Consider the following 68,568-nt stretch of genomic DNA (forward strand, 5'->3'; position numbering starts at 1 on the left):
CTGTATGAAGCCTTTGTTGAGAGATCAAGAGTTGGCAATACCAATGTTCCTTTCTTACGTATTCTTGAACAAAAAACCTCTAATGACCATATTCATCTCTACAATATATAGCATCTTCAATACATACCAGTCAACACTTCGTATTTGGAGCTCTGTCAGTTAACACTAAGAAGTCAATTGGGCGATGTTCTAGCAATAAAACAAGGTTTGGCTTTAATTAAATTTTATTTTCGACCCATTCAGTGAAATAGCTAATAGAACTCAGTTTGTATGACCCTATATTGATTGCTATGTTGCTGCTCTTGGACCATGGCAGTTGGGTCATGGAATGGACTATTACAGGATCGTTTGTTAATGTCCGTTTACGGTCTCGGCAATTGGTTTGCTAAGCTGTTTCGCTCCGCACTACTCCTGGCTAAAAAAATATATTGCACCGGTTGCCGAAGATTTTGCATCCACTACACTACATGATTGGGGCTCTGGGAAGGATTTTCAAGAAAGTGTTTCGCAAAATCTCAGGTCCAGCGCGCGATCGCTTGGCGATCGATTGAAACAACGCGGAAAAGATTTAAAAAAGGTGCGAAAGACCTCATCACTCATCAGTCTCAACTCATCCCGGAAGCGTAAAGCATCCCTCTTGTCAAAGAAGAAAAAGAAAGTAAAAAGATTGAAACAGGATTTCTTTACCTAGAAAATGGCATATCTACCACATAAGGAATCTCACCCTTCAGTCACCTCGTCTATAAATCTATTTATTGCGGAAAATGTAGATGACAGTGTAAAACACGTATACTATGAACAATTTTATCCGCAACAACAGCTCTCTGAAAATGAACATTTTCAAATTTATTCCAATGAAAATTATTTCATAGATTTAACTTCAACATTTATAAATTTGAGTATCAGTGTTATAAAATCCAACAATGAAAAACCAAGTGCAGCCTAGGGGTTATCCTATGAAAATTGCGTACTACACAATTTATTTAGACAAATAAGTGTCTAAATAAATGGAACAATGGTGATCACCAGCAACAATCTTTCAAATTATGCTAGTTATATACCATTCATGTTGATGACTCCAATTTCTTACAAGCTGTTGAGGGGGTATGCTCAGGGTTATGAATATAAAACAGATACTGAAACTACCAATATTCTTAGAGATGCGACAGCTAAAGATTTGTATTTAGTTGGGAAACTAAATTTTGAGATATTTAATATTACTTAATTGCTGCCTCCCAATATAAAGATTGATATAAAGCTACAATTCGCACCGTCCAATTTGTTTTAACGAAAAGTACTGGGCACTGCGACCGATGTAACAGTCTCTCTCACGTCAGGAATACTTCATGTACGAAAACAGCAAGTTATGAGTTCTGTTGCTCTGGCAATAGAAAAATTAAGAACCTCTGGAAATAATATCAAACTACTTCTGCCTCATACAGTCAAGAAACAACGCCATATTGCTACGGATACGCGTACCTATACTGATTCTTCATTTATCAATGGTAAAATTAGTTCAAAATTGGCATTGGCTTTTGTAAGAAGTGCTAGTGCTGTTGGATCATCGACATATTCTCCGAATAAATTTGAAATGTTTGTACTTTCCTCGCTTGTTTGTAAAGTATTCCTTGTTATGTAAAGTATGAATTGCTCTCTACAATTTGTCCTTTGATAAATCCTACAGGACCCTATATGAATTGACAACGCGATTCCTAAATCGAGATTCTCGATTATTTGAAAATGGTATAACAGAAGAAATGTTTGTGAAAAGTCATGGTATCATTGTATTGGATTCTTCCGGCACTCAAGATATGAGTATTGTCTGGACGGGTAATGTGTGTTTAGAGTGTACCTTTGCCGAGCCATTGGGGGAAAGTATTGCATTAATGTCACTAAATCTGTTTGAAACCTATTGGGAAATTACCCCCAATGGCAGTGTTCTATTAAACTTGGTGCCATGAACACGAATCAAATAACCAGTGTATTCAATATGGACCCCTCTATATCCAAATACAAATGCTATTGCATACCTTCAGATTTTCTGGAGCATATTCAACATGTTGACAATACCCTTATTATTGTTAATAACAGTATATCAACTGTAAAGACGGGGCACTGGTTATGGATTTTTCAAGCAAGAAGAAATATAGAATTTTTTGATCGTCTAGGCCTACCATATATATTCTACGCACCTCTACTTTAAAAATTTTCTTGAACAGAGCGGAAAATTTATTATTCAAAATCGGAAGCGGGTACAACATCTATCAACGAAAATATATTGTTTTCATGCCCTATTATATTTTATTTTCCAGTGTCGCGGACATACTTACATAGGATTTCTCAAGATTTATGGTGAGAATTCTCGTTTGAACGACTTTCTAGTTGAAAATACTCTTTCCTATCTGTATAATATAAATTTCGCTGCCCTAAAAGTGAAAAGCCTTAAAAATGATTGTAAATTTGTTTATTAATAAAATTTGTGTATATACAAGACACAGTGTCCTTTTATTAGATTTCTTCTTCTATTTATAGGTAATCATCTGAAACGGTAAGTGGCAGCAGCTCATCAGGATTCAACTTGTACTTATCTTGACACAAAAAGTCAGGGTCACATTTTCTTCAATATACTGTAACTTCATTTTTATTAAATCTCTTTGTAAAGTCAATGATGCTACTCTGATTCATATTATAAAATTCATGAGTTTCAATTTACTTATTTGAAGCAATATCACCTACAAAATTCTCTTATTAATAATTACTTTCTGTAACATTCAAATGAAAGTTTGTAGGTATATAATCAAAGTAGCCGGTATCTTTACAGCGATCTCGTAAAAACCAGACTCTTTTATTATTCCAATAATTGAAGCATGGACAAGGTTCTTCTTCCAAAGACAATTTAAAGCCACGACGATACCAGTCTCTTGAAAATAAACTGAACTCAAGTTTAGGGTTTTTTGCAGTCATGCCAGGGTTAGTATTTTCCCATTGATGATATTTGTCATAGTGACAATTGGAGCAAAAGAATCCTCTATTACGAGAGTCACAAATCTCTTCAAGACAGGAATTACAGTCTTGAAATCGCACTGCATATCCCTTATGTAATTTGCATGGACTGCATAATTTAAACTTTTCATCATAGTAATCATCAAAGATACAATTCTCACATGATGAACAGCTGCCCAAATTATACAAGCATAATGGGTATGTGTAAAACAATTTTTGATGTTGACTGTCTCACTTTCAAAAAGAAACTGACTCACGATCAATAAAAATGTCATAGGACGACACAAACATGTTTAGACACGATTTCGTACCAAATGGCCGTCTAAGTACTGGATAAAAGCAAACCACAATATCATTTTGTTTTGTCTCAATTAATATATCTATAAATTGAGTAAAAGCAGCCGGAACACGACGACGAAGCTTCATACAATAGTCCAAATATGGAGAATCGGTTCTCATTATATCGTTAAGTATTTCTAAAGAAAACAATTTCCGTTGAAGAGATAATTCCAGAAAGTCATCATCTAAAATTAATCTTGTTTCCAATTTTACTAGATTATGTAAGATTTACTGGCTCTGAAATCTATCCTTTTTATCACATGCACTACAAGAAACAAGCATGCTGTTTTCTATAACCTATTTCCTGTAACATGATCTACTAGCGATATTTATTTATAGGGTCATGTCTGAGTGTAGACTGTTTTTACCTTATCTACAAGAAACAGTTTTTCTTTACGATATAATGTGTCTAAAGTTATAACATATCTTGCATGCATTCTGTCCCATTCTAGGGTTTTTTGGCAGCCCCATGTAATTTTCAATGCTACTTTAGGCACTCTAGGTCCCATTTCATCAATACTTTCAATATTCAATAATTTATCAGCTTCCATTTCGATGTTGACTGTCTCACTTCCAAAAAGAAACTGAATCATGATCAGTAAAATGGCTTCTAGGCCATCGCGAGCATGTTTAGACATGATTTGTTACAAAATGGCCGTCTAGACAACTATGTGGGGTAGTAGAAAAACAGAAATAATAGAACAACTGGGAAGTAAACCACCTAGAAAATAAGCCTGTCGTGATGTCACGGGGCTCCGGTAGAAATCTTGACTAGAAACAGGTGTGTCGTGAAGTCAGAGGGCATGTCACAGAAATCCTATGGGAAAAGGGGGGAGGGGAATGTCATAGAAATCTGGGGAGGGTATGTCATAGAAGTTCCTGTGGAGATACTACTCACGTACAATTTCATTTGCTGTCCACTTCCTATAGAAAAGATTGTCTTAAAGGCTTGGGGGACTCTTTCTATTGGAAATTGATAGTTCTAATCCACTTTATAGGGACCAAATGTGACTGAAAGGCTATTGGTTCTTTTTATATACCCTATTTTCCCTAGGCACTAGCGACCCACATGAAATCTGGTAACATTTTTGATAGTTTTTTTTTAATAATAATAATTAAAAGTAAAAAAAAATCAGTCTCTAGAGACGGCTTTACCCATACAACTCAAGGTACAAGGGCTCAAAACTACGCAAAAGGCCAGTTTTTCAGGGCTACATTGTAGTAGAAGCTTGCTCCACCTAGTTAAAACCAAAGTTTTATATAGAATTTAAATCTATACAATTGGAAGCGAAATTAAGATATTCAGACTTCATAAACCCTCCCTATAAAACCCACTTTTCAACCGAAAGGCAGATATGTTGCAGCAATTTTTAAAGTTGAAATTATGTAGGGATTCTCACTCTCAGTAAAAAATCAGAAAAATCCATAATTCAACTAGCTTGGTGCAATGAAAGCTGACTCCTGACTCATCACAAAACGAGCTAAGTCCTGAATTAGCAAAATATAAGCTAAGTTTCGATTTAGAACAAGTAGTAACTGAGTCCTGAATTGATGCAAAAACGGTCAAAGTTTTGATTCCTATGCGAAATCGAAGTCTTCATAAGGCAGTGAAGAAACTATTTAAATTCTAAAGCTACGAAAAAACAAGCTTAGTGCCAGCTGTGGACTGAATCAGTGCAAAAATGAGCTCTTTCTCAACTTAGTGCAAAAACGAGCTAAATGGTTATGTTTTAAGAAAAGATACAAAATCCTAACTCGTGTGAAACAAATGAAGTCCTAAACAGATGCAAGAATGAGCTAAATCCAAGCTGTGGATTAACGAGGGGCAAAATACGTCAAGTCTTGACTTGATGCATAAGCAAAGTGAGGCTTGACTCTGTGTAAAAACGACCCACTAAGTTAAGTCCTGAGCTGAAATTGTACTTAATGCAAGTACGAGCTAACTCAAGACTCGGAGTAAAAATGAGCCAAGTCTTGAACTAGCACAAAGACTAGTCAAGTCCTTATTCGACACAAAGACCAGCTCGATCCTGACAGACAAGCAGTGTCTAGGCTATCAAATTTTGGTCTTTAGATTAAAAAATGAACTAAGTCCTGAAAAGGTGAAAAAACGAGTTATGTCATTGCGATTTGTTGCTAAAACAAGCTAAGTTTATATTCGGGACAAAAAACTAAGGTCTTAGTCCCTGTAAGAACTAGTTAAGTACTTTTTCCGCTCAAAACGAGCTAGGTCAACGATTGGTCCTAAACATGCAAGTCCTAACTCGGTGTAAAACAACAAAATTCTAATCTGAAGAATGTCAGTGAAGCGGGGTAAAATGAGGTAAGTCCCAAGAATAAGCTTACTGGTCTTGGAGGCTGTATCTCATTTTTAGGCCAAATCAGGACTTAGTCCTTTTGTGCACCAATCCAGAATTTAGATAGGCCTTAGATTGAATTGAGCCAAGTGAAGACTCACGTCATTTGTCCATGACATAGAATTTTGCCTGTTTCTTCCGTAAATCAGACCCAAGCTTATTTTTACATTAAATCCGGGTTTATCATTTTTGAATAGTATTAAGACTTATATATTTTTTTTCTTGCACTCTGTTCCCAGCTTATCCTGTGCTAGTGCTTACACTGGGTCAGGAGTTAGCTCTTTTTCCTGCCACGTTACCAAAACTCAGCAGCTTGGACGTCACTGATTTTCCGCTTAGCTTGTTTTGTCTTTAGCAATGCTTGGCTTTTTTTGCATTTAGGTAGTCAGTAGCTTGGAGCTGTCTGCTTTTGTTCTGAGATTAAGGATCCTTGCATGATCCCAGTTTAAACAAGTTGTAACATATCTATCATTCTGCTAAAATGATGACGGTGGAGGGTTGAGGAGGAGTCTCGGGATCAATCTGTACCACTATTGATACAGTGTTCCACACGCAAATTCTTTTTATGGTTTTGGTTCTAACAAGGTTTGACTTGGCCACCTTTTCTACTAGAGTGCTAAAGTATATAACGGGCCAGTTACACTATTCTGGACCCTTGCAATTGTGAATGTGTCAACTATGCCCCCCCCCCCAGAGGCTATTTTTCGGTCAGGTTCATTAGTCAAAGTGGATATTTCAAACTTTTGATCCGATGCCAAATGGAGGGAGGTCAACAGGGGCCAAGAGAAAAAAGAGCATGGAAGGAAGAAAGGCCACCCTTCAGTCACTTTTAGCCCTTAAATAGGGCACGAGAACTTTATATTTCCGACTAAGTTGCCTACTAAGTTCTTGCCTACTAAGTCTCATGTAGAAAGATGTCAAAAACCAAGCGGTCAAAACACCGCTCTTTACTGAAGTCAATATTATTGCGTTGACCCCGATATTTTAGTCAACGCTTCTGCATGACTCTTACTCTGACAGCTATTTAAACAAAACAAAACAAAAAATCAAAATATGCTTAATCGAACATTTTAAGCATTAAAGAGTGCGATAAGAAATGTTTTTCCACATTAATAGAGCAAATTTAGGTTTTTAGTAAATTACTGCTGTTCAGAGAATAGTGCACGTAGTTATGTAACACATATGATAATCACCTGTATCGCTATTGCTGATAGTCCTATAATAATCTGCATGGCCGAAAATTGCCTCATAGAAGTACAATATTTCTTCAACCGCCGTCTATGTCTCCTTCTCTGCCTTGTCAAAGTATTAGTTCGTCTTCCAGAAGCTCGTGTGTTATTATTTGTTTCTGAAGAACGTTGAGCCTCCCGCCGCCTTGTTCGACTCCTTCGAGGACTAGTTAATCCCGTAACATTTAGAGTGGATAATTCTGTTCTTCCATTTTCTTGCGTCTGACTGTTACCTCTTTGCTGAGACTCCATCCCAACAGAATATCACAAATACCTTTCTCAAGTCTATCACAAACAATACACTTTCTCTTGTAATGATGTCTACTTTTTATCTTTGCACAATAGCGTATTAAAAAGAATGATATGAAAAATCTGAACTGATAAGAATGTGTTTGGATATTGTTTTCTTATCAACTGCTTTACCTCTAATAAAAGTAAATCAATATTGCCAAACACCATACAAGGAAATCTAGAAAATTTAAAGATTTATAATCAAATAATTCGCGGTAACAAACTGAAGGTAAGGAGCGACGCGGCTCAATAGTAACCAAAACTCTAAAAATCTAAATTTTGATACGAACATCAAAAGGATCCGCTTATTATGCTGATTATATATATATATATATATATATATATATATATATATATATATATATATATATATATATATAATTTTCTTCAGGTTCAGTGTCACGCATCAAAAGCTACGAGCCTGAGAAAATTTACCTGATTTTCGAAAAAAAGTGAAAATATCACAATCAGATTCAGCGATTCAGATTCAGAGAGCCCTATTGCAAAAGTTTCAAGCTCCTATATAAGAAAAAAGTGAAATTTTGTATTTTTTCCCAGAAGAAAGATCACGAATGCGTCTTTTCTTTTCTTTTTCTTTCTTTTTTTCCAGAAATGAACATATCGAAATAATATTCTTAGAAGATTGGGAGGGGGATCAGTCGAACGAAAATTAAAAATTCTAGTGTCCTTTTTAAGTGACCAAAATGACAGGGGAAACTAGCCCTCCTCCCACGCCCCCTTTTTCCCAAAAATTATCCGGTCAAAATTTTGAGATACTCGTTTTGTTCAACATACTTGAAAGATCTAATTACGAAGTCTTTAGGGGTAAATTCACCCTCCCCCTCCCACAGTCCATGGGAAGAGGCCTGTAATTTATGAAATTTGCCCATTGTTAACGTATTGTATTTGCTATTAGGAAGTATAAAGACATTTTTCTGCGGGGGGGAGGAGACTTTCTACATTTCTACGGAAGGGGGCATTTTCGGAGTGATCAAGAAAACGATTAGAAACTAAAGTATTTTTCAAATTAAGCATGTTAAGGAGATTTTTGTAGGCTGAATCTTCCGCACGAAACTTTACAGGGGGGTTTTCAGAGAGGATAGAACTATCTGGAGGAAATCTTACGGGGGGAGGGAGTGCATTTTACCTTACCTGGGAAGAAAGTTTTACGGAAACTAAATTTCCATGAATTAGAGTATTATTTGAAAAACGATCAGAAATTAAATAAAGAAAAAACTTTTTTTTAGCTGAAGTAAGGAGCAACATCAAAACTCAAAAGGAACAGAAATTACTCCACATATAAAGGGCTGCCCTCCTCCTCCTCAATACCTTGCCCTTTACACTAAAATTTGACTGTTTATCCTAATTTTTTAAGTACGGCTCTTGAAACAAAAGGGCCGTTGAATTAGAATAGTAACCTTTTTTAAAAGGGCTAAAAGCTTTAGCGTAAAGAGCAAGGTCTTTAGGAAGGGGGAACCGCTTCATATACGGAATAATTTCTGTTCGTTTTGAATTTTAGTTTTGCTCTTTACTTTCAGTTTTTTTTATTATTTAGTAGCATAAAATGACTATGATCAATGAACTATGATATAACTTTTTCTTTGTCACGTCGTTAGTAAGCATGGGCACTGTTTCTGTTTTCTTTTTCTGTTCTGTTTTTAAAGTACCTGTTTCTGTTCTGTTTTCTTACAAAAAAACAGAAACAGATGACCTGATTTTATTTACCTGTTCTGTTCTGTTTCTGTTTTTATAATAACTATTTCGTCCTGTTTCTGTTTTTTTTCCAACTGTTTTTCTTCTGTTTTGATTTTACTTTATTGATTCAAGTATGAGATATTAAGAAATTTCGAACTTATAATACAGTGTTTAAATCGTAATTTGAAATTTTGGAGAAGCCTGGTTACGCCTCATACGGTTTTTGGAATTGGAGCGTTAACAAAAAGTGGAAGTAAGTAAAATGATGGCACTCAGTGTGTCTAACATATTAAATGTGCTGCTAGATAGTTTAAGCTAGGTAAAAGTAGGTCTTGGGAGTCAGATGACATTAGGTAGGCGTGTAAATGGAAGAACGGTAAAGGATCAGTTTTGTTCCACTAAAGCAATTGATTTGATAGTGTATATTATTCAGTCAATTGAGCAGCAAAGCTGCATAAATACTGTCTAGGTGAAACAGGATTCAAACAAATCACTAATTGGTAGGGCCTCTGTATCCTACATTACATTGAAAATAATCTGCACCTTTAACCAGGAAAACTTTAATTCAACAGTTCTTATGGAATTTATGCTGCTAGACAACAGTGACTTGGTATGATTACCATACTAGCCGATACATAATAAATACCGATTATTAATTCCAAATTTTCTTAAATGTTTAGTCATGAGATGAATATAAATGTATTGAAGTCTTGTCCAACAGAAATGTATGTTTTTGCTGGCACGTTTTACTGCATCAACATAAAAACATCTACTTTTTCAAGATGCCAAATGTACTTTTTCTACCATCTCTAAAATCAAAGGAAACCCTTTCAGGGAAACGCCTAGAGTTGAAACAGTGGCCTAACTAGCTGATTCTGGCCTAGCAGGCCAAAGTCTTATAAAACGCTGATACACTTTTCTAATTACGTAGAATAGCACATCTTCCGGTGAACATGGTAATTTTTTCCATACAGCACAATCATAGGCAGCGCGCTAGCGCTGCCTAAATGAAGAACGATGTGGGTACAATGTGTTGTTTTTGGGGGGTTTTTTTCCTCCACCCGTGCACGTCGTACCGAAAGATTCGTCGTAGAAACTTCGAACAGGGTTCATTCGATTGGACATTAGAGTAACGAGTTCCCTATTTAATAGTCGAAAGTGATTGAAGGGTTACTCGCCCCCCCCTCCACGCCCATCGGTCCCCCAAAAACATCCAATCAAAATTTTGAGATAGCCATTTTGTTCATCGTAGTTGATTTCCAGATAAGAAATATCTTTTTGAGGAGGACGCTCCCCCGCAACCCTCAGGGCAAGGGTTTTAAGTTATGCCCTGAGGGCATATAAGATCAATGTTGACAATGTACAGTTTATTTTTTTTTTTTTTTTAAAGCAGAGCACTTCATACAGAAGGGGTCGTCGTAAAGACTTAAAACGGGGCTCATTCGATTAGAAATTGAGAGTTCTAGTGCCCTTAATAGTCAAAAGTGATTGGAGGGCAACTAGCCCCCCCCCCTACGCCCCTCCTTCCCCCAAACACCTCCAATCAAAATTTTGAAATAGTCATGTTATTCAGCGTAGTTGATTTCAGAATAGAAAATGTGTTTTTGAGGAGGACACTCCCCCACAACCCTCAGGGCAAGGGTTTTAAGTTATGCCCTGGGGGCATGTAAGGTTTTTATAGAAGGCGTTGTCGTAGAAACTTCAAAAATGGCTCATTCGATTGGAAATTCAAAGGGCTTGTGCCCTTTTTAATAGTCTAAATGGATTGGAGGGCAACTAGCCCCCCCCCCCCGCCCATCCTTCCCCCATCATTGTCCGAATTCGGCCCTTTGTGGGCTTGTGATAGTGATTTTTTAAAAATAAATATCTTATCTAAAATATCTCAAACATATCCACTAAAAATTGTGATATGACCATTTTGTGCTGCGCAGTTTATTTCTAGATAGAAAATATGTTTTTGAGGTGGATAGTCCCCCACAACCCCCAGGGCAAGGGTTTGAAATTATGCCCTGGGGGCATATAAGGTTTTTATAGAAGGCGGTGTCGTAGAAACTTCAAAACAGGCTCATTCGATTGGAAATTCAAAGGGCTAGTGCCCTTTTTAAAGTGGAAAGAGATTAGAGGGCAACTAGCCCCCCCCACGCCCATCATTCCCGCAAACACATCCAATCAAAATTTTGAGATAGCCATTTTGTTCAGCGTAGTTGATTTCCAGATGGAAAATATGTTTTTGAGGAGGACACTCCCCCACAGCCCTCAGGGCAAAGGTTTTAAGTTATGCCCTGGGGGCATTTAAGGTTTTTATAGAAGGGGCTGTAGAAATTACAAAACAGGCTCAATCGATTGGGAATTCAAAGATATAGTGCATTTTTTATTAGTTGAAAGTGATCGGAGGGCAACTAGCCCCCCACGCCCATTATTCCCCCAAACACATCCAATCAGAATTTTTAGATAGCCATTTTGTTCAGAGTAGGGGAGTTGATTCCCGGACAGAAAATATGTTTTTGATGTGGATACTCCCCAAAACTCCCCAGGGCAGAGATTTTAATTTATGCCCTGGGGGCATATAAGGATTTATAAGAAGGCGTTGTCGTAGAAACTTCAATACAGGTTCTTTCGATTGGAAATTCAAAGGGTTAGTTCCTTTCTTAAAAGTAGAAAGTGATTGGAGGGGAACTAGCCCCTCCGCCACGCCCATCATTCCCCCAAACACATCAAATCAAAATTTCGATATAGCCATTTTGTTCAGCGTAGTTGATTTCCAGATAGAAAATATGTTTTTTAGAAGAACACTCCCCAACAACCCTCAGGGCAAGGGTTTTAAGTTATTTCCTGGGGTATATAAGGTTTTCATAGAAGGCGTTGTCATAGAAACTTCAAAAGGGGCTCCTTAGGGCAACTAGCCCCCCCCCCCACGTCCATCATTCATCCAAACACTGACAATCAAAATTTTGAGATAGCCATTTTGTTTAGCGTAGGCTAGTTTATTTCCATATAGAAAATATGTTTTTGAGAAGGACACTCCCCCACAACTCTCAGGGCAAGGGTTTTAAGTTATGCCCTGGGCGCATATAAGGTTTTTATAGAAGGCGTTGTCGTAGAAACTTCAAAAAAGGCTAATTAGATTGGAAATTCAAAGGCTAGTGCCCTTTTTAATAGTCGAAAGTGATTAGTAATATTTTTTGTTGTTGTTGTTGTTTAGACCAGGGCACTTCGTATCGAAGGAGTTGTCGTGGGAACTTCGAAAGGGGCTCATTCGATTAAAAATAGAAAGGATTGGTGCCGTTTTTAATATTCGAAAGTGATTGGAGGGCGACTAATCCCCCTTCCACTCCCACCCTCCCATTGGCCCATTATTTTTAAAAACTAAATGTTGCCTTAAGATTAAATCAAAAATCACTGTAATAATGCTAATTCCCAATAAGGCCTCTCAGCAGTATCCCAAGAACGACTGAGGGTATTATGTTCAAACTTTCGACTCTACATCTGCTCTTAAAATTTAACCAAGTCAAAATAGTGTAAGTGTATCCAAGCTATCAAAGAAAGTAAACAGATTTTTTTGCGAATTTTTTGCGAATCAAGTTGTCCAGATTTTTAAAATGGTGTATGCTGTTAAAATTTGCTGAAAATTTTTCTCCAGGATACAAATAGCAGGCCAAACTATAAATTCTTAAAAAACGGAAGATTTAAAGTGTTATTTTCTTTTTCCCTGAAAAGATTATGTCAATATAAAACGTACAGAAATTAATTATAACAAATTTTTCCACAAAATAAGTTTTTCAAAGAAAAGTAAAGAACTCCATTAAACAAAAAATTAGCAAAAATAAAATCAAATGATCTACCAAGCTCGATACTACCACAAATCAACATCGATAAATCAATGAAACCCAAAACGAACAGAAATTACAATAAATAACCGAGTCAAACTCAAAACAAGCAGAAATTAACATAAGTTGAGCGCAAAACCCCTATGCCTCCCCAATGCCAGAAAAAAATTTGCACGTTACTAACAAAATTCAAATGAATATTTATCGTCAGTTTAATGTGCACTTACTGATATCTAGCAATCAAAACGTTAATATTATTTGATTTTTTAAAGTTTTAAAGTCAAAAACATATATATTTTTTTCTATAAAGTGCATATTATGTTCTGGCCATAGGAAGACATAGGAATCTTGTGTCCAACTTAGATTAATTTCTGCTCGTTTTGAGTTTGACTCAGTGATTTATTGTAATTTTTGTTAGTTTTGGGTTTCATTTATTTATCGATGCTTATTTGTGGTAGTTTCGAGCTTGGTAGATTATTTGATTTTATTTTTTCTCATTTTTTGTTTAATGGTGTTATTTACTTTTATTTGAAAAACTTATTTTGTGGAAAAAGTTTTTTTAATTAATAAATAAAAAAAAAATGCCACTAAGCAGTATATTATTTCTTGTATCTGTCACTTAAATACCTATTATAGACGAGTAAATTCCCGTAAAAATTGATATGATATAATATTAATTACTAACACTAAAAGCCCTACTGAGCCATGGTTAATTCTCAATACAATTCAAAAATAATAATAAATGGAGATAAACTCGCAATCCTGCATATTATTACACTGTACAGCAAATTGTTTATGTTTTTTGGAAACCGTAGTTGGGAGCTGTAGATTTAATTTTGTTTCTCGATAGGTTTTCTTGGCTCATTGTGCAAATAAAACCACTCAAGGAGAAATTGGCCCCTTTCCCCTTAATTACACCATTGAGGTGAAAGAAGTCAGATATTTGACGGGAGGTGCAATTTTCAAAATGTGTTGGCTACTAGAAGGTGCTTCTAATTTTGTGAAAAATCCTAAAATCAACTTTTGCTTTAAGGCAAGCATGATTTCATTTCAAAATGACGACTCGGATATTTCAAGACATCTCTCTGGGTACCCTACGGAAAAAAGGAAGCAAAGAAAATATTTGCAGCAACTTTTGAAGGATATTTACAAAGGCTTAGGGAGACTCTGCCATAACATTCATATCCTATCTTAAAAGGAAGCATACAATTGATATGCTCAAAGATAAAGTATACGCGTCTGGTGCAGAAACTAACAAACCTAAACCAACAAAAAAAATACATCAAGTCAGGCTGCTTCCCTAGAGAGAGCTCCAGATAGTAAAGCAAGTGACACATAGGGCAATGGATTAGTGAAATCTGGAATAAGAGATAGGATGGATTTTTATTTCCAATAGATAAAAACAAGTTGGTATGCGAATGCTCTGCTGCAAAACCCTGCTTAAGGACAAATTGCCACTTTCTACGTTTGATAAGCCAGATATAAAACAGCATATTTAAAAAAAAAGACAACAGGGGGCCTGAAAGCACCATTTGGGGGAACCCTCCATCGTCACATAAGTTTTCCCGCCAGAAAAAAAAGAAGTTCAGAAGGCTGCTTTAAGATCTGCCACTCAGACTAGCTTGATTTTTCATTGCTGGTCTGCAAAAGGATCTGGCTTTCTAGGTGTCACTGCCTATTACCCCAGGGAGATGAAAAATAAGCAGAGGTTGCACCACTATCTTTCACATTTCAAGAGGCATAAGCATTCTCATACAACTACTAACATCTTTTCAGCAATCCAAGTTGCAATCAGGAAGTTTTCAATGACAGATAAAATGTTCCGTGTTGTGACTGATTCTGGGAACAATATCACCAAAGCTTGTAGGATATGAGCACTTTCCTGAACTTCATGTTTTTACCATTGTCTTCATTCATCTGTTGCACGCATTCTTGGATTTTTGGCCAATCGAAGCTTAGCCAATGAAATCCCTGTAGAAGATTGCTTTGAATCGTTTGATGAAGTCGAAGATGTCGAACTGTTGAAAATGATTCAGACGGTCTTTCGGTTCATTGATCTGAAAAATCCGGGAATGAAGATACGCTTGCTGAAGAAAGCGAGTAAACTGGTGCAGTGTCTAAAGAAGAGGGCGGTGAAACAAATGGAGGAAAAGAGTGGGTAGCTGGGAGTCTGTCAAAAGATGAGGTTGCAACACAGGCTATCCGATCCGAAGACACGTTCACTTGATCAAACTTTGATAGTCGTGGTTGTCACTACCCCATTTCCTTTGGGAATGGACATGAAAACGTGTCTAAATAATCAAAAGCATGCCCACTCGTATTCTTAAAACAAAAGTTCGATGTAGTAAAACTTTCTATAATGAAGCAAGTGTATGGGTTGGAGGAAGAGTTTTCTGCTGCAAAGCGAAAGAAATTTTCTAAATAAGTTATCAAAAACTGCAAAAGTTTATATTGCATCCCTTTGAAAACCTATTAAGAGAAGAGAATGCTTAAAGAAAGCATTGTGTAGCAAAGGGTCTAAGTTTCTATGAAATTCAGAATTTGAGAAATTTTATTTTACATATTTACCTAAGAATGAATTCGGTGGAGGGCCTAAAACTTTATTTTCTAGCGCAAAGCGCCATAAAAATATACAAAGTACCCTTAAACCATGAACTTTCCTTTTGATTTGTCTCTCACACAAATTGGCTAGGAAATAATTAATCTTAAAAAGATGTTTTAAGCTGCGAGGCAACGAAAATTTTTGACTTGGTGGTAAGAAGTGTCATTTTCGCGTGCATTTTTCTTCTTTCATACATTGTTTCCGATGGCTTCCAAACATCAGGATGGGGAAAGGGTTAGCATGGTCTGGAGGGGGAGACTGTCCCCCGCCAAAGCAACTATGGGGCCTGCTTAAACAAGAATGACTTTGAGCTGACGGCGCAATTTGAGGACGAAAATTATTTTATTTTCAAAATGTATCAAATAATTAGTATGCATTTCCGGGAAATTCGAGGAGATTCTGTATAAACATAAAAGCGCATTTTTGGAAAAAAGGAACAGGAAAATGGAATAAAATAACCATAAAAAAGGAAGACGATGTTGTGTACATAGACAGTTTTTCGCCCCTTTATTGAAAAACTATTCTTTTTGGCAAAAAATGCTGCAATAATACTGATAATAAACCCAAACTTATCGTTTACAAATTTTCTCCTTTAAGCTTTAGGTGTTCGAAAAAGAGCTGTTTAAACAGCAGTTTTTTGAGCGAAAACAGCTGTTTTCTGTTTTTACCAAAAAACAGAACAGAAACAGGTCTTCTGTTTTTTTGTTGACCTGTTCTGTTTCAGTTCTGTTTCATTCAAGCCCTGTTTATTTTTTTTCTGTTTCTTCAGAAAATCAGAACATTGCCCATGCTTAGTCGTTAGTGGACTTCAAACAGTTCGTGATAAAGAACAGAAAGTAGGGAACGACTTGGCTGTATAGTAACCGAAGCTCTATGAAAGAGAATTTTAAAAACAATAGATACATCAAAAGAATAGGATTTTATACTACTGCTACTACTGACAACTCACCAGAGCACCTGGCCACCTGAGGCTAACACAACCACGCACGCTCCTCCTCAATCCCAATCTATTCAAAGCCTCTCCCTTTTTACACCCTCCCAGGAAGCTCCCATTTGGTTTAAATCTTCCTTTATGACGTCCTCCTACACCAGACGAGGACGACCTGCTTTCTCTTTAGCCCTAGACAGTTGGCCGAAAAGAACAATCTTCGGCAATCTGTCATCCTTCATCCGCACAACGTGCTCAAGCCATTTCAGCCTTTCTTTCATTATAGACCTAGAAAGCTAGATTGAACCACATTTTTCATACATTCTACTGTTTGGAATACGGTCAGTCAGCCGAGTACACAGAACAATCTGTAGGCCATTTCTCTGGAAAACATCTAGCAAGTGTTCATCCGCTTTTCGAAGCGCCCATACTTCAGAGCCATATTTAACCACTGTCTTCACTGTAGCTTCTAATATTCAAATCGAGGGTTGCAGATTTATCTTCCTATTCTTCCAAAAATTTTTTAGCTGTGAAAAAAACACCCTATTCTGCTTTTAATGCCAATTCTATAGATACAAAATTCATTAAGTCTAATGTTGCCAGTAAAATTACGAGCCTTAGCAGTTTTGCCTGATTTTCCAAAATGGAAGAAACACCTCCAAAAAGTCCAGTGATCTTAAATAAAATCACACCACCAGATTCAACATATCAGAGAACACTACTGAAGAATTTTCAAGTTCCCATATAAAAAAAAATGTGGAATTTTGTATTTTTTTTTTTTTTTTGCCGGAAGAAAGATCACGAATGCGGTTTTCCCCAGGGTTGATCTTATCGAAATAATACCCCAAAAAGATCGGGAGGGGGTCCATCTAACGGAATTTAAAAGTTTTAGAGTCCTTTTTAAGTGACCAAAAATATTAGAGGGCTGCTACCCCGCTCCTCCCACACCCCTTTTCCCCTAAGCTTTCCGATCAAAATTTTGAGATAGTGGTTTTGTTCAACATACTTGAAAGATCCAATAGCTATGTCCTTAGGAGTAACATGACCCCCCCCCCCCCTCCTAGTCCGAGGGGAGAGGCCTGTAAGTTACGAAGTTAGCCCATTGTTTAAACATATTATTTATTTACAGACATTAGTCGGGGGAGGGGCAAATTTTGCACTTGGAATGGGTTTTTATAGAGACAACTTTCTGTGGGGAGGGGAATTTCCAGGAGAAATTTTACACTGGGGGGAATTTGACAGGATTTCTACACGAAATTCTTTTTATTTGTCTTGCTTTCTCTTTGTGAAACTCAATTTTGTATGTGAAGATGTTCTGGGGGAAATTATCCAGTGACTATTTTCGGTGTATTTGGATTTCCGGGAAAAAATTTCCACGGAGGGGGGATTTCTGGATTAAGATAAATCCAAGACTTTTTTAAATTAAGTATGTTAAGGCGAAATTTTTAGGTTGAATCGTCCACAAGGAATTTTACGGAAGGGAGGGAATTTCAGCAAGGTTGGAACTGTAAGGACGAAATCTCACGGGGAGGGGGTGCATTTTACGCGAGAGGAAATTCTCACAGATATTAAATTTCCGTGAGGGAGAAGGGAAACTCTTTAATGAAGGGTGAGCCAGACTTACCAGCATTATTTGAAAAACGATCAAAAATTTATAAAAAAAGTTTTTTAGCTCAAAGTAAGGAGACTCTTCCTCAATACCTTGCTCTTTATGCTAAAGTTTGACTGTTTGTCCCAATTTTTTAAGAACAGCTCCTGAAAGACAAGGGCTGTTAAATTAAAATATGAACCTTATTTAAAAGTGCTAAGGCTTTAGCATAAAGAGCAAGGCACTGAAGAAGAAGCAACCCCTACATATACGGAATAATTTCTGTTTGTTTGGAATTTTAATGTTGCACCTTACTTTTAGTTAAATTATTTTCTTTAATTTAACAGTATAAAATGACTATGATTAATAAACAATGATATGATCTTCTCTTTGTAACGTCGTTAGTGAACATCTAACAGTTCGTGACACAGAACAGAGATTGAGGAATGACTTGGCTCTATAGTAACCGAAACTCTAAAAAGGAGTATCTTAATAAAAAAAAATACATACAAAAAATTGAATTTTTATGCTGATGCTAAATATGAAAAATTCATCAAGTTTTATGTTGTCGATAAAACTATGACTTCTTCAATTTAAGTTAGCTAAGGAGAATTTTTTAGGCTGAATCGTCCGCAAGGAATTTTACGGTGGGGGGGGGGATTTTCAGCAAGGATAGAACTGTAAGGGGGAATCTCAACGAGGGTGCATTTTATATGGGAAGGAATTCTTATAGACATTAAATTTCCATGATGGGGGGGGGGGGGTTCTATCATTGAGGGTGTGCCAGACATACCGGCCTTTTTTGAAAAATGATCAGAAATTAAATTTGTAAACAAACATGTTTTTTAACTGAAAGTAAGGAGCAACATTAAATCTCAAAACAAACAAAAATTATTCAGTATTTGAAAGTGTAGCCCCCTCCTCAATACCTTGCTTTATGCTAAAATTTGACTGTTTGTCCCTATTATTAAAGAACGACTCCTGAAACACAAGGGCCGTTAAATTAGAATAAGAACCTTATTTAAAAGTGCTAAAATCTTTAGCATAAAGAGAAAGGCATTGAGGAGGAAGCAACCCCTTCATATAAAGAATAATTTCTGTGTATTTTGAGTTGTAATGTTGCACCTTACTTTTAGTTAATATTTGTTTTTGTTTAATACCATAAAATGACTATAATGAATAAACTATGATACGAACTTCTCTTTGGAACGTCATTAGTGAACATTTAACAGTTCGTGATACTGAACAGATATTAAAGAACGACTGGCTATATAGTAACCAAAATTCTAAAAAGGAACATTCAAAAAAAAAATGAATACATCAACAGAATCGGATTTTTATGCTGATTCTAAATATATAAAATTCATTAAGTTTTATGTTGCCAATAAAACTACGAGCCTCAGCAACTTTCGCTGATTTCTAAAAAGGAGGAAGTACCCCAGGAACGTCCAGCGATCTTAATGAAAATTACACCATCACATTCAGCATATTAGAGAACCCTACTATAGAGGTCTCAAGCTTCGATCTATGAAAATGTGGATTTTTTTTCGGAAGAAAGACCAAGGATGCGTGTTTATTTGTTGTTGTTTTTTTCGAAGGATAATAAGATTGAACAAATGGTCCTCGGAGATTGAAAGAGCGTTCGTTCAAGCAGAAATCAAAAGTTCTAGAGTCCTTTTTGAGCGATTAGATAAAACAAAACTAGATTTTTCAACTGAAAATAATGAGCAACATAGACTTATGACAAACAGAAATTATTACATATATGAGGCTGCTTCTTCTCAATACCTCGAAATTACGCTTAATACTTTTAAAAAAAACCTTCTTTTTGTTCAAATTAAGTGACCCTTTGTGTTACAGGACTCGTTCTTAAAGAAATGGGACAGAAAGTTTAACTTTAGCATGACGAGCGAGGTATTGAGCAGAGGAAATTATACGTAATAATTTAGGTTTGTTTTAAGTCTTAACGTTGCTCCTTACTTTCATCTGGAAAACTTGTTTTTTCATTTAATTTCTGGTATTTTTTTTAAATAATACCGGATCCCCATCCACGGAAAGATCATCTAGACAATTCAATCCCGGTGAAAATTCAACCCCGACAATTGCCATTAATTGAGTCAGCAAAGAACAAGTAATACAAATAAAAAAAAATGGTGTAAGAATTCTGACAAATTCCCCCAGTGTAAAATTTCTCCTGAAAAGTTCACGGCCCGGAAATTTCCCTTCCCATGGAAAATTCTCCCCATGAAAAATCCTCCCAGCAGAAAATTCACTCTTCCCCAAACCCTAAAAAGCTGAATTGTGAGAAAATATTTTACTGCAAAATTTGCAATTATAGTGGCTTTTACAAGTATAAACTCTCACACATGTGAATAAATTGGAGCTGAAAGCAAATAGTTTATTAGATATCTTTCATTTGTATGGTTTTTCCCCAGTATGTATCATAATAATATGGTTGTATAAATCAAGACCCTGAGAAAATATTTTGCTGTACACTGTAAATATATTGTTTCTTCCAAGTTTGAAGTCTAATATTTCTGGATGAATAAAAGCTGAAAGCAAACAGAGTATTACACATCTTGCCAATGTATTGTTATTCTACTCATTTCAAAAATGACCAACAGAGGGGTCTTTATTGCACATGCGAGCAGCTTTGTAAGGTTTTCTAGGCATCTGAGTCATTTATAAAAATATAAGTGGTGTAAGGTCAAAATTTCAGTAAAAACTGAAGTTAATTTTGGTTTTCTTTGAGCTTTCGTTAGAGTGGGCCTAATGCACTGGCGAATTTCCCAATTTTGAGGTATATAGAAATAATTAACGTAGAGACGGGGTTTGTACGCATGTTTTCTTGTTCTTGCAAAGATGAGCAATCATTAACAACTAAAACTGGATTTGAATTAAAAGATCAATAATTGCGGTATCTAGATGACGCTCTTGGCTAGGTATCACTAAATTTCATAACAAAAGCAGGGGTCTCCGCAAGTTTGTTTCTAGTTTTACCTTTTTTTACTATTTAAATAAAATCTGAAACCAAACAGTGTGTTACATATCTTGCAAATATATTGTTATTCTACTCATTTTGAAAATGACCAATAGAGGGGTCCTTATTGCATATGCTAGCAGCTTCGTAAGGTTTTCTATGCATCTGATTCATTTGTAAGAATATAAGTGCTGTAAGGTCTAATGTACTGGTGAATTTCCCAATTTTGAGGTATTTTAGAACAACTAAAGAAGAGACGGGGCATGTGCGCATGTTTTCTTGTTCTTGCAAATATGAGCTATCATTAACAACTAAAACTGGATTTGAATTAAAAGACTAATAATTGCGGTATCTAGATGGCGCTCTTGGCTAGCTATCACCAAATTTCAAAACAAAAGCAGGGGTCTCCGCAAGTTTGTTTCTAGTTTTACCTTTCTTTACGATCTAAATAAAATCAGACACGAGGAAGAGATGAAAAAAAAGCTCAAAAGAAAATAAGAACGAATAAGAGCTGACTAGATTGTAGGAGAGTGTGGAGACCTTTCTCGTTAGTTTTTTAATATCACCTTTAAGCACTGTTTTCCAAATAACAGACGGGAAAGAAAAATAAAAGTAGGCTCAAAAGGAAATATTAGATAAATAAGAGCTGATGGGACTGTAGTGAGGGTGTGCACAGATCTTTCTAAATTTTTTTACTATTCCTAATTTTCATTACTATTTAAACAAAATGAGACTCAAAATAAATAGAGAATTAGCCTTGTAAGAAAATACGACAGAAATAAAAGGTGATTAAATTATTTCAGGGGTGTGCACAGATCCATCGCGTTTGTTGCTAGTATTAGATTTCATTAATGTTTAAATAAAATTGGACTGGAAAGAAAGATAAAAATAACCCCGCAAAAGGGTTGCCACCGTCAGTAGGATTTCCCTAGATCTAGTAAAATAAAAAAAAATCTAGTAAATTATGAGGATCTAGTAAATTTTCCAAAATCTAGTAAAAAGTCATGAATTCTAGCAAAAAAAACTTTGGTTTTTTTTCATTAATTCAGGGGGAAAAAAATTGGGGTTCGTTCATTACAAAATCTGATTTCGACTATGTCAGATATTATGGCTACTATTGCTCTCATTTTTGCGATTTCGCGTCAACCCTAGCGCTTAAAAATAGCTACTTGTCTCTAGGCTTCTTCTTGATACTCGCTTTGAAAGGCAAACTATTTAAAATCTGGACTGGTATGCCGGCTTAATTTGTTTTCAGAAAATGTTTTCAAACTCTCGTAACAGCTGCTACGTTTGTTAGTTAGCTTTGTCCCTTTTTAAAGACGCTGCTGGAAACAAACTTTTTCCATACTTGCCCGAGTTCTTTCTGACTCTCTGCAGCTTGCCCCATTCAAGTGCTGGAGCAGAGAGACAGTTCTTGATTTTGTCGGTCATCAAAACTAAAAACCGGAATAGGCTAAATGTCTCGAGTGTTTCGTCTCTGATGAAAACGAAGCAACTTGTTCTCAGGTCGTCAAGTGGAGTACATGACTGCGTGATCCCCAGCGATTTGACTCGGGCTATCAAGACATGGAAAAAAGTAGATCCCTTCCGTCAGAATTCGACACTAGTGGATACTTTAAATTCGGTTGAGGCCGAGGACGATTAAAGCCTTTTAAGTGTGACTTTTTTTAATTGTGACTACATATTTTTCTTCTTACCTTTCAATTTGTATGATTTGCCTGACATGAAGACTATTGACTCAGTGTTATCTTTTTTAAACTAATTATTGTATGTTATATAAGTTTTCTTTTTCTTGGCAGCCCTAGTCCAATTTGAGGTGCACTTTTTAATTTACATAATTTTACGACTAAACCGATAGTCGATTACATTATTTCCGTTTTGAAGTGAGATATATCGTATTGGTTTTTGATTCCCTTGAATACGAACGAGAGAGAATCCAGAAAAAATCAGTAAAAAAAATCCTAAATTAATTCCTTTAAAATTTGCCAGAATTCTTTGTAAGCAACTTATCCATTATTTAATGACCAGCCCAATTAGTGTTTTAAAAGTGGCAAATTTCCTCTAAAAAATGCAAAATTGAAGGGTTTAGATTTCAAATCTTAACACAGAAACTGGGGGACAAATTTCAAAAGCGTCACTTTCAAACACACCTCAGATTCTAAGCACTCCATCGTCTGAATTGCTTCATGAATATGAGCTGTAGCTGTTTTTCTCCGTTGATTGCTTTTTAATTTTTCAATATATCTGAATTTTATGACCTGAAGACCCTTGATGAATTTAAAGCCGGGCTTCATCAGCAGTATTTCCAGAATCCAAGATTCCAGACTATTGTTTGACGTCTTGGATACACCGCATCTGAAATATGACGCCTATCCAGTAGTACATCCAAATAATCCAAAAAAAGAAGGATTTTTGAACTTGTAGGTATCCGAAATTTTCAGTCATACTATGGAAACGAAAGAAAAAAAGAAAAAAAACAAGAAAAAAGGAAAAAAGATTGTGTAAGTCCTATTAATTACCCTCCTATAGTAAAAACCGGTGCTTGATCGTGCGCGTGCGGCGGTAGCCGGACGCGCAAAATTTTTGTTGAGCATTTTAGTAAAAACAGGTGCGATTTAGTAAATTTTTCCTCTCAGATTTAGTAAATTCTTCCAGGGCAGGGTGGCAACCCTGCCCGCAAAACAAGTATAGAATAAATAGCACCTGATTAGAGTTTAGCAGGGGTGTACGCAGAGCTATTGTGTTTGTTGCTGGTTTTACCTTTTACTATTATTCAAATAAAATCTGGTCTGGAAGAAAGAGAAAATAAGCTCGAAAGGGAATTAAAGCAAATCAAAGTTAATTAGGCTGTAGCTGGAATGTTTGCAGATCTTTCACGTTTCTTGCTAATTTTACTTTTAATTGTTATCTAAATAAGTTCAGACTCGAAACAAAAGTAAAATTTTTCTTGAAAGAAAATGTGAATAAAAAAGAGCTGATTAAAATGTAGCAGGTTTGTTTGTAGATCTTTCACGGTTGTTGCTGGTTTTACCTTGTATTACTTTTTAAACGAAATCACGCTTAAAAGAAAAATAAAGATAGGCTCGAAAGAAAATAAGAAAAATAGACTCACATAAAACGAAAAGATTGGGATTTGAGGGTTTTAGGGTGGGGGGGGGGGGGTGTACCATACAATTTCATCTTAAAATGTCAAAGAATTTTGAAACACAAGTACTTTTGCTCCATAGCTCAAAACCACATTTTTTATGAGTTTTCCTGGTACTGATTTAAAGACAGAAGAAATACAAAGCAAAATTCATGCTAGTACACAAAAGATGTATAGATTAAGATCTCACCACCAAATATCAAAGAACATTAAACAATATTTTTTGTTCTATAGCCTAAAGGCACAGTATCCAAGGTCTTGCTCAGGGTCAGGGGGCAAGCTATTAATAATTCAAAAGACAAAAGAAATGTAAAAACAATCCATGCTAGTACATAAAAGATGGTGAATTGGGATCATCATTTTCACGGTTTTAAATGTCAACCCTGGAGCTTCGCAAGGAGAAATCCTTAGATTGCTCCGACTGCAATTTAAGGTAAGGTAATAGACATGTTTTACATGAACACCAGTTTGGGAGTAACGCCCCCTGGGGAACAAGAAGACATTAAACATTGTACACAAATAGGGAATGGAATATATTAAAATAAATCTCCTGTTGTCCTTGCAAATCTAACCCCCTTCCCCGCCCCTCTCCATCCGAAAAATTTTCTGACGACACTTATGATGCTCCAGCCAACTTTTGCACCTTTGTACCGGTATGTCAGTGAATGTTATCTCTTATCCTATTTAGAAAAAAGATTCTCGCAATGGAACTGGCACTATTACCCCACGCACCAATATTAAAGCCATGGACAAATATATTCTCGAAAATCAAGAGGGATTAGAGACGAATTTCTAAGATGAATATACTGTATTCCTAACTTGAGATTTAACTAGACTCCAAGTGTTAAAATAATCATCCTGGACAACAACTTATATTCAAAGAATTTTAATGAAACAGTACTGTAAACATGATACTAATCAAATGTAATGAAACTGTCAAACAAAGTTTACTTTTTCTCATCTAAGCAGTAACATTAAGACTTTTTAGCCTTGTCGCGTAGGCACTTGAGTAGTAAAAAACCTTTGGTATCTTTCATTCACTCTTGAGTCGATTTGGGCCTTGTTGCAATCATAATTATACCAGTGATCGCATACTAAGTGCTCTTGATTAAAAATTGTGCCAACTCCACAAAGATGTGTATATCGACGTCCGTCAAACAAACACTGATGATAAACCTGAAAGTTCAATTGGGGTAATTGAAATCTTTTGAAAACAACTATCTATTTATAAATTGGACTTTTTTGTTTTAAAATCTGATGGCTAATCTACAACCGCTATTTTCGTATTTTGGATGCACATATTGTTCTTTTTCTCCTTTGTTTACATCGCTATTGCACCAAGTATATGTTCTAGTTCAACAGGGACTCGTACAGCCAAACATTTTAAACAGATTAGAGATTAGATGTTTTTAATTTTTCCTATTTGCCCACCTCCCCAGATTCAAGATTTTAGATCCACTTCCCCTCATTATTCTTGGTTCTTGATATGAATGGTGTCTCAGATTGGGTTCCACCCCTTCCTCCAAGTCAAAAGTTTTGGTCCACCTCGCCCTACAAAGCTCCAAATGAATTCCGCTAGCCGAAACCACAAAGCTTCAAATGAATTCCGGTAGCCGAAACCACAAAGCGCCAAATGAATTCTTCTAGCCGTTTTTGAGAATGCTGATATCTTATTTGTGGGGCTGGGTGAATATAATCTTTCGATTTATATCACTACTAAGCCGTGAATAGATTCATGTTCCATAGGGGCTTAAAGTGTCAAAACTCTTAGGGAGATTTGAGAGGGATATAGCAACTCCCCGTGAGATTTCCTCCTTTCAGTCCCAACCTTGCTGAAATTCGTGTAGGAATCCTGTCAGATTCCCCCAAGTGTAAAATATCTCCTGGAAATTCCTCTCCCCGCAGTAAGTTATCTCTACAAAAACCCACCCCAAGTACAAAATCTCCCCCGATCCCGACAAATGTGTGTAAACAAATAATATATGCAAACAATGGGCTAACTTAGTAACTTAAAGGCCTCTACCCTCAGACTCGGAGGGGGGGGGGAATGTTACCCCTAAAGACGAAGCTATTGGATCTTTTAACTATGTTGAACAAAAGGACTATCTCAAAATTTATATCGGATAACTTAGGGGAAAAAGGAGTGTCGGAGGAGGAGGGTAGCAGCCCTCTAATATTTTTGGTCACTCAAAAGGGACTCTAAAATTTTTAATTTCCGTTAGAATGACCAACTCCCAATCTTTTAGGAATACTATTTCGATAATATCACCCCTGGGGAAAAAAACGAATCCGTGATCTTTCTTCGGGCCAAAAAAATAATAATAATACAAAATTCCGCATTTTTTTTTATATGGGAACTTGAAAAGTCTACAGTAGTGTTCTCTGATACGCTGAATCTGATGGTGTAATTTTCTTTAAGATCACTGGACTTTTTGGAGGTGTTTCCTCCATTTTTGAAAATCAGGCAAAACTGCTAGTGCTCGTAGTTTTACTGGCAGTATTAGACTTAATGGGTTTTATATCTTTAGAATCGGCATTAAAAGTAGAACAGCCAAGGCTCAGGGTGTTTTTTTCACAGTTAAAAAAGTTTGGAAGAATAGGAAGATTAGTCTGCAACCCTAGATTAGAATATTAGAAGCTACAGTGATGACAGTGGTCAAATATGGCTCTGAAGCATGGGGGCTCCGAAAAGCGGATGAACATTTGCTAGATGTTTTCCAGAGATATGGCCTACAGATTGTTCTGTGTAATCGGCTGACTGACCTTATTTCAAACCATATGCTGTATGAAAAATGTGGTTCAATCTAGCTTTCTAGGGCTATAATGAAAGGAAGTTTGAAATGGCTCGAGCACGTTGTGCGGATCAAGGATGACAGATTGCCAAAGATTGTCCTTTTCGGCCAACCGTCTAGGGCTAAACGAGAGCAGGTCGTCCTCGTCTGGGGTAGGAGGACGTCATAAAGAAATATCTAAAGGAAATGAGAACTTCCTGGGAGGGTGTAAAAAGGGAGGGGCTTTGAATAGATTTTGATGGAGAAGGAGCGTGCGTGGCTGTGTTAGCCTCAGGTGGCCTGGTGCTGTAGTGAGTTGTTAGTAGTAGCAGTAGTAGTAGTATAAAATCCAATTCTTTTGATGTATTTATTGTTCTTAAATTCTCTTTCATAGAGCTTTGTTTATTATACAGCCAAGTCGTTCCTTACTTTCTGTTCCTTAACACTAACTGTTTGAAGTCCACTAACAACGTGACAAAGAAAAGATCATATCATAGTTCATTGAACATAGTCATTTTATGGTATTAAATAAAAAAAAAAACTGAAAGTAAGGAGTAACGTTAAAACTCAAAACGAACAGAAATTATTCCGACTATGAAGAGGTTGCCCCCTCCTCAACACCTTGCTCTTTATGCCCAAGCTCTTAGCACTTTTAAAAAAGGTTACTATTCTAACTTAACGGCCCTTTTGTTTCAAGAGCCGTTCTTAAAAAATTGGGATAAGCAGTCAAGTTTTAGTGTAAAGGGCAAGGTATTGAGGAGAAGGGCAACCCTTTATATGCGAAATCATGTCTGTTCGTTTTGTTTTAATGTTGCTCCTTACTTTCAGCTTAAAAAAAAAAAAAAATTTATTTAATTTCTGATCGTTTTTCAAATAATGTCCCCCTCATGGAAATTTAGCTTCCGTAAACAAAAAATTTACTCCCAGGTAAGGTACAATGCAACCCGTCCCCCCGTAAGATTTCCTCCAGATAGTTCTATCCTCTCTGAAAACCCCCCTGTAAAGTTTCTTGCGGAAGATTCAGTCTAAAAGATCTCCTTCAAATGCTTAATATGAAGAAGACTAGCTTCTAATCGTTTTGTCGATCACTCCAACCCTCCCTTCCTTAGAAACTTTTTTCCGGAAATCCAAACACACTGAAAATACCCCCTGAATAATTCCCCCAGAACATCTCCACATGCAAAATTGAGCTGGCAAAGAGGAAGTAAGACAAATAAAAATAATTACGTAAAAGAATTGTCAAATCCCCCCCCCCCCCCGTGTAAAATTTCACCAGGAAATTTGCCCTCAGAGAAAATTCTCCCTATGGAAACTCCCCCCCCCCCCAAGCACAAAGTCCTCCCCCGAAAATTTATGTATACTTCCTAATAGCAAATACAATACTTAAACAATGGGCAAATTTAATAAATTTCAGGCCTCTTCCCATGGACTGTGGGGGGGGGACTACTTTACCCCTAAAGACATCGTTATAAGATCTTTCAAGTATGTTGAACAATACAACTATCTCAAAATTTTGACCGGATAATTTTGGTGAAAAATGGGGCGTGGGAGGAGGGTTACTCTCCCCCATCATTTTGGTAACTTAAAAAGGACACTAGAATTTTTAATTTGCGTTCGATTGATCCCCCTCCCGATCTTCTAGGAATATTATTTCGATATGATCACCCCTGGAAAAACAGAAAGAAAAAAGAAAAGAAAACACGCATCCGTGATCTTTCTTCTGGGAAAGAAACAACAAAATTTAACTTTATCTTATATAGGAGCTTCGGTTACTATAGACAAGGGCAGATCCAGGATTTTTCTTAGGGGGAGGGGGCAAAAGAGGTTGATCCGATAAACTGTCCGGGCCCCTTCTCCAAGTTAAAATTAAAGATCCGCACCCCCTCCCCCCAAAAACAACTTAAAAGTTTTAATTTTATCTCCCGAAAATATTTCAAACGCTGGATTTTCATAACCTGGCAGCACTTAATGTCCTTTAGTTTACGACACTGGTTGACCTTGAGCAAATTATAACATCCATTGCACATTATTGTCCAAAAAAGTTTAGGTGAACTGGAGACAAAACTAATTTAATTGACCCTCCCAACACAAAGTTTAGAGTCTCCCTGCTCGTCCCCCCTTCCTTATTCATCACTACCTGAAAGTTTATACTTCATCTTTCAAGTAGTTCTGAATCTATTGCACGTACGGTATTTTGATAAACTCAATGCCTGTTGATTTAGATCTAGTTTCTCACCCTGTGTCGCACTTTAACGTTCAGTTATTGCGGAGGTACTTTAGACACGCCATTTTGGTGATCTGGCAGCATTTAATGTGTTTTGATTTTCCTCGCTATTTAACTGTGTATAAATTACAAGTCCCATAGGAGCTGATAGTGCAAATACGTTTTGTTGGATTGGACACAAAATAGTATAGCCTCTTCTCTCTCCCGTCAATAAAAAATACAAAGCCTTCTTTCCTCTCCTCAGCACACCTTAAAGCTTCAAAGCCATTCCCCTCCCTCAGCTGTTTGCAAAATATCGCAGATATGCTATTTCGATGACCTTAATGAAAGAAAAGTGAAACATTAAAACTTAAGCGAACAGAAATATTTCCATCTATGAGAGGATTATTCCATCTTCAGCGCCCTCTCTTTACGCTAAGGTTTTATAGGGCTTTGAAAATACTTCCTTTCAAACAGCCCTTGAATTTGAATACTTGTTCATAAGGAACTGAAACACAAAGTGCAACTTTAGCATAAAGTCCAGGAGATCTAGGGGAGGCAGCATCCCTCATATATGGAATAGTTTCTAGTCGTTCGAAATTTTAATGCTGCTCTTTACTTTCATTTGAAAGACAACTTGTTTTTTCATTTAATTTTGTTCGTTTTAATACCATAACCAGAAGTGTCCTAAATGTGAGGAGGGCTAGAGCCCCTTCAAGCACGCCTTTATAAATCAAGAAGTAATTTTTCTTAGCATATGTTCAACAAATCTCTCTTCAGTACGTTCCTTATCACTAATTGAGGACTAGTCCCCATCTCTAACTAATATAAGCTCATTACAGCCTTCTTCCTCTCAATTTCCAAACATGCTAAATATAATATCTTACCATAATTCCGTCTGGCTGCATCCTCTGATCCTCGGCAATTTTTATTCTTACTATTCATACTATTCACTCCTATTCCAGGAATGGATAGGCTTGACCCGAAACAAATTGCAAGAGAAATGATTCTTTGATGACCCAACTCAGAAAAATGCACTGATTCCAAATATGCAGAGTTTGCTCATCTAGCTGTTTCATAAATATGTTTTTTTTAAGGTTGAGATGGATTCTGAGGGGGTTAAATTCATGTTTCCATATATAGTCGTACAACAATAGAATTCATGTCTAGAATAGGGTATTAGATCAAGGTGATTAGGGAAATCACTTTTATTTGAACTTAAAACCAAAAATTAGGTTTTTTGAGATTGAGGCTGATTTTGAGCAGGTGAAATTCATGTATCCATATAAAGGCGTACAACAACAAAATTGATGTCTAGAATACGGCTGTCCTCTGACAAAATCTAGTATCTACAAAAAATTCGAATTTTAGTTAAGGGTGGATCCCGTTTAATTAGACCACGAGGAATCCAATGGTGTAAACAAAATTATTCTGCGGTGCTTAGTTTCGTTGCTATTACATAGTATCTACACAGGATCTCACCATTGTTTTCGCGTCATATTTAGTATGTACATACTAGAAATCGACATTTACGCCAAAATCTAGTATCTGAGAAATTACAGTTTATCAGTGAAAACAATCAGCAGCACAATAGAATGAGCATCATAACTTTATTGTTTAAATAAAGACGATAAAAATGCATAGAGCAAAACAACGTTTTTGCGTTTTTCTCGGAACTTACTCAGATGTAGATACTAGGTTTTGTCGGAGGACAGCCGAATAGGGTACTAGATCACGATGATTATGAAAATTACCTTTATTTAAAAGTAAAATTAAAACTTTCATTTAAATGTTCCATTAGTATTATGCCACGCTGAATCTGAAAGAAACCGGTCATAAAATGCAAAATGACAACCATCACCCATTCTGATGGTTTAACTAACGAATAAAACATACGACTTTTCCAGTTATATAACATACAAATGTGATAAAAAAAAACAACAAAAAAAAACAATATTCATATATCTTCATTGTCTTCCAGATCATCAACTCCGAGAAACCCAGTTGTAACACAGTTAAAACAACTTGTTCCCTTGCCAGGTTCAAAGGCCCAGGTGCATTTCATGCCATTTTTTTGCAATTGCATTGCATATTTGAGCAGTCGGTTTTGCAGTTACAGTGAACAACTACAAGGAGAGAGTTGGGGGCAGTGGGGAGTCCCCGCTGCCGATAAAAGGGAGTCCCCTTTTATCGCCAAACAATTCAAATGTAAAGCGAATCATCTCATCGTAAAAATCATATAATAAGAGACTTGAAGTAAAAGAGAAGTGCTGTTTTAGGGTTGAAATTGATTCTGAGGGGGGTCAAATTCGTGTTTCCCTATATAGCCGTACAGCAACAAAATTGATATCTAGAATAGGGTATTAGATCAAGGTGACTATGGAAATCACCTTTATTTGAACGTAAAACCAAAATTAGGTTTTTTGAGGTTGAGGCTGATAAAATTTGTTGGGGAGTTAAAATTTGTTTTTCCATATAAAGGCGTACAACAACAAAATTGATATCTATAATAGGGTACTAGATCCCCGTGACTATGAATATCACTTTTATTTGAACTAAAAACTAAAAATTATGTTTTTGAGGTTGAGGTTGATTTTGAGGAGGTTCATTTTCATGTATCCATATAAAGGCGTGCAACAACAAAATTGATGTCTAGAATAGGGTAATAGATCACGGTGATTATAAAAATTACCTTTATTTTAACGTACAATTAAAACTTACATTGAAATGTCCCATTAGTGTTATGCCACGCTGAATCTTAAAAGAAACTGGTCATAAAATGTAAAATGCCGACTATTGCCCATTTCGATGGTTTAAGTAACGAATAAAACATACGACTTTTTCAGTTATGCAATATACAAATGAGATAAACAAAAAAACAGATCTTCATTATCTTCCAGATCATCGACTCCGAGAAACTAAGTTGTAACATAGTTAGTACAACTTGTTCCCTTTGTTCAAAGGCCTAAGTGCATTTTTTGCCATTTCTTTTGCAAGTGCATCGCATATTTGAGCAGTTGATTTGGCAGTTACAGTGAAAGACTGCAAGGAGAGAGTTGGGGGGGGCGCAGCAGAGAGTCCACCAAAAATTGGGCTGTATAATCTATTCTGAAGTACCCAACCGTAATGGGCAGGGTTGAGATTACATCCCAGAGTTTTCCATGATTCAACTTGCAAATGAACTCGAAATGAACAGAAGTTGCAAGCATCGCTGGTGGGACAGAGAACTTTAGATTCTACATATGAAGCAAATGCTGTAGCTTTTTCGATGAATTTGAGATGACGGAATTGATTTAGGGCATAAATTGAGCCTGGAGTCCCCAGATTCTGAAATGTCGTGCTTGGTGGATAGTGGGTCCATAAAAACTGTAGCGGATTCGTAAAACTTGTTGTTTTTATCAGAAGCTGTAGTCCTGCTGACTTCCCAATGCCGCAGACATGGCAAGTTGAATCGCACCCAAGGAGGGCGTGGGCATGTACGGTTGGGCTGCATATACAAGATCCAAGTTTGAGCCTGAAGGTCAAGACCCCAGTTCCCCATACGCTCTGCTTGGATGAACTTCTTCAGTATGTCTATCATTTCCATATATTTCCACGACTTAGAAGCGCCCGAAGGATTCTTACATTTTGGGACTGTGAGGTCTCATCGGTCGCGATAGGGTTTTGAAACTGATAGAATATTTAGATAAAATTTTCAATTTTACTTTCAAATAAAGGTGATTTTCATAATCACCGTGATCTAGTACTCTATTCTAGATGTCAATTTTGTTGTTGTACGCCTTTATGTGCAATCACGAATTTCACCTCCTCAAAATCAACCTCAGCCTCAAAAACTTAATTTCTAGTGTTACATTCAAATAAAGGTAATTTTCATATTCGCCGTGATCTAATACCCTATTCTAGCAATCAATTTTGTTGTTGTGCGCCTTTACACGGAAACACGAATTTCACCTTCTTAAAATCAACCTCAACCTCAAAAACCTAAGTTTTAATTTTACCTTCAAATAAAAGTGATTTTCATAATCATCGCGATCAGTACCTTATTCTAGACATCCTTTTTGTTGTTGTAGGCCTATAAATGGAAAGACGAATTTCAATTCCTCAGAATCAACCTCAACCTAAAAAAAACATATCTGTGAAACAGTTAGATGAGCAAACTTTGTATATCTGAAATGAGCGCATTTTTCTGAGTCGGGTAATCAAAGAATCATTTCTCTTGGAATTTGTTTCCGGTTAGGGCCTTTTTTTACACACTTCCTGGACTATCCTCCTTGATTTAAATGCCTTCTCTGATTCCCTTACTTTACTCTTACTCTAATAAAATTTTTCACTCTAAACCTTTTTGTAAACACCCCTTCAAGACCAGTTTCTTCTACCAAGCTTAAAGCGTTTTCCCTAGTATTAATTTTAAACCTTTTTCCACATGACAAGTTTTTCAAAAGCTTGGAAATGGTGGGCGTGAAATGGTGGCTTAGAAACGGTGGGCGTGGGAGGGGGGTTAGATGCCCTTTGATCATTTTCGACTATTAAAATGGTCACTAGCCGTTTCAATTTGCAATCGAATGAGCCCTTTTCGAAGTTTCTACAACAAGTTCTTCGATATAGAGTGCCCTGGCCTAAGAAAAAAAAACAAAAAAAACATTGTGCTCTTTACTCGCTCTTTACTTAACAAAACAAATGAACGTGAATTGTCAGTTAAATTAACATGCACTCACATTTATTCGTTAACTTTTGATAATTTTTCCTTTATGAAAATAAGAAAAGTTAAAACATTTCAAACGTGTTTTGTTTCCAGCAAAGCGCAAATTGTGGTCTTGTCTTGAGAAGGCACAGGGGTTATCAGCCCTGCTCATGTTAATTTTTGCTCGTTTTGAGTTTGACTCGGCTATTTATTGTGATTTCTGTTCGTTTTGAGTTTCAATTATTTATTGATTGTGATTTGCGGTAGTTTTACAGTTGGAAGATTATTTGACTTTCGTTTTGCTCATCCGTGGGTTAATGGAACTCTTTACTTTTCTTCAAAAAAATTGTCTTGTGGAAAAAGTTTTTTAAGTTAATTTCTGTTCGTTTTTATTGACATAGTCTTTTTCATGGAAAAAATACTTTATATCTTTCTGTCTTTTTTTCTATAAGAATCCATAGTATAGGTTGTTATTTGTATGTTGGAGAAGATTTTCCAACAATTTTTAATCCTGACACAAAGGGTATTTTTAATATATTTTTATAGCTCCTGAAATTGACCTGAAAAATAAAACTTAATATCATTCCCAGAAGACTCTATCAATGCTCTTTGACAAACTCGATACTCTTTACGCTCTATTTATTTATTGAAATTGTAAGAGCAGAAGTAGTAATAATAGTAAGCCCAAAAGTTTCAACTTAATACCCCCAGTCGTTCTTGATATATTGCTGAGGTGTCTTATTGGCAACCATTTAGCACAACGCCTTTTATTTTATTTTGAAAAGACATTTAGTTTTAAAGCATAATAGGCCAATTGCATAATTGCGGGGGGTTGACATGCCTAATATCCCTAATAGTACAGTCAATCTAAATTAGTTTTAAGGGTTACCTCAAATAAATTGCAACAGTTTTGATTTTGGTATCATTTAAACCAAAAAACAATTCTCTAAAACATATAAAAAATCTACCAGAATCAGTCAAGGTGAAGTTGACGTATTTTCATCTTTTCTTCTAAAAAAGACTTAAAAAAAAATCATTAACTTGCACTTTTAAAAAGTCGGTGATAGGAGAATCAGGTACATAGATCATGAATATGGACTCAGTTCTGTGTTTTGGTCATCCCTGAACCTTCTGACTCCACAAACACATACACGTGAGATAAAACTTGCATTAATATATGTTAAATATTACACAAAGTCGGATGCACGAAGAGAAAATTTATACTTTCTACGCCGAAATGGTAAGAAAAGTCGTGGCCTAGTATCTTGCATATTTTGCCTTTGCCCCCCCCCCCCCTCACGAACACCCAATCAGATAAATGGTTTTGCACACACCTAAAAATTTTCCGGCAGCTGGAAGAATCCGAATCGTCTAACGAAAGTCAAATGATTCTGTCCTTTCGACAATGTATTATGATCTTCTTCATCCAGGATTCGAGGAAGATAAGATTTCAAGCTTAAATGTTCTTTGGCTTACGTCGTAGCATCTCAATCAACCTAGGCCAGGTTGGAGTCAAACCATGCAATTAGTCATGGTCTGAGACCGTCCCGGTGGGGGCGTCATTTGGGGGTGGCAAGAGGGGCCAGTTGCCCCCCCGCCCCAATAATTTGGAGAAAAAATTATTAAAAATCCCACGCCATTTGACTATCCGGATATGGACCCCTCTTGTCCCCCCCCCCTCCCCAATAAAGATGCTGGAGATTCACCCCTGCATCCCGGTAAAGACATCATTTTCTCTCTTCCTATGATCGATCTTCCTCCAAGTGACGAGAATTGTATCGTTTCCAAACTGACATTCATTGCCCATCAGGGCAAACGGTACGGATTTAATCCGGTCGTAACCTTTGACCAGCCATTGTGTTGGAAGTCCCTGAAGATTAGTGCTGCAAAAGGACCTTGAAGTAGTCTTGCGAAAGTAGTGGTTAGACTAGAAGGATTCCACACCCTCACGAGTTTTGTCGGTGCCATTGTATCTTTGATGGATGGATCTGGACTGATGGAAATCTGTGAATTGATGTACGTTTCCGATTCACTTCCTCACCTTCTAAGTGATATGGCAATTTCTCTAGCACTGCTAGCCCATACCATTGTAGACGCAGCACTTCCCTCGATTCTGATAAAGAAACTTGTAGACGAGAACTCAGATGAAGAACTTGAATTGACTACAGAACTTGGATTGAATATGGTCGAGCTTAGTCAAATCAAAGACCTATATGAAAAAGTAATGGATAGACGAGCTTCTCTCGAACATATGTCCCAGTTTTCAAAGTCTCTTGAAGGCCAAAGCTGTCGGCTCTTAAATCAGAACGAAGTCACGAGACTCGAACAGGAAAACTTTGGATACAGTACATGGACATGGTTGCCATTCTTCGAAATTTCCTCAGAGCTGGACGTACAGGTCAATGGAAACTTCATTTGCAAACAGTTTCCGACATGCTCCCTTATCTCACAGAAGCTGATCACATCAACTACACGAAGTCGGTGAGGCTGTATCGATAGTAGATAAACAGACTTGAACATACAAGCCCAGCACTTTTCCAGTCTTTCGAAAAAGGCCAATACTTTGTGAGAAGATCGGACAGATTCTGGGCCGGTTGATCTACAAATTCGGTCAGAGAACAAGACCTGATGAGAAATCTGAAAACTGCAACCGGATTGACTAGAAGTAGAGGAATGGCAGAAGTACAGAGACTTCAGTGGGTAATGGGACGTCCAGCCTGTGCTCACGTTAATCTTCTAATGTAGAAACTGACGTATGTTTCGTATCACACAAGCGACCAACACAAAGAGTGTGGTATTTCAAGGCAGCAGAGGGGCTGGAAAGACACACAAATAGTTATGGACTTTTTGGAGTGGTCGTCCCTTTCGAAATTGATCCGCCATCGCTTCAACGCCTTGCTACTGGCAGGACTGCTGCAGTAAACGTGAACGCCAAAAAAGAAGTGGAAGTCGGAAAGAAGATTCTTGACGGAATGGTAGGGAAAATCTCTGAAGGAGCATTTGTTCAAACGAAAGGATCAGGTAGTCTTTATGATGGCAAAGCAAAAAAATGGGGGAGAAATCCACCGTTTAGACCCTTCTTTACTGTTTCAGTATCTTCTAACTATATCCAAACGACTGAATATGGACAAAGAATCTTCATTTGAATATGCACTTCGCTCGTATCCTGCGTCGCTTTTTGATGGTTCTGGCACGTTCCGAAAGCCAAATAAACCAGAGCTGGTAAAAGCTATCAAACGACTTTCAGAAATTGCTACTATCTTGGGAAAAAATAGTCTGAATTACACCTACGTCTTAGACGGGGGCGATTTGCTTCACAGGATTCCTTGGGCAAAAAAAAAACATATTCGGAGATCTTAGACCGATACTGGAACTACGTTTCGGCCAAATATCCAGACGCCATTATTGTCTTGGATGGCTACGACATCGCTGCTTCGACAAAATATGTAACTCATCATAAGCGAAACCGTGTCACTGGATGAGAAGTACTTTTTAGCCCAGAAATTAGACAGGCCACCAAAAAAGAAGAATTCCTTTTGTGCATAAAGAATAAAGCCCGTTTTGTCAATATACTCTCTGATTATTTGCGAGGCAAAGTTCTGAGAACCATCCAAGCTAAAGCTGATGCTGACTTGCTTATTGTGCCTATAGCGGTTGAGTGTTCTAAGTCATTGGACACTATGGTTATCAGTGACGATACCGACTTTTTGGTGTTGTTACTTTATTTTTGTATTCCTGAGCACCACAAGGTCTACCTGCACAGTGAGCCCTCGCCAACCACTTCAGGTGCAACTTGGGAAATCGAAGGTATTGTTAAGAAGATTGGGACTGAAACCTAAACACTGCTTCCTTTTGCTCACGCAGGAGGTCTACATGGATTTGTCAAAGGGATTGCGCTTAAGCGGGTGAGAGACAAAGAAAACATTAGGGAAAATTTTCAAAATTTTCTAGGATTAATGCTTCGAAAGAAGAGATTAAAGTGGCGGGAGAGGCTGCACTTTCTCTATTGTACGGTGGAAAATCAACTGACGATCTGTACAGCTACCGACACCGAGTTTTTCAGCAGAAAGTAGCAACGTCTACAATTTCGTTCATTCCCAAGATCTACCTCCTACTTCAGGAGCAGCAAAATTTAATTGTTTCCGAACTATCTTCAAGTACAAGATTGGATCAGGCTTCAGAGCCCTGTCCTTGATCCTGAGATTTGGGGATGGAGGATTAAGAACGGTAATCTGTATCCTATCCCCACGGATCTTCCACCGCACTAAAGAAAATTCTCACCGTCGTGAAGTGTGGTCGTAAGGGATTCTGTGATAGTGACCGGTACAGCTTTCATCGAAATGGTATAAAATGTGACATTGCTTGCAAATCATGCAAAGGAACTAGTTGCTCTAATTCCCAGGTGGAAATTGAAGATGAAGAAGATCTGTGATTAATTAAATAAATGTGATGAATCTCCAAGTCTTTTACAATTTCAAACTATCTTTGATTTGTTGTTCAAATTAAAATTAATGATTTAGCTAGTTGTGAGAAGTTGCTTATTGGATTCTAAAAATTCTAGTTGGTCACGTTTAGAGTGGTGGGTTATGGGAAGGTGGGGGTAAATTGACATGGACACGACTTCTTTTCTGCGTTAGCAGTCAAATTTTTTCTTGTATGAATTCAACTTCGCGTAATTTTGCTCTCAGACCTATATCGACGCTTGATTTATGTGCCGGTGGGGGGGGGGGGGGGCATAACGTGGAAAAAAAAAGTGCATATTCATAATATATGTACCAGATTTAACTATTACCAACTTTGAATACGTGCAAATTAAGTGGTTTTTAAAAAGTCGTCATTTTAGAAGGAAAAATGAAAAACAGTTAATTTTGCCTCGTCCGATTTTGGCCAATTTTTATATATTTTAGATATTTTTTTTCTGGTTAAATATGTACCAAAATTAAAACTGTTGCAATTTGTTGGAGGTTAAACATTAGATTGACTCTACAATATAGAAATAGTTGCTGGGCCGTTCTACTATGCTAAATAAAATGGCTGTCTTAAAAAATTGACTGGATGTGTTTGGAAAATGAATGAGCTTCAGAGAAGGGCTTCTTGCCCTCTAATCTCTTATTACTCTTAAAAAGGGCACCATACACTCGCTCTGTAATTGGAGTGCAAGGAGGAGGAATTCCCCCTTCATATATTTAGTAAAAACATTTTAAACAAATAAAAACAAAGTGAAAACATTTTAAATGTATTTTGTTTTCAGTAAAGTGCCAATTATTTTCTGGTTTTGAGAAGGCATGGGGGTTTTCAGCCCTGCTAATGTTAATTTTTGCTCTTTTGAGTTTGACTCAGTTATTTATTGTATGAATTAAATAAACAAATACGTTTAAAATGTTTTAACTTTGTTAGCTTTAATAAATTCAAAATTATTAAATCTTTAATGAATATATTTAAGTATGCTTATACTAAACTGATAATCCACAGCCATTTTTGCCAGTACAGTGAAAATTATGTTCTGTGATTGAGAAGGTATCGGGGTTGTCTAAGAGATACTTTTCGGACCTTTCAACTACGCTGAACAAAATTGCTATCTCAACATTTTGATTAGATGTGTTTCGGCAATTGATGGGCGGGGGGGAGGGCTTGTTGCCAATGGCTATCTAAAATTTTTGAGTAAATGTGTTTTGGGAATGGATTGGCGTGGGGGGGGGGCTTTCAATTTTCAATCAATTGAGCCTTTTTCGAAGTTTTTACGACAACAAATGGCCATCTAAAATTTTCTATCAGATGCACTACGGGAAAATACAAGGTTTGGGAGGGGGTATATCCACCCTCCAATCACTCTGAATCTTAAACGGCCCTAGAACTTCTGATTTTAAATCCAACGAGCCCCCTACGAAGTCTATACGATCATCTTTACGATATATACCTTATATACCCCGACTACATAACTTACCTTGCCCTGAGGGATGCGGGAAGGTCATCCTCAAAGACATAATTTTCGTTCCTTTGAATTATGTTGAACAAAATGACTATCTCAATTTTGATTGAGACAGTCAAAATAAGAGGTGGGGGGAGTATCCACCCTCCGAACACTCTGAATCTTAAAAAGAGCAATAGAGCTTCTGACTACCAATCCAATTTGACCCCTCCAAAGGCTAAACGATCACCCTTTCTATATATACATTATATGCCCCCAAGGCATAATTTACAACCCATCCCCTGAGGGCTGTGGGGGGGGGGGGGTTATCAACCTCAAAGACATAATCTCCAGACCTTTCAATTAAGTTGAACAAAATGGTTGTCTCAAAGTTTTTATTGGATGTATTTGGGGAAATGGTGGGCGTGGGAGGGGGGTTAGTTGCCCTCCAATCACTTTTGACTATTAAAACAGGCTCTGCCTCTTTCAATTTACAATTAAATTTTCGAAGTTTCTTCGACAATAAATAGTCATCTCAAAATTTCTATCAGATGCATTTGGGGAAAACACGAGGTGTGTGGGGGGGGATGGTATCCAACTTCTGAACACTTTGAATCTTAATAAGGGCACTTGAACTTTTCATTACCAATCCAATGAGCCCCTTCCGAAGTTTATACGATAACCCTTGCTGTATATACATTATATGCCCCCAGGGCATAACTCACAACCCTTGCCCTGAGGGCTCTGGGGAGGCTGTCATCCACAAAGACATAATTTCCAGACCTTTGAATTAAGTTGAACAAAATAGCTATCTAAAAGTTTGGATTGGATGGGTTTGGGGAAATGGTGGGCGTGGGAGAGGGGTTAGTTGCCCTCACATCACTTTGAACTATTAAAAAGAGGACTAGCCCTTACAATTTCCAATTGAAAGAGCTCTTTTCGAAGTTTCTGCGACAACAAATGGTCATCCCAAAATTTCTATCAGATTCATTTCAGTTAAATATGAGATGTGGGGGGGGGGGGGTATCCATCCTCTGATAACTCTCAATCTTAAAAAGGGCACTAGAACATCTGATTTCTAATCCAATTAGTCCATTCCAGATTTTTTAGGGTCGCCCTTTCTATATAAACCTTAAATACCCTCAGGGCATAACTTACAACCCTTGCCCTGAGGGCTGTGGGGGGGGGGCGTCATGTCAAAGACAAAATTTTCGGACCTTTCAACTATGTTGAACAAAATGGCTATCTCAAAATGTTGATTGAATGTGTTTGGCGAAATGGTGGGCATGGGAGGGGGTTATTTGCCCTCCAATCAGTTTTGACTATTAAAAAGGGCACTATTTGTTTCAATTTCCAATCGAATGAGCCCTTTTCGAATATTTTACGACAAGTCGTTCGATACGAAGTAGTCATTGCGCCCACATCACTCTTTTCCTAGGCAGCGCTATTGCCTATTGCGCTACCCTTGATTCCTAGCTGTATTTTTAACGTCCCTCTTTAACACACCTTTTGCTACTTCGCAAACTATTTTCCGAAAATTTATTCCGTCTATCTTCTCCATTTAAATGTACAGCAGCAAGGTTCACTTTTTCATGTACTTTTAAAAGGATCACTTGTTGGGATAAAATAGTAGTTATTATTGAAGTATGGATTTCATTTAAAAAACAAGTTTTCAAATATAGAAGAACATTAGAAAACCAAAAAATTATAGACACTGATTATGCCTACACAAAATGCCGGTACCTACAGAGACAGACATTGCCAAGGACAAAGAAGCCATTTCGGAAGATAATTCAGACGGTTACGAACAACCAGTGGCGTCTTTTGATGTCCAAGGGAGGAAGCTGCCCCCCAATAGTTTGGAGAAAAAAGTCGTTATATAGCCCATGCCCCTTGAATCTTCGGATGTGGACGCCTCTTAACCCTCCCCCCTCCCAAAAAAAAATGCTGAAGCTACGTCCCTGCAAACAACCATGTATATCAGACATCCTGTCTTCTGATTTGTGTGAAACATTATATTGAACCTGGTTGATTTTTTTTCATTATTCTATAAAGTGTTCCTTTGTTTGATGTTCTTTTTTATGTATGTTTGTTTAAACTTTATTCTTTTTCTTTCCTTGTTTTCCCATTGATGAAGACTTCTGGATTTAAAGCCGAAATATTCGGACTTTCATTATCATGTATAAAAAAAATTATTTTCGTTTTTACAATGTCCTATTACAAGTTTTACCACGTTTTTCAGTATTTTATTTTCGTTTTTAATTGTAAACGGAAAGACGATGGGGTACAAGATATTATCTACAGACACTTCAAGAGGAATAAACCCCTCTTTCTCCTCCCCTGGACGGAGACAAAATATCTGTAATATTTTTACCAAAAAATCTGGAAATAACTTAAAAAGATTTTAAACCTCTGAGCATCTCTTCCTGAAAATTTTGACGGAAATATAAGCCAAATGGGTTTAATATGATAGCCGTGCTTCTTTTTTTTCGTCACTAAAACCACAAATACAGGCGAAGCATAGCGATTACCAGCAGTTCAATCTGCACTGAAGGCATAAATAAACAAACAAGTTGAAAGGCTCTCGCATCGCAATCAACTTATACGCATGGAAGGACGTGGGGCCCACTCGCCCGAAATAATTATTTTTAAAGATTATTTTCCAGCATAATTGTATAATGATTGCATAAATTCACCTAAAATAAATCTAAGACAAAAAGCGATAGTTTTTATTAAGGTATTTGTGAAACCTAAATAAAATATAGATGGTGTTTCTTAATATACCTGACATCCAGCTGATTGGTCGGCGTAAAAACCTGGCAGTCGATTTCCACAAGAAAAAGTGACCTGAGGTAGTGTTAGAAAGACTGGAAAAGGAGCGTCTGAAATCTGTCTACCGGATATAACAGCATCGCTATCCAAGCGTTGAAATCTCTGAAGCTGTTCTGTACTGCTAGTTGCAAAATACTTTGGGAGGACATTAACTTGTTGCAACTGATCTATAAAAATCATTTTAAATAGTTTTAGCTTAAGAAAAGAAAACACTAATAAAAGCAGTATTAAGATGGTAACTGAATAAACAGAGCTTTGATAGCAGTAGTTACAGCAATAGAATCAATTTTTTTTTGCTGATTCAAAATAAATAAAGTTCATTAAGTTTGATGTTACCCATCAAAAGTAGTAGGCATTAAAACATTTTCCCAGTATTTGATAAATGGGAAAAACAGCCCAAAATGTCGAGCCATATTAATCAAAACCACACATTCAGATTTAGAATATCAGGAAACTCTACTGTCGAGGTTTCAAGTTCCTATATATAAAAATGAGGATTTCTGTATTTTTTTCCCCAGAAGAAAGATCATTCATATTTCTTTTTTTTTCTTTTTTTTTGAATTTTATTTTTCTAGGGGGGATCGTATCGAACCAGTAATCCTAGAAGATCGGGAGGGGACTCACTTGATCGAAAGTTTTACTGCTCTTTTTAAGCAACTAAAAAGATTGGAGGGCAGTAAGCCCCCCTCTAGCGCTTCCCCAAAGTCGTCCAATAATAATTTTTATAGCCATTTACTTCAGCATAGTTGAAAAGTTCAATAGCTGTACCTTTGGGGATAGCATAGTCCCCCATAAGCCCTGGGGACAGGGCTATAAGTTACCAAACGTACCTATTGTTTACCTAGGGTATTTGTAATTGGGAAGTATACATAATTTTTGTTCGGGGGGGGGGGTATTTTCTGCTTGGGATATTCACTACGATGAAAATTCCCCTTGGGGAAGAAAGTTTCAGGGACTGAGCTTTCCAGGAGAAATTTTATATTGGGGGATGATAGCACCCATTTTACTGCAGATAATCTTTGTGATTAAACGCCTTGGCTGATTAAGCCTTGGGAATATAGCCTTAGCAAAAATAATTGTTTATAAAATAAATTTCTTCATTTTTGTGTCAAACATCGGATTTAAATTCTTTGTAAGAACAGTTTATTGTAAATCACTTTTTTTTAAAGGGAAATGTTTTCCAAATGTTGTAGAGCGTTTCTAATAAAGCCATCTTTATTTGCTTGAATTATTTGATCTAAGTCCCACTTACAATGAATTATCGATTTAGATCGTTCGTATTCACCCTACAACATCATGCGTCCATCCTTAACATCTCTGCTTCCACTCTAGGGGCTCTATCCGACCTAGTCCCTATATTTTTATTTTCATCAGCGTAGACTTCCGCAAGGGTTTAGTCTGAATATAAAGAAAATCAAGCAGGAAACATATGTCACTTTCGGTCGTTTAATCAGCCATTGTTTAATCAATCCTCGGGAAGGCATAGGGGCTTTGAGCACAATTTATGTCAATTTCTGGTCGTTTTGAGTTTGACTCGGTTGTAATTTCTGTTCGTTTTGGGTTTCATTTATTTATCGCCGCTGATTTGTGGTAGTTTCACGCTTGGTAGATTTATTTTATTTTACTTTTGCTCATTTTTGGTTTAATAGAGTTCTTTATTTTTCTTTGAAAAACTTATTTTGTAGAAAAAGTTGTTTTAATTAAATTCTTTTCGTTTTATATTGACATATTCTTTTCAGGGAAAAGATTTCTTATCGATTTGATTTCTTATCGAATGAGCCCTTTTTGATCTTTTACGACAACACTTCCTATAAACACCTTATATGCCCCCAGGGCATAAATTACAACCCTTACCCCAAGGGCTGTGAGGGTGGTTGTCATCCTCTAAGACCTAATTTCCATAACTTTCATATATATATATATATATATATATATATATATATATATATATATATATATATATATATATATATATATATATATATATATATATATATATATATATATATATATATATATATATATATATATATATATATATATATATATATATATATATATATATATTGCACCCATGATGAGTCCTTGGCTTTTTCTTAGTTTGAATAGTTAAAACCGAACAGCAGGGTAACAGGCAAGGGATTAAACGTTCAGGTAAGGAACCAACAGCAGGGAATCACACATTTTTCTGCTACAGAAAGACAGGTATCATCCTATAGCACCATTATTCCAGCTTAATCTAAATGAACGGAGATTAGATTTTAGTCCCAACACCCTCCCACCCCCCCCCCCCAAATACCCTTTTATGTATTTATGTGAAGGCCGGTGGAGAGTTAGACAATCTGGACATTAAAATGCACTCTTTTAGACATCTGCCTCCTCCCCGCCTACACAATAACCCACCCCTTCATAATAGCTGGTGCACAATTATACATCATTAAGCTCAATTTCATTAAGAATCAACTACATCAATTAAGTCAAATTAAGCATTAAGATAAATGTCCATATTAACCGTGACTTTACAGGAACAAATGCGCCACCGTGTAGCACCACTTTTTCTTTAACTTTGAAGCTCAATATACGGATTTCTTTTTCACGGAAACCCCCCTCCCCAAATAGGAAGTTATCCCTCCCAGCAAAATTTTCCCACGAAGAAAATCTCCCAGTGATAATTCCCCGTGGAGCATTTATCCCGGTGATAGTTCTCCCATGAAGAATTTTTCCTAAAAACACAAAGAAATGAATATAAAGGCGACAAACGGGTCTATGGCCAGTAAATGAAAATGAAGAAAAAATAGAAAATCTTGTGCTTTTTGTCATGGCTGGCCAGTTCGTCTTTGGATCTTTTATAAGAATTTTCTTGTGGATAATCTCCTCCTCGTGGGATAATTGCCAAGAAAATTCTAACCCCGCTGAAAATTTCCACTGAACATTTTGCGGAAATCCCCCCTCCCTAAACAGAAAGTTACCCCCCTCCACCTGCAAAATTTCTCCATGGGGAAAATCTCCCGGTTATAATTCTTTCGTGGAACATTTATTCCGGCGATAGTTCCCCCATGAAAAATTTTTCCTGTGGATAATCCCCCCCTCATAGAAAAATTACCAAGAGAATTCTATCCACGCTAAAAATTTCCACCGAACAGTTCCCCCAAAACACCCTCAAATATAAAGTGGAATTGCCACGAGAAAGTAAGACAATTAAAGCGAATTTTGTATTGGAATTCAGGCAAATTTCCCCCCATGTAAAATTTCATCTGCAAGGTTCATCGCCGAAAACTTCCCTCCCGACGACAATATCCCTCCCCCACAAAAAATCCCCGGGACAAATATCTATATAATTCCCAATAGCCAATACTATATATAAACAATGGGCACGGTTCATAGCTTGCAGCTCTTTACCTGGGAGCTTTTGGGGTCAAGTCATACTCTAAACATAATTATTAGATCTTTCGACTATGCTGAACAAAATGGAAACCTCAAAATTTTGATTGAAAAACTTTGGGGGAAAACACGTGGGAGGGGGGATAGCTGTCCTCCAATATTTTTGGCCGTTTAAAAATGGCACTAGGACATTTGATTTCCGACGAGGTAAGCCGTCTTCTAATTTCTTAGGACCAGTGGTTCGATACAATCCCACCGGTGGAAAAAACAGAAAACAAACAGGTATCCTTCATCTTTCTTCTGGCAAATAATGCAAGATTCCACTTTTTTGTATATAGGAAAATGAAACCTCTCTCTGATATGCTAAATTTGATGATGTGATTTTTATTAACATCACTTGATGTTTTGGGAGTGTTTCCTCCTTTTTCCAAAGTCTGAGTAAATTTTTTCAGGCTTATAACTTATGATGGGAGGTTTAAACTTGATGAAATTTACATATTTCGAATGAGCATCAAAATTTCTTCCTTTTGATGTATTTATTGCTATCAATAATCTGTTTCTTAGAGTTTCGGTTACTATTGAGGCGAATGGCTCCTTACTCACAGTTCGCTACAACAAACTGTTTGAGAAAGGCTGAGTTTCCACGTGAAATCAGCCGATAGAAATAACTTTTGTAGTGCAATGTGCACTGTCAGTAATAAAAAGAGAGTCTGTCCAAGGTCATTGAATGCATAATAAGTCCCATGACTCGGCTAATAATCCTCATTCTGGGTCATAAATCATTTCTCAAAATTGCTTTAGAGTGATTATTGTAATCGCTATTTTAAAATGCCGTATCACGATTCAAACATATTTAGCCAGAAAAGAGGTTCAATCTACAACATAAAATGTCTTTTGTTAATTTGTGATTAGGGAATAAAAAGCATTTAATATTCAATGTTCTATTGTCTTACTTTTAGCTCATAATTGCAAACTCATAATTGTTACAGACCCAAACAATCTCCCAAAAGAAAAGATGTTACATGTTTTATTTATTTTTATTTAAACTCATATTCTCAGATTTATCCATTTTGCAAGGGGCAAAAGCCCAAGCCAAGCGGGGTCTTTGATGGACAAAAGTTGTCTAGTTTACAAAACTAGAAGCTTGAAATTTCTGCATATATTCGGAGATAGAGGAGAATACTGCGCATAAAAAATAATCAGTCATAACTCAGTAATACTAACTCAGTAATAAGTGTTTTATGCACTACAGTTTCATTTTCTTAAAAATCAATATGATGCATCATGGGAGGAATACCTTAAGCTAAAATACTGTAAACTCAATAATAAAGTATTTTACAAATATCTACTGCAAGGATAATTTAGTCCTCTTTGTACACAAATATAAAAATTCCAGTGGTGGCTCAAAATCAATTATCGCACAATATGTTCAAAACAATAAATAAAAGTTCAAATAGGGATAAAATCCTTTTAATAGACAGTGATGATAGAAATTCACAAAAATACCAGATATTTCGGTCACATATACAGTGACCGTCATCAGTAGTAAAACTACTGATGTGACCGTCATAAAGTAGTAAAACATGTTTTACTACTGATGACGGTCCCTGTATATGTGACCGAAATATCTGGTATTTTTGTGAATTTCTATCATCACTGTCTATTAAAAGGATTTTATCCCTATTTGAACTTTTATTTATCGTCATGGAAAGGCAGTGTGGTCTCCGAAATTATCTACGTTCAAAACAAACAATACACGTACTTGATTATGAAGATTATAAAGAATTCTACAGGTTATAAAAAGATCTACGCGTTTAAAAAGATGTTTAATTCAATACAAAAAGTAATTTTTTTTTTTCAGACAGTTCTTCGATGTAGCCTCATTGTAACGAATGTTCTTCTTTCATAGCTCATCAAAGAATTAACGAATGCACTTTGACAGTTCATCCCAAAAAAAGAGACCGTTGTCTCAAGTGAAGCGACAATTTCTAGCTAGACTATTTAAGCTAAGAACATAAAATGTGCTGAAAATAACCACGGAACGGGCAACCACGGAACAGGCAAAGCCATTCCTCAAGATATGACAATGAGGGACCTGTACAATGATCGGCTCAGTATAGGTTTGAGGGTTCTAGTTGAGCACTATTCTTATGCATATTTTTCCTAACGAAGGGAGGACAGACCTTTGTCTGAATATTCACCATATTCGTCTTAAATACCTCTCATGGAATATTTAAAAAAATTTCCATAAAAAAAACACTTTTAATATTCTAGGTAAATTCTCAGTAAAAAAAAAAAAAAAAAAAAAAAAAAAAATAGTACGACAAGCTTTTTGTATAGCTTACCGCCGTCGGTATTAATAAATAAATAAATAAAATTTTTAATAATTTTAATAATTCAGCCAGGGGGGGGGGGCTCCGCCCCCCCCTCCCTGGCTGAATGATGCTGCCTCATTTTTATATTTTTGTTCTGAGATCTCTATTATATAGCATTAAAAGTGCCAATTAGACGAGGTTTGCCCCCCCCCTGGAATTCAGCTTATGGGCGCCCATGATATATATATATATATATATATATATATATATATATATATATATATATATATATATATATATATATATATATATATATATATATATGCATTAAAACATATTTTGGTAGCATGAATTTCAGTCTGTAAGATTGAAATCTAATAGAAAAAGTGTCAATCAAAAGATTTTGCAAAACTACCTGCATTTGTCCCAGTCTCGTCTGATTCTTCGGCTTTATTTCCAAGATTTCGAGCGAAAGATCGTCTTACCGAATAAGGGGAAACACGGAAATGTTTTTCTTGTCTTCGTAACTTTTGCTCTTCCGTTAATGGTTGGACTCGTGGAATGTCAAAAGTCTGAGATAGCACAGTTGCTGAACAGCCTATAAAATTCCAAAGGATGTTTTATTATTTTTGTAATTGTTTTACCACTGATTTTTGGCATTAGCCCCCCCCCCTCCCCCCAACCCCTCTTCCTATTGCATGGCCTTTCATCTATTAGTCAAGGCGAATATGTGTACACCGTGGACATATAAAATCAAAATAAATTTCTGTGGAAAGACTGCTTTTAAGCTCTAAATATAACGGCAAAACGTTGCTGCATTAATTGTTGAATATCTGCAGGATAGGATTTATTTTTTATATTTCCACATAAGAAAAATGCCGTCATTTGCGATGAAGTCTCAAAAAAACAAAACTCCAAATCCTCAAAACTTGTTGAATAATCAGAAAATGTTGTGGTCTTGCAAAGCCGAGCATTTAATGCTCGTCTAAATCTTCCTTTATGACGTCCTCCCACCCCAGACGAGGACGACCTGCTTTTCGCTTAGCCCTAGACGGTTGGCCGAAAAGAACAATCTTCGGCAATCTGTCATCCTTCCTCCGCACAACGTAACCTAGCCATCTCAACCTTTTTTTCATTATAGCCCTAGAGAGCGATATTGAACCACATTTTTCATAGAGCCTATTGTTTGAAATACGGTCAGTCAGCCGGGTACCCAGAACAATCCTTAAGCAATTTCTCTAAAAAACATCTAGCAAATCGTCATGCGCTTTTTAAAACACTTATGCTTCAGATGCATATTTGACTTCTGTCCTCACTATACTTTGCAATATTATACTCGTGATTCGCAGCCTTACCTTCCTATTGTTCCGAACAGTTTTTAATTTTAAAAAAAAACACCCAGAGCCTTGGCTATTCTACTTTTAATATCTTCACGGCTCCCACCGTCTTTACTAATAATACTACCAAGTTAAGTGAAGCTGCCCACTTGATCAATCTTTTCATTACCCAACGTCACCTTTCCATCCTCACTTATTCCTAGTCTTAGTGACTTAGTCTTCTTAACATTAATTTTCAAACCTATTCTGGAATCCTGAACTCGCAAAACCTCTAAAAGTTCATTCATTTTGCTCACACTTTCATCTAGGATGCTAAAATCATCAGCATAATCTAAGTCAAGGAGACTTTTTCCTCCTCATTTGTTTCCTTGGTCTCCCATTGCTTTTCCAGTGCTCCTTAAGACAAAGTCCATCAAAATATTCCATATAAAGGGGGATAGAACACAACCCTGCTTAACTCCTGATTTAATACAAAACCAGCTGCTAACCTCATTTCCTACCTTAACTGCAGTAATGTTATTCTCGTACATAGCACTCATCACTTTAATGTATTTGTCTGGTATACCATACAAAGATACAACCTTTGTTAAAGCTCTTCTATCAATAGAATTGAACGCTTGCTCATAGTGTTTGACTTGCTAGTGTTTGACAACTCAGGCACTTCTCAATTATTAGCCTAAGAGTGAAAATTTGGTCGACGCATCCTCTACCTTTTCTAAAACCGCACTGCTCTTCTCTTAAAACTTTGTCTACGGCATCTCTCAGTTTAAAAAGTATCATATTACTTAGTAATTTGCTACCTACAGAGACCAGACTAATGCCTTAATTACCACACTCCTTTTTATCACCTTTCTTATATAGTGGCTTAATTAATGTTTTGATAAAATCATTTTTTACTTCCCCTTTTTCAAAAATCATATTCATAATCTTCAGTAACTTATTTCTAACCTCAGAGCCACCATATTTAAGAAACTCATTTACTACCCTATCAGCACCTGGAGCCTTTTTATATTTTAATCCTTTTAGTAATGTAGTTAATTCATCCTCACAAATCAAATCTTCCTTCATATTCTATGTGTCGCAAATTTTTTTATTTCCCCCTGTATCTATTCCTGGAGCTCTATCCCGGTTTAGCACATTCTCAAAAGATTCAGTCCATCTCTCTTTAATTCTTTTCTTATCGCTAATTACGGCCCCATTCCTATCTTTAACTGGGCCAAGTCCGGATTGACTACTGCCTCTCAATTTATTGGCATGCCAGTATAATATTTTATACTGGCATAATATTTTATGCGAGCAGTTAATTCGAGGTCTGATAGGGTGCCATCTATATATTTTCTTATTAAACCCTACATACCATAAGTGGAAAATGTAGCCATAATTGTTTGCAATTTGAAGCTACACGTGTATTCGAATACTGACTTTTTTGCCAGGTCGTAATAAATATATTATGAGAAGAATCTTGCATACCTATAATTACCTGGTGCGCTCCCACGAAATTAGACGATAATTTATGTCTGCAAATAGAAGATTTAACAAAGGTCAAGGTCTCTGAGTAAAACATGGGCAGTATTTCAGTCGCAAATTACAGTGTTTGTTATAAGATATTATTTGTAAATAATTTGGAAGTACCTAAGGACACGTGTTTTCTTTCTATTTCTGATTATAGATAGATATGTTCAAAAAGGCGACGAAATCTAGCAAGTAAATCAAGCAAGCATCGATTCTCAACATTTAATACTCATCAAGAAAGGTTGAAAAGCTCATTTGTTTTTATAATTTGATTTTTATTGTTCACAGCTGAAAATTTAGTTGTGCTCTAAACGAGATTTTTTTAGTCAAATTGCTTTCGTCGCCTTCACAGTTCTATGAATTTTCCAATGATATTATTTTGAGTTTCTTGTTCTTGTTTGATTATTTTGAAGATACTTATACATAATCTATATGTAATTCCCTGTCGAATTTTAAATTATACTTAGAATTTGATTCTCAACCTTTTTTTATGCAATGTAATTTTCTTAAGTAGTAGGCTACCGTACTACATTAGGCAAAAACCCAAACAATTTATATACGATGCTACTAAAATCTTGTGCACAGTGTTTATGTTTAGTGGCCTAATTATAATTCCATTTGGAAGATAATTCGGATCCCCGCTTAAACTATGTCAAGTTCTTTTTTTTATTTTTTGTCATGCCTCGTCACCCGGGTCGGATTTTCAGGGAAAGTGAAAGGTCTTTCAAAAGCCTAATTCGAATTGAATATTTTTGCTTAGCTTGTTTAATGGATGAAAACTAATTTTACGATATGGTATCCTTTTACTAATTTTACGAATTGGTGCCGATATAGCACCATTTAAAATGCTAGTGTTATGAAATTAGCAACAAACACAAATCTGGCTCATTCAAATGTCCAGCTAACCTCCTGCAGTCAGGATTGTCACCCGGTGACAAAAAATCACTAGATTTTAGTGATTATCTGGATGATATAGTGATTTTCTTCAATTATCTAGTGATTTATGTGCAAAATTTGTAATTTTTTGTTTAGGCAATATAAAAATACTAGAAACAGTGATAAATCACTAGAATGGCAACCCTTCTTGCAGTGCCGTTTTCCGTGTAAACTTTTTCTGGGAAATTTTCTGAGCATAAACGAAAGACATGTTTTGTTTTCGCTTGTTCGAGGTTTGGGCTGAGAAATCCGTGTTGCATTTGAATTCCTGAGCAAACTACATATATATATATATATATATATATATATATATATATATATATATATATATATATATATATATATATATATATATATATATATATATATATATATATATATATATATATATATATATATATATATATATATATATATATATATATATATATATATATATATATATATATATATATATATATATATATATATATATATATAAGGACCCAAAGATATCAATTCGAACTTTAGGTCATTTTGGTATTTTTGACTTACAGATTATGAGACCGAAAAAAAGTTGTATTCCAATCATTTTATGTTTGACGCTTAAAGAAAACAATCTGAACTGTGTGATTTTATAATAAATTGCTTTTATATTAGAGATTTTGTCCAGTTGCGTGTCTATCTTCCCCCGAGAATCTAACCGCTTTCCTTCATATTTAGCAATTTGCATGTCAAAGAAAGTCCTTTGAAAAGCTCAACAGGATACAGTAAAACGATTGTCTCTGAAGGTTATGCTCAGTGATTTGTTTTAAAATAAGATAGTTCACAGGAAATCAATATCAAGTCTTCAGAAAAAAAGTCATGTTATCAAACAGTTCGTGGTAACGAACTTGTAAGTAAGGAGCGATGCGGCTCAATAGTAATCGAAACTCTAAAAAACGGGATTTGGATGTCAATACATATATCAAAAGAATAGGCTTATTATTTTGATTTTAAATATGTAAGATTCATTAAGTTTAGTGTTACGTATCAAAAGCTACGTGCCTGAAAAAAATTGTTTGATTTTTGTAACAGGGGGGAAACACCCCCTAAAATTAAATGAATCTTAATGATAATCACACCATCAGATTCAGCGTATTCGAGAACCCTGCTGTAGAAGTTTCAAGCTTCCATTTGCAAAAATGTGGAATTTTGCATTTATCACCAGATTTAGAATCATCATAAAAAAGTTTTAACTATAAAACTGATCAAACAGTTCGTGGTAACGAACTGTAAGTAAGGAGCAGCCCGGCTCAATAGTAACCGAAACACTAAAAACCGGACTTTTGATACTAATAGATACATCAAAAGAATAAGATTTTTTTGCTGATTTAAAATATATAAGTTTCATCAAGTTTAGTCTTACCCAATAAAAGTAACGCGCCTGAGAAAATTTGCCTTATTTTCGAAAAATTATTCCGTACTTGAAAGGGGCTGCCCCCTCCTCAACCTCTCGCTCTTTACGCTAAAGTTTTTCATGTTCTTAAAAATAAAATTGTAAGACAGAGTCAAGCTTTAGCGTAAAGAGCGAGGCGTTGCGGAGGGGACAGCCCTTTTCAAATTAAATAAAAAAAACAAGTTTTTTAAACTGAAAGTAAGGAGCGACATTAAAACTTAAAACGAACAGAAATTATTCCGTATATGAAGGGGGCTGTCCCCTCGTCAACGCCTCGCTCTTTACGCTAAAGTTTTTTTATTGTTTAGAAAAATAGAGTTGTGAGAAAGTCAAACATTAGCGTAAAGAGCGAGGCGTTGACGAGGGGACAGCCCCCTTCATAAACGGAACAATTTCTGTTCGTTTCTAGTTTTAACGTCGCTCCTTACTTTCAGTTTAAAAAACCTGTTTTTTTTATTTAATTTTTGAACGTTTTTGAATTAATGCAGGTTTTGATTTTGGCTCACCGTACATGAATCATTAAAACAAATTTTGCATATTATATTTGGTTAAATGGCTTTCTCGAAACTTGTTTAATTTTATTTACGAACGTTTTTATTAGTAATAAATATACGTAACTTAGAATTAACTTACGTAACGAACTTCTATATTCATAAAATTTTAACATGTATATTAGGGGGTTCGCCCCCTAGTCAATACCCTGCTCTTTAAACTATAGTTCGAATTTTTTTTCCAGTTCTTTAAAAATGACCTCTTAATCACAATCAGTTGATCAGTTGAAAAACCTGTTTTTTTTTATTTAATTCCTGATCTTTTTCTTTAATAATGCTGGGAAATCCGGCGCCCCCTTCATAGCAATGTCCCTTCCCCCATGAAAACTTCCTTCATGGAAAGATCCTTCCATATAGCCCCCGACCCTCTCCTTCCCCAACCTACCAGAAAAATCTCCTCTGAAAAAGTCTGTATACTTCCCAATAACCAATACTATATGTTAACATTGAGTAAAGTTCATAACTTTCAGCCCTCCCTCTGGGGACTTTGGGGGATCAAGTCATCCTAAAAGACATTTTTATCATATTTTCGACCATGCTGAACAAAATAGCTATCTCAAAGTTTTGATCGGGTGACTTTGGGAAAAAAATGAGCGCGGGAGGGGGCCTAGTTGCCCTCCATTTTTTTTGGTCACTTAAAAAGGGCACTATAAATTTTAATTTCCATTCAAAAGTGCCCACCCCCGAATTTCTATGACTACAGGGTCGAAGAGAACACCCCTGGAAAAAAAAAAACAAAAAAAAAAAAAAAAAAAAAAAACGCAAACGTGATCTTTATTCTGGCAAAAAATGGAAAAATACACATTTTTTTAGATAGGTGCTTGAAATCTCTACAGTAAAGTTCTCTGATACGCTGAATATGATGGTGTGATTTTCATTAAGGTTCTATAACTTTTAGGGGTCTTTCCCCCTTTTTTTCGAAAATCAGCCAAATTTTCTCAGGCACGTAACTTTTGATGGATAAGATTAAACTTAATGAAACTTATATATTTGAAATCAGAATTAAAATCTGATTCTTTTGATGTATCTATTGGTATCAAAATCCCGTTTTTTAGAGTTTCGGTTACAATTGATCCTGGTCGCTCCTTACTTACAGTTCGTTACCACGAACTGTTTGATACGGAATAATTTCTGTTCGTTTTAAGTTTTGATGTCGCTCCTTACTTTCAGTTAAAAATCTTGTTTTTTTATTTAATCATAAGAAAGCTTTAACCCAAAACAGCTTAAACTGTGGTAGTTTAGAAATTAGCCTACCACTAAAAACTGAAATGACTCTTATTAACATCCCAATTACATTACAGTGACTGGGAGGGGATTAAAGAACAGAGGAAAAGAAATATAAACACAGAAAAGGCAAAAGGAGGAGGAGTAGACAGGGAGAAGTTGGGCGTGGGAGTTTCTCACGGTGAAGGAGAATCTAGATCCGTAGAGGGTTTTTTTATAGAAAGTCTATGATGTAGAAGTTTTTCACAGTAAAGTAAAATCCAGGTTATAAGAAGAGCACATCTGTAATACATGGGGAATGGTTTGGGGACTGAGCTGAAACTTTCAGGTGCGTTTTCATCGACATTTCCGACTGAAAGAACTGAAATTAAGAAGCAACATTAAAACTTAAAACGAACGGAAAATATTACGTATATGAGATGGTTTACCTCTCCTCAATAATTCGCTCTTATACTAAAGTATCTTTTTTACCTTTTAAAAGAGGTTATTATTCTAATTAAACATCCTTTGTGATTCAAGAGTCTTTCTTATGCAAATGGAACAAAAATCAAACTTAATTTATTATAAGGTTATTATTAGCTAAAAAAAAAAAAATTAATAGGCTATACAAACTTCGTTTTAATTATTCATGTATGGTGAGCCAAATTCAAAACCTGCCTCAATTCAAAAACGTTCAGAAATTAGATAAAACAATAATAATAAAAAAAAAATAATAAATAAAGTTTCTTATTGTTATATAAAGTAGAGTTGTGAGAAAGAGTCAAACTTTAGCGTTGAGGAGGGGACAGCTCCTTTCAAATATGGAATAATTTCTGTTTGTTTTAGGTTTTAATGTCGCTCCTTACTTTCAGTACAAAAAAAAAAAAATTTTTTTAATTTAATTATCAGCCAAGAAGCCTAATGCTGATAATACAACTCCAGGGTGCTCCGCAAAGAAGACTTTGTAGGGAACGAGCTCTAGAAAAGACTGTATTACAACAGTATTAACGAAATCTGTAGGCTTAAGAGTTAGCAAGGTAGATAATGAGATGAAAGAGAGCGATGTTTCGTTGGAGTGACGGCAAGAGGAGGAGGTTTTTTTTCTAATGCTTTTTACTTCTCCCAGTCCTTACTTTATAAGTAAAAAATGATTAGAAACCAACTGACCACGGGAGAGGGGGGGGGGGGGTATTTTCCTGAGGGGTATTTTAAATGGGGTATATTCCGGGAGTTTTTTTTGGGGGGGTAAGGTTCTGTGAGGGGGGCTATTTTCTGGGGGTAAACGCCTAGACCCATTGGACGGCTGGATTTTGGTGACGGCATCTATGTGGAAAATATTTTCCAAAATTAATTTTTAGGCCCTAAACGAATTTCCTCCAAATTGTGACCTAACAAGATTGTTTTCACACCGGAAAATGAACAATTATCTTATTACGAACAATCCTATCAAACGAACAGTACTTTACGGACTGAAGCACTTTCCCCTTGTATGCAAATTATTATTTAAATTTGCTACCACAATGCACAGCACTTAATGCAAAACAATTAAGAACCTGAAACTTACTTCACAGCTATCAGAGGGGATTGTCTTGCTCGAAAAACTTCTAATCCACTAATCTGTGAATAGTGTCAAACAACAAGTAGCCTAGTGTTTTGAAACCCTTTCTACTTATGCTCTAAGTCTCCAAACTAAAGCAGCCTCTAATTTCAGTCGGCAAACGGTTCATAAAAGTATTAAGGGGATGGGAGGGGGAAACAAATTTCCCCCTTCCATTTCAAAGTATTATTGTAATATGCCAATTTTCAGAAAAAATTATATTACTGTTTTCAAGAAAAATTCTGGTTAACAGTCCAAGGGAGGATTCAACCAGAGAATCGAAAAGGATTAATGTATAGTGTATGACAGAATGCTGTTGTGGCAAAATACAATTACCAATACCTACTCTAGGTCAATATAGGTTGGAATGGGTTGATTCTCTTTCATTTCAAATCCTTAGATTCTGGTAATCATAGATTTACATACACGCAAGTCCTCCGCTTGGCAATGTTTCCATCTTTGTCGATTGATGTCCCAAGGCTTTTACAGCACAGTTCTTTGTTCATTCTTCATCACGGGTGCAGTGATAGCTGGAATCTAGTAGGCCTCAGACCATGTTGTTTTAAAGTTTTCTGTTCTTCCCCAGGAAAAAAATAAACCCCCAAACAAAAGTCCTGGATACGGCCCTAGGGATTATATATCAATTTCTACCTCCACAACCCCCCCCCCCTCTTCTCTCCCTTAAAACCAATTCTGAATATATCTGAATGCTCAATGACAGTTGGGATGTTTTGGTATTAAAATGCACCCTTTGAGGCATTACCTTCCCTCCCTAACTACAACAAAAAAAAAATCATAGAACCACATTGTAGATTGGAAAGGGGCAGTCTCCCTCCCATCAAACAGTTCGTGGTACCGAACTATAAGTAAGGAGAGACTCAATAGTAATCAAAACTTGAAAAGCTAAATTTTGATACCAATAGAAATATCAGAAGAATCGAAATTTTATGCTAATTTAAAATGTATAAGTTTCGTTAAGTTTAGTCTTACCCATTAAAGGTTACGAGCCTGAGAAAATTTCTCTTATTTTTGAAAAAAGGCGAAAACACCCTCTAAAAGTCATAAAATCTTAATAGTCACACAATCAGATTCAGCGTATCAGAGAACCCTACTGTAGAGGTTTCAAGCTCCTATTTGCAATAATGTAGGATTATTTTTGCCAGATGAAAGATCACGGATGCGTGTTAATTTTTTTTTCCAGGGGTGATCGTATCGACCCTGTGGTCCTAGAATATCTGGAGAGGGTAAAAAAAAATTAAAAGTTGTAGTGCCTTTTTTAACGAACCAAAAAAATTGGAGGGCGGCTAGGTCCCCTCCCCCAACCCTATTTTCTTAAAATCATCCGATCCATATTTTGAGATATACATCTTTTTTTAGCATAATTGAAAGGCCAAATAACTATGCCTTTGGAGATATCATGACCCTCCATAGCCCATGGGGAAAGATCTTTAAGTTACAAAATTTGACCATTGTTTACGTATAATACTAATTATTTGGGAACTGTGCATACATTTTTCAGGTGTGGGAGGGGGGGAAGCGAATTTCTTTTCTGGTTGGATTTTCCACGGGGATAATTTTCCATGGGAGGGAAGTTTCCAGCAGGTGAATTTTTCAGGGGAAATTTTATACTGGGGGAATTTGCCAGAATTCCTATACGAAATTCGTCTTATATCTTGCTTTCTCTTTGCCGACCCAATTTTACGCGTGGAGATGTTAAGGGTAATTTTCCGGGGTAAATTTTCACCAGGATCGACTTGTCGAGAGAATTAATCCGTGGGAAGGAGGGATTTTTCCGTGGAGGCGGAGCTAGATTTCCTGGCATTATTTACAAATCGATCAGAAATTAAAAACAAAAAACAAAAATAAAACAAGTATTTTCAACTAAAAGTAAGGAGCAACATTAAAACTTAAAACAAACAGAAATTATTACGCATATGAGGGGGGTTGCTCTTCCTTAACACCTCGCTCTTTACGCTGAAGTTCGAATTCTATCCCAATTCTTTAAGAACGACTCCCGAAACAAAAGATTCGTTTATTTAGAACAATTTTAAGCGTATATATATATATATATATATATATATATATATATATATATATATATATATATATATATATATATATATATATATATATATATATATATATATATATATATATATATATATATATATATATATATATATATATATATATATATATATATATATATATATATATATATATATATATATGCTATCTTTATAAGTGAGCACTAATTGTGTATGTATGTATTTATTTATGTATTTTTTCTCGAAAACGGCTCCATATTTTTTCTGGAAAATTGGCATCCGGATATATGCTCGCATAAAAAAACAAATCTAGATAGGTAAGAAGTCTGAGAAAATTCGTTAAGAGCCTTAATTTTGGTTTTTGCAAATGACGTTATGTAGTAGAAATTGCAATGACGTCATGACACTTATGTCAAACTTATGTAAAAAAATTGAGGATTTTCATGTATGGAGAAGTTTATATTAAAATGACTTAAAGAGTAAAAACTGGCAATTGCAAAAAGATCTGCATATGTTTTGACGAGGGATTACAGTAATTCAAAAACCTTAAAATAAGAAAACCAAAAGTTTGAAGCTTAGAGGAAATCGTTATTAGGAATCGGACTTGCGGTAATAATCAAATATCTTTGAATAGCCTCAGTATGGAAAGACATTAAATTGCTTAAAGAGCAAAAAACTGGTTGTTGCAAAAATATTCGTAAATATTCTAACAAGGGATTACAACAATTCAAAAACCTTAAAAAGCAAAACCAAAAGTTTGAAGCTTATAAGAAATCGTTGTTAGAAAAACATCATTACCGAATTTATTTTCTTATAAGTATAAGCAATGTTCTTTTAAGGCATGAAAACAAAGCTGAAACAATTGTTAAGTTAAGTTCAGAATTGCTAAAGTTATTAGGTAAACTGTAAAAATATTTACGGTGCCTGAGCGATAATTTTAATGTTTTAATTCGAATTAGAAAAATGTCTGAAAATTGTAAAATTAGTTTGTTTTTTTTGTTAGATAAATCCACTCGCTACGTGATTAAGCTTATAGGTTTGAACGCAACCCGTTATATAATGTCAGTAGGAAGGCCCAAAAAATGAAAATTTGCAATTATTACAAATGATGATTCTCTTTTGACAAGGGATTCCAACAATTCAAAAAACTTAAAAAAAACCCAAAAGTTTCAAGTTTAGCACGTATCGTTGCTTCAATAATCAAATATATTTGAACAGACTGGAGTAAGAGAAGAAATTAAGTTGCGTAAAGAGCAAACAACCGGTCACTCTTTACGGTAATTTTTTTTTAGTACGCTTAAAATTGTTATAATTAAACGAATCTTTTGCTTCAGGAGCCGTTCTTAAAGAATTGGGATAGAATTCGAACTTCAGCGTAAAGAGCGAGGTGTATGGAAGAGCAACCCCCCTCATATGCGTAATAATTTCTGTTTGTTTTAAGTTTGAATGTTGCTCCTTACTTTTATTTGAAAAGACTTGTTTTTTTTTTTTTTTTTTATTTCTGATCGATTTTTAAATAATGCCAGGAAATCTAGCTCCGCCTCCACGGAAAAATCCCTCCTTCCCACGGATTAATTCTCTCGACAAGTCGATCCTGGTGAAAATTTACCCCGGAAAATTACCCTTAATATCTCCACGCGTAAAATTGAGTCGACAAAGGGAAAGCAAGATATAAGACGAATTTAGTATAGGAATTCTGGCAAATTCCCCCAGTATAAAATTTCCCCTGAAAAATTCACCTGCTGGAAACTTCCCTCCCATGGAAAATTATCCCTTGTGGAAAATGCCACCAGAAAAAAAATCGCTCCCCCCCCACACCTGAAAAATGTATGCACACCTCCCAAATAATTAGTATTATACGTAAACAATGGTCAAATTTTTTAACTTAAAGATCTTTCCCCATGGGCTATGGAGGGTCATGATATCTCCAAAGGCATAGTTATTTGGCCTTTCAATTATGCTGAACAAAATGTATATCTCAAAATATGGATTGGTTGATTTTGAGAAAATAGTTTGGGGAGGGGACCTAGCCGCCCTCTAATTTTTCTGGTTCCTTAAAAAGGGCACTACAACTTTTAATTTGTTTTGACCCTCTCCAGATATTCTTGGACAACTGGGTCGATACGATCACCCCTGGAAAAAAAAAAACACGCATCCGTGATCTTTCATCTGGCAAAAATAATCCCACATTGTTGCAGATAGGAGCTTGAAACCTCTACAGTAGGGTTCTCTGATACGCTGAATCTTATTCTGTGACTATTAAGATTATATGACTTTTAGAGGGTGTTTTCGCCTTTTTTCAAAAATAAGGGAAATTTTCTCAGGCTCGTAACCTTTAATGGGTAAGACTAAACTTAACGAAACTTATATATTTGAAATTAGCATAAAATTCCGATTCTTCTGATATTTCTATTGGTATCAAAATTTTGTTTTTTAGAGTTTTGATTACTATTGAGTCTCTCCTTACTTATAGTTTGGTACCACGAACTGTTTGATGGGAGGGAGACTGCCCCTTTCTAATCCCCAAGTCCCCCTTCGGTCGTAGAAATTTCGGAGGATGCTCAGTCTATCAGAAATTGAGATTCCCAGTCCTTTTTTTTTAAGTCAAAACTGATTGGAAACCAACCGACCGTGAGAGGGGGGGGCATTTTACTTGGAAGGGAGGAGTATTCTCCTCGGGGGGGGGTACATTCAAGGAGGGGGGAGTATTATTGGGAAGGGGGATGTTTCCTGAGGGGAGGTTTTTTTTCCACGGGGGTGTTTTCCGTGGGGAAGGGGTATTTTCCGGGTGGGGTAACGCCTAGATCCATTGGACGGCTTTATATTGGTGACGGCATCTATATGGAAAATATTTTTCCAAAATTAATCAAGACCCTAAACAAATTTCCCTCAAATTGTGATCTAACTAGATTGTTTCAAACCAGAAAATTAACAATTATCTTATTACAAACAATCCTATAAAACAAACAGAACCTGCAGAGAGAGATTCGCCTGTATAAAAATTATTACTTAAATTATTTGGAACAATGCATAGCACTTAATGCAAAGCAATTAAGAATCTGAAACTTACTTCACAGCTATTAGAGGGGAATATCTTTCTAAAAAAAAAATCCTAGTCAACTAATCTGTCAATAGTATCAACAAACAAGTAGTTTAGTGTTCTGAAACCCTTCCTACTTATGCTCTAAGCCTTCAACCTACAGGTGCCTCTAATTTCAGCCGGCAAACGGTTTATAAAAGTATTAGGGGGGTTGGGAGGGGGAAACGAATTTCCCCCCTCCCATTTCAAATTATTAGGAGGGGGAAATGGTAATATTCCAGCTTTCAGTAAAAAACAATATATTACTGTTTTCAAGAAGAATTCAAGTAAACAATCCAATGGTGGCGATGTCAACCAGAGAATTGAAAAGGAAGAATGAATAATGTATAACATAATGCTGTTGTGGCAAAACACAATTACTAATGCCTACACCAGGTCAATGTAGGTTGGAATGGGTTTATTTTTTTTTTTTTCATTTTAAATCCTCAGATTATGATCATTATTGACTTAAATCAACAAAAGTCCTCCACTTGGCTGTGTTTTCTTCTTAGTCAATTGATGTCCCAAGGCTTTTAAAAAACAGTTCTTCATTCATTCTATATTATGGTTGCATTGACAGCTGGAACCTATTAGGCCTTAGTAGGAATCAAACAATTCGTGGTAAGGAACTGTAAGTAAGGAGCGACCCGGCTCAATGGTAACCAAAACTCTAAAAAACGGAATTTTGATAACAATAGATACATCAAAAGAATCAGATTTTAATGCTGATTTAAAATATATAAATTTCATCAAGTTTAGTCTTACCGATCAAAAGTTACGCGCCTGAGAAAATTTGGCTGATTTTCGATAAAGACCCCCTAAAAGTTATAGAACCTTAATGATAATCACACCATCATATTCAGCGTATAAGAGAACCCTACTGTAGAGGTTTCAAGCACCTATCTACAAAAATGTGGAATTTTGTATTTTCAAACAGTTCGTGATAACGAACTGTAAGTAAGAAGCGACACGGCTCAATGGTAACCGAAACTCTAGAAAACGGGTTTTTGATACCAATAGATACATCAAAAGAATCAAATTTCAATGCTGATTTCAAATATATAACTTTAATCAAGTTTGGTGTTACCCATCAAAAGTTACGTGCCTGAGAAAATTTGGCTGATTTTCAAAAAAATGGGGAAAGACCCCCTAAAAATTATAGAACCTTAATGAAAATCACACCATCAGATTCAGTATATCAGAGATCCCTACTGTATACGTTTCAAGCTCATATGTAAAAAATGTGGAATTTTGCATTTTTGGCCAGAAGAAAGATCACGGATGCGTGTTTTTGTTTTTTTGTTTTTTGTTTTTTTTTCCCCCAGGGGTGATCGTATCGACCCAGTGGTCCTAGATTATAGTGGGGGCTCATTGGAACGGAAATTAAAAGTTCTAGTGCCCTTTTTAAGTGACTAAAAAAAATGGAGGGCAACTAGGCCCCCACGCTTATTTTTTTCCCAAAGTCTCCCGATCATAACTTTGAGATAGCCATTTTGTTCAGCATGGTCGAAAATATCATAAATATGTCTTTTAGGATGACTTAATCCCCCAAAGTCCCCAAGGGGAGGGCTAAAAGTTATGAACTTTACCCAATGTTAACATATAGTATTGGTTATCGGGAAGTATACAAAAGTTTTCAGGAGGTTTTTTTTCTGGTAGTGGGAGGGAAGGGTGGGTCGGAGTTATGTTGGAGGATCTGTCCATGAAGGAAGTTTTCATGGGGGAAGGGAAATTGCCATGAAGGGGGCGCCGGACTTGCCAGCATTATTTATTGGTTATTGGGAAGTATACAGACATTTTCAGGCAGGATTTTTTTCTGGAGGGGGGGCTCGAGGAGGGGGTTACTCAGGAGAATCTTTCCGTGGAAGATGTTTCTTTGGGGTAAGGGACATTTCTATGAAGGGGGTGCCGGATCTACAAGTTTTATTTAAAAAACGATCAGAAATTAAATTAAAAAAAAACAAGTTTTTTCAACTAAAAGTAAGAAGCAACATTAGAACTTAAAATAAACAGAAATTATTACGTATATGAGGGGGTTCTTCCCCAAGTCAATACCTCGGTCTTTACGCTACAGGTTTTTTTAGTGCTTGCAAAAGAGCCAGATATTCTAATTAAACGGCTTTTGTGATTCAGGGTTTTGTGAATCAATTTTTTTTAACTTTCAACATAAAGAGCGTGGTATTAACTAAAGGGAAAACCCCTTCATATGTGCAATAAAGTATACGTAATAAAAAAACAATTAAAAAACAAGCGATACGGCTCAATAGTAATCTAAACTTTTAAAAACGGAATTTTGATGTCAATAAATGTATCAAAAGAATGTGTTGATAATGCTGATCCTAAATATATAAATTTTATTAAGTTTAGTATTACTCATCAAACGCTACGAGCCTGAGAAAATTTTACCAGATTTTTTAAAGAGGGGGGAAACATCCCCTACAAGTGAAAGAATTTTAATGAAAATCACACCGTCAGATTCAGCGTATCAGAAAACCCTATTACATAGGTTTCAAGCTCATATCTGCAAAAATCTGCAACTTTGTATTTTTTGCTAGAAGAAAAATATACGAATATAGAAGTTAGTTACGCAAGTTAATTTGTAAAGACATCCATTTAGCAAAAGAAAAATTAAAATTTTATGCAAATTTTGTTTACTTATTGAATGAGGGTTAGCCAAAATAAAAGCTGCATTAACTAAAAAACGATCAGAAATTAAATAAAAAAAACGAAGTTTTTTAAACTGAAAGTAAGGAGCGACATTAAAACTTAAAACGAACAGAAATTATTCCGTATATGAAAGGGGCTGTCCCCTCCTCAACGCCTCGCTCGTTTAGCAAAAATTTTAATCATTCGAAAAAAAATATTTTTTAAAAAAAAAAAAAACAATATCGTAAAGATATAGGCGGTGAGGAGGGGACAGCCCCTTTCATATACGGAATAATTTCTGTTCGTTTTAAGTTTTAATGTCGCTCCTTACTTTCAGTTTAAAAAACTTTTTTTTTTATTTATTTGCCAGAAGAAAGATCACGGATGCATGTTTAATTGTTTTTTGTTGTTTTTTCAGGGGTGATCGTATCGACCCAGTGGTCCTAGAATATCATGGGAGGGCTCATTGGAACGGAAATCAAAAGTGCTAGCGCCCTTTTTAAGTGACCGAAAAAAATGGAGGGCAAATAGGCCCCCTCCCATGCTCATTTTTTCCCAAAGTAACCTGATCAAAATTTGGGATAACCATTTTCTTCAGCATGGTCAAAAATATTATAACTATGTCTTTTAGGATGACTTAATCCCCCGAAGTCCCCGGGGGGAGGGCTGAAAATTATGAACTTTACCCAATGTTAACATATAGTATTGGCTATTGGGAAGTATACAGATGTTTTGAGGGGGGTTTTTTTCTGGTAGGTGGGGGGGTCGGGGGTTATATGGGAGGATCTTTCCATGAAGGAATTTTTCATGGGGGAAGGGACATTGCTATGAAGGGGTGCCGGATTTCCCATCATTATTAAAGAAAAAGATCAGAAATCAAATGTAAAAAAAAAAGTTTTCAACTGAAAGAAAGGAGCAACATCAAAACTTAAAACGAACAGAAGTTTCTGCTTAAAACTTAAAACGAACAAAGATCTGCTTTTCATGTTCATTTCAAAGATGTATTACTTATTAGTTTAAATTTACCCATCCAAACTTATTAGTACAGTAGTATTTTAGAATAAGGAGGAAACACTCCCAAAAAGGTGTGGGGTTTTCACAATAAATTCATTATATCCGAGAACTTACATAACACCTTCAAACAGTTCGTGGTAACGAATATGGACGCCTTCAAACAGTTCGTGGTAACAGTTCGTGGTATTTTCAAACAGTTCGTGGTAACGAACTGTAAGTAGGGAGCGACCCGGCTCAATGGTAACCGAAACTCTAGAAAACGGGTTTTTGATACCAATAGATACATCAAAAGAATCAAATTTCAATGCTGAATTCAAATATATAACTTTAATCAAGTTTGGTGTTACCCATCAAAAGTTACGTGCCTGAGAAAATTTGGCTGATTTTCAAAAAAATGGGGAAAGACCCCCTAAAAATTATAGAACCTTAATGAAAATCACACCATCATATTCAGCATATCAGAGAACCCTACTGTAGAGGTTTCAAGCTCCTTACTGTAGAGGTATCTGTTACAGTGTATCAACGACTCATAAATCAATCTTCCATGAGTTTAAGAGTAATATTTTGCAGCAGTTACTAAGTAGATATTCTTGATAGCTTTTGAAACAAGTATAGTAAGATTATTTCGTGTATAGTAGATTATAGTAAGATTATTTATTTGTTTTTTTTTTGCTTTTTTTTTCCAGGGGTAATCGTATTTACCCAGTGGTCCTAGAATATCGTGGGAGGGCTCATTGGAACGGAAATTAAAAGTTCTAGTGCCGTTTTTAAGTGACCAGAAAAAATGGAGGGCAACTAGGCCCCGTCCCACGCTTATTTTTTTCCCAAAGTCACCAAATTTTAAGATAGCCATTTTTTCAGCATGGTCGAAAATATGATAAATATGTCTTTTAGGATGACTTAATACCCCGAAGTCCCCAGGGGGAGGGCTAAAAGTTATGAACTTTACCCAGTGTTAACACACAGTATTGGTTATTGGGAAGTATACAGAAGTTTACAGGAGGGTTTTTTTCTGGTAGTGGGGGGGGTGAGGGTTGGATCGGGGTTTATGTTGGAGGATCTGTCCATGAAGAAATTTTTCATGGGGGAAAGGAAATTGCCATGAAGGGGGCACCGGTCTTGCCAGCATTATTTATTGGTTATTGGGAAGTAGAGACATTTTCAGGAAGGATTTTTTCTGGAGGGGGGGGGGGGCTAGAGGAGGGGGTTACTCTTGAGAATCTTTCCGTGGAGGATGTTTCTTTGGGGTAAGGAAAATTTCTATGAAGGGGGTGCCGGATTTCCGGATTTCCAAGCATTATTTAAAAAACGATCAGAAATTAAATTTAAAAAAAAACAAGTTTTTTCACCTGAAAGTGAGAAGCAACATTAAAACTTAAAACGAACAGAAATTATAACGTATGTGAGGGGGTTCTCCCACCAGTCAATACCTCGCTCTTTACGCTACAGTTTTTTTTAGTGCTTTCAAAAGAGACCATAATTATTTGGAGAAAAATTAAATCAATCTATTCTAATTAAACAGCCTTTGTGATTCAGGGGTTTGTGAATCAATTTTTTTTTAACTTTTAACGTAAAGAGCGTGGTATTGGCTAAGGGGAGAACCCCCTCATATACGTAATAACATATACGTAATAAAAAAAAAACAATAAAAAAACAAGCGATACGGCTCAATAGTAATCGAAACTTTTAAAAACGGAATTTTTATGTCAATAAATGTATCAAAAGAATTTGTTTATAATACTGATTCTAAATATATAAATTTTATTAAGTTTAGTATTACTCATCAAACGCTACGAGCCTGAGAATATTTTACCAGATTTTTTAAAGAGGGGGAAACATCCCCTACAAGTGAAAGAATTTTAATGAAAATCACACCGTCAGATTCAGCGTATCAGAAAACCCTATTACATAGGTTTCAAGCTCATATCTACAAAAATCTGCAACTTTGTATTTTTTGCCAGAAGAAAAATATACGAATATAGAAGTTAGTTACGTAAGTTAATTTGTAAATTACGTCATAACTAAATTTAGAGACATCCATTTAGCAAAAGAATAGTAAAATTTTTATGCAAATTTTTTTAACTTATTCAATAACGGTGAGCCAAAATAAAAGCTGCATTAACTAAAAAACGATCAGAAATTAAATAAAAAAACAAGTTTTTTAAACTGAAAGTAAGGAGTGACATTAAAACTTAAAACGAACAGAAATTATTCCGTATATGAAAGGGGCTGTCCCCTCCTCAACGCCTCGCTCTTTACGCTAAAGTTTGACTCTGTCTCACAACTTTATTTTTTAAACCAATAAAAAACTTTAGCGTAAAGAGCGAGGTGTTGAGGAGGGGACAGCCCCTTTCATATACGGAATAATTTCTTTTCGTTTTAAGTTTTAATGCTGCTCCTTACTTTCAGTTAAAAAAACTTGAATTTTTTTTATTTAATTACGTATATGATTGGGTTAACCCCCTAGTCATCACCTCGCTCTTTAATCTAAAGTTTTTTTGTACTTTCATCAGAGCTATTTATTCTAATTAACGGCCTTTATGATTAAGGGGTCATTTTTAAAGAATTGGAACAAAATTTGAACTTTAGCTTTAAGAGCGAGGTATTGACGAGGGGGCGAACCCCCTAATATACGTATGAAAAATCTATTTAACCAAATAAAGCCATTTAACCAAATAAAAGTAAAATTAATATGTAAATTTTGTTTTAATTATTCATGTACGGTGAACCAATATCAAAACTTGCATTAATTCAAAAACGTTCAAAAATTCAATAGAAAAAAACAAGTTTTTTTAACTGAAAGTAAGGAACGACGTTAAAACTTAAATCGAATAGAAATTATTCCGTATATGAAAGGGGCTGTCCCCTCCTCAACACTTCGCTCTCTACGTTAAAGTTTTGTATTGTTTAAAAAAAATAAGAGTTGTGTGAAATTCAAACTTTAGCGTAAAGAGCGAGGCTTTGAGGAGGGGACAGCCCCTTTCATATACGGAATAATTTCTGTTCGTTTTAAGTTTTAACGTCGTTCCTTACTTTCAGTTAAAAACTTGTTTTTTTCTATTTTATTATATAGTAGGAACTGCTAAGAAAAAGCCGAACGCTTTTTACTGCGTGTGATATATCATAGTTGCAGCGGTAGCTGCAACGTAGTAA

The 68,568-nt window shown here is 36.0% G+C and overlaps 2 protein-coding genes across 2 annotated transcripts in view; both read right to left on the bottom strand.

Moving 5' to 3' along the window:
• LOC148952236 (uncharacterized) overlaps window positions 1–7,250 on the bottom strand; it is a 182,655-nt gene extending 175,405 nt beyond the window's left edge. The window contains exon 1 of the mRNA XM_089089689.1: window positions 6,893–7,250. Coding sequence (XP_088945815.1) covers window positions 6,893–7,180 — 288 coding nt within the window. The 5' untranslated portion in view covers window positions 7,181–7,250. The remainder of the gene's footprint in view (window positions 1–6,892) is intronic.
• A 17,599-nt stretch (window positions 7,251–24,849) lies between these two features.
• LOC148952237 (uncharacterized) lies at window positions 24,850–52,443 on the bottom strand. The gene is made up of 4 exons (XM_089088886.1): window positions 52,395–52,443; window positions 48,491–48,673; window positions 42,332–42,546; window positions 24,850–25,160 (listed from the first exon to the last, which is right to left on the bottom strand). The coding sequence occupies exons 1-4, from the start codon at window positions 52,429–52,431 to the stop codon at window positions 24,969–24,971; spliced, it is 627 nt and encodes a 208-aa protein (XP_088945012.1). The 5' UTR covers window positions 52,432–52,443; the 3' UTR covers window positions 24,850–24,968.
• Between the last annotated feature and the right edge of the window lie 16,125 nt (window positions 52,444–68,568).

Source organism: Artemia sp. Qi Xiang Cuo, chromosome 5 (genome assembly GCF_049724085.1).
Source record: "Artemia sp. Qi Xiang Cuo chromosome 5, ASM4972408v1, whole genome shotgun sequence".
Classification (NCBI taxonomy): domain Eukaryota; kingdom Metazoa; phylum Arthropoda; class Branchiopoda; order Anostraca; family Artemiidae; genus Artemia; species Artemia sp. Qi Xiang Cuo.

Coding starts and splice junctions, on each gene's coding strand:
- LOC148952237 (XM_089088886.1), bottom strand. CDS start 52,431: ATGATTGGAATACAACTTTTTTTCGGTCTCATAATCT. Junction 48,674..52,394: donor TTTTTTCGGTCTCATAATCT/GTAAGTCAAAAA, acceptor GGAATTTTATAG/GCTGTTCAGCAACTGTGCTA. Junction 25,161..42,331: donor ACCAATCAGCTGGATGTCAG/GTATATTAAGAA, acceptor TTGAACTTTCAG/GTTTATCATCAGTGTTTGTT.